Source organism: Meles meles, chromosome 5, assembly GCF_922984935.1.
Source record: "Meles meles chromosome 5, mMelMel3.1 paternal haplotype, whole genome shotgun sequence".
NCBI classification, from domain to species: domain Eukaryota; kingdom Metazoa; phylum Chordata; class Mammalia; order Carnivora; family Mustelidae; genus Meles; species Meles meles.
Genome location: NC_060070.1, coordinates 24,555,558 through 24,619,650, shown reverse-complemented (window position 1 = coordinate 24,619,650; position 64,093 = coordinate 24,555,558). Strand labels below are relative to the sequence as shown.

Genomic DNA, 64,093 nt, shown 5'->3' with positions numbered 1-64,093 from the left:
AATCCTATCCAGAGGAGCAAACCTGGAATCCATCCAACCTAGGAAGTGCAGCCTGCTTGGCAGAGACCTGAGCAAACCAGTTTCACACACAGGAAAATTCAATAGCCTGCTATTATCACAGCTAGGGAGGCAGTGGGAGGGGCTGTCCGTCCCATCTATCACAGCGGTTTGAGGGGAGGAGGAGACATCCGAATGGGCAGAAGAGGTAAATAAACAAACAGGGAAAGGAAGCATTATAGAAGGTGCTCCTGCCCAAAAAATTGGGGCTGAAGGGTACTCTGTGAGAAGAAAGGAGTTTTCTTCTAATTCTTTTAAACTGTTTTCTCCATCTCCACCAAAATGGTCAGGAAGATGTTTCTCAGTTCTAGAGTTCTGAAAAGACTTGGTACACAGTAGGCACTTAATAAATACTTACTGAGTGAAAAAAAAATCACGGAATAGATGGACAAATCTGTTGGTCTCCATGTTCACTCTCTGCAATATGCTCCATGGAAGAGAAGACATGATAAGGACAGGGGACGCTCGAAGGCTCAGCTGGGGCTGGTAGTCCCCACTGTGGATACCCAGGCAGAGTCATAATGGGTCACATCACACAGAGGGTGTTTCCTTCAGTCAATGAGCAATTGTTAAAATAACATGACCCTTTGGGCGCAGGCCCACATAGATGCTAGTCCTGGACTTCTAACCAAAGGGACAGCGTTAGCCCGTATAGAACAATGATAAGAACCATATAAATTGAAAAATAGCCTTATGTAGGGAGAACTATAATTGCAATTAAATGTCAAAGAAAAGAGAGACGAGTGGGGGCTGGCACAGCCTAGAAAAGCTCCATTGAGGTGGGATTTGACCTTGATGCAGAGAACAGGTGAATGTCCATTGACTCGGGAGGAACTTGGATTAACATTCTGAACTCTGATCCCATCTGAGTCATCACAGTGTTATTTTCCAGATGCACGGCCAAGGCCCCTTCCAATTTGTCTACCAGTCTGCGTGGCAGGCGAGATTTCCATCACCATTAGAGCAGGGGGGGGGCTCCCAAGGAGCAGTGCAATTTGAGTGCTGATGAGGCCAACAGGTTTGATTCTGAAGGTTATTATTGCTGCCAGCCTCTAACCTAGAGATATAAATTTGCTGCTTCAAATGTTCCATCAGGAGAATCGGCTGGGGAGCACTAATCCTAAGTGAAACCATCTTGATTACAAAGGAAGAAACGACAACACCGTATCATTTAACTGCTGAACTTTACAATGAAACACAAAGCGGCATTAAAGTTCTCTGCCTGTAATGCCACGGTTTAAGCAGTTAATCTTATTTTAGCTGAATGGCATGTTCATTACAGCAAATAAGTAGGTAATATGTGGGATTACTGAAAGGAAAGATAAATTAAGCCAGTTATGGGCTTCATGTTGATTTTTTTTTAACTGTCTGGTTTAACTTGGTATTTTTCAACAGTCAGATCTAATATATACTCATCTAGCAGAGATTAAGTAGATGGGACCCTTGCCCAGAAAAGGTATTATATACAACTTAAGATGCTAGTTTTAAGGGCAGCAATCCATGATACGCAGAACTGCCTCCAGCCTGGAATCTTCAGGGCTTAAACTAGAAGGTTCCTGAATGGTACAATGGCAGTTCTCTCTTCCCATTAAATACATTTTCACCATTTATGCTTCTCCCGGGCAGCTGAAGGACTTTTCTTTAAGGTCTCAAATATCCTTCTGGGATGTCTGCTACGAAGACATCTTCCAACATAACGTATAGTGCAGGAATGCATTTCATCTCATTTACATGTGTTTTCCTCAAGCAAGTATTACTCTTCCTCCAAATGCTGTTCACTGAACTAGGGGGACGAGAGGAAAGGGAGATATATAGTCTCGGAACTGGGGAAGATTACAATTGAGTCAGGAGAGGAGGGATAATAGTCACCAATATAAGGCCCCTAAGAAACCATGGGAGAGGGTGTACAATCGAGTGCCAGTTGCACAGTGCCGTCCATAAGGAGAAAAAACAAGTGCGGACTGAGTGATATGACGTACAGGATATTGGGCATTGGACTGGAGGCTCTTGATATACTTACTTTCGTTTAATTTGCACAATAATCTTGTGAGGGCAGTATCACTACCTCCCATTTTCACAGTCCTCCCAAAGTGAAGGTTCAGAGAAGAAAATTGCTTGCCGAAGTCAGGGGAAAAACGGGAGTTTAAGCCCACGTCTGATTGATCCTAAAGCCCTTGCTTTTTCTTTCATGGCAAGCTGCTTCCTTAAGAAATAGGAAGAGTCAAGAGCAGAAGAAAATCCTAAAAGATGGAATGAAAGGAATGGAATTGGATCCGAGTCAGGATGTGTCTTCAGTCCAACTTAAAAACCACAAAGTTCTTGACCAGTGCCTAGCTGACAATCCATTCTACTTCCAGGAACGGCTTAAAGAAACAAACTTTTCAGATAATGCAAAGACCTTAAAACATTTTGACTCCAAAAATAATCCCCTCTTGACTTTTATGCCATTGTTCTGTTTTTATTCTATTCATTCTCTCATATAGATAAATGAATATGTAGAGTATAGACATCCCAAAGAATATTTTTATTGTATGCAGTCATTATTATTTAAATTTATCCATATATTTTACACTTGACATCAATCTTCTCTTCCAATACCTCTGAGTTTCCATCTAGGTTCACTTTATTTCTGTCTGAAGAACTGTTTTTTGTATTTCCTTGAATATGTAGGCCTGCTTGTGAGAATTTTCTGTCCTTATGTCCAGACGTGCCATTATTTTCCCTTTTAATTTTGAAGAACATTTTTGGGGGGAGCATATGACTCTAAATTGTCACTTTCTTTTAGCACTTTGAAAATACTGTGTCTTTCTGGCTTTCATTATTTCTTCTGAGAAATAAGCAATAAGTTTAATTGTTGCTCTTTTAAGGGTAACTTACCTTTTCTCTAGCTGTTTTATAAGATTTTCTCTTTGATTTTCATCTGCTATGAATGTGGCCAGGTTTTTTGGTTTATTTTAAATTCTGTCCAGGCTTCTTAATTTGTTACGTTTTCACCAGTTTTGAAAATTCTCAGCTATTATCTTTTCAAAAATTGCTTACATCCCATTTTCTTTCTCCTTTGCTTCAGGGACTCTTAACCACATTTTTTAAAAAAGATTTTATTTATTTATTTGACAGACAGAGATCACAAGTAGGCAGAGAGGCAGGCAGAGAGAGAGAGGGAGGAAGCAGTCTCCCTGCTAAGCAGAGAGACTGATCCGGACCTCGATCCTAGGACCCTGGGATCATGACCGGAGCTGAAGGCAGAGGCTTAACCCACTGAGCCACCCAGGAGCCCCTCTTAACCACATTTATATTAAATCTTAATGCATCCCCTATACCTCTTATCCACTCCATACCCAATCTGTATTTCCAAACTTTTCTCTTACTATGTTTCCTTCTGGAGAAACCCTTCTAACTTACTTTGAATTCATTCTTTAACGATATCTCATTTGCCATAAAACCCTTCTACTAAGTTAATTTCAGCTACCATATTTTTTTTATTTGGGATTTGGTTCCTTTTTATGGCTTTCATAATTGTCAATCTTGTTTTTTGTTTTACCTCTTTAACTTTTGCTTTCTTGAAAACAAAACTATTTCATTAAAAAAAAAAAAAAGTAGGCTCTGAGAACAGAAGTTTAGTCTATTCAGGCCCTCAGTGTCCTAATGGTAATTCTGTCCTTCTCAATGATGTGGACAATGAATCTCATGCCTGACAGTGCATCCCGATCCACAGCGTTAGCATGGTTTGTGAGATGGTTTCAAACAGGTGTTCTAGATCCATGTCAGACCCCGAGGGACTCACACATCCCATACATTTATTTGGAGCAGGCGCCACTGACCACAATGTTGTCAGCCACCATGGGGCAGCAGATAAGTTCTGGAGAGCAAATGAGGCACTTCAGGTTCTTCAGGTCCAACCCAGTAATGACTGGCTCTGTGTAGTAGGGGCCGATCCATATCTCATACAAGACGTTGGCCACCATGCTCAGGAAGGTATAAGACTTGATCTGCTGACCTTCCTTCAGTTCATACAGGTTTAGCTAGAACTTGAGGTGCTGGGCAACAGTCTGGACATCGGTGGTGAGCCAAGCCAGGCCTATGTACAGCCAATCACCTGTGGGGAAGATCTTCTGGAAGTCCATGGTCACCACCTGTGATTAGATGCCAAAGCACCTTTCAGCAGCAATGACCACACAGTTCTTCCCATTCATTGTCATGATGTCCACTCCATTATAGGACATAATAGACATGATTGTAGTGTACTTGCACCTCCTATAGCCACAATTCCAGTCAACTGGCTAAGGCCCTCACTGCCTGTTTTACCTCTTTGGACGTATTAAACTACTGAGCAATTTGCTGTCCAGTAAAATCTTAGAGTTGACAACAAAGAAGCAATCAACGAGTTCTAGCCCCAATTATGATACAGAAAGCCTTAAGCACTGCTCCTACAAACTGTTTTGCTTTGTGCAGAGTACAGGAGGAAGGGAAGCGGCCAAAAAAAGTAAGAGGGAGAAAACTGAAATGTTAACAAAAGCTTAAAGCTTAAAGACCAAGTGTGAGCTAGTATGCCAACTTAGACTCTCCAGGGGCCATGGATACAAGGGAGTCTGCCCCAATTGCCAGCACTTTCCATAGTCCTCCCTGGGTGTTTGTAAGAAAGACTGGGGGCAGATCATAAGGACTGAAAGAGCCTCCCTTTGGTGAGATGAGCAGATGACAACCAGATATCCCTAGGAGAGAGGCATACAAAGAAATTCTCCCATACAAAGAAAAAGCCATCTGCCACTAGAGGAGTGTACAAAACCTTCCTGTCCCCTGGTGCCAAGAAAAGTTTGGCTGTGGTGGAGGAAGAGTTAAAGTAAAAGCCATCAGATGCTGAAAGAAGGCAGGAAACCCACCTGTCCCCAGGTCCTTCACTGATACAGAGCAGAGGTCTGGTGCCAGTGAGACAGGGACAGAAAACTCATTCCTATTTAAGACCTCACCCCATTATAATGCAGAGTCTAATTTCCATGAAGAGAGAGAGGCTCAAAAGCCCAGGACCTGCCTGAGACTGTCTGCCCCAACCATAAGCCTTGCACAAAGAAACCAGCAATACAATTCTACAGCTGAGGGAGGGACATGACCATGGAGAGAGATCCCATTTGTTGCACAGGTAAGCAGTCTGCTGAAAGCTGAAGGTGAAGTAGGAACACCAAAAAAAAAAAAAAAACCAAAAAAAAAACAAAGAAAACAAAAAAACAAAACACCTCTGGCATTCCAGGCCACACACCAAACACAAAGTAGCAGCAGTCTTCCACTAGAGGAATTTGAAGCCTATCATATACTGAAGGTAATGATATTAACCAATAAAACCCAAACCCAAATCAACTACTGGTAGGAAACATTCAGTTCACTCCATACTAATAGTCTGATAGAAAGGTTTGCCCATGTGTAGGTATGAACACTTTTTATCTCAGTATCTTTTTTTTTTTTTTAATTTTTAAAGATTTTATTTATTTGTCAAAGATAGAGGACACAAGAAGGGAGAGCTCCAGGCAGAGGGAGAAGCAGGCTCCCTACTGAGCAAGGAACCCAATGTGGGACTCAATCCCAGGACCCTGGGATTATGACCTGAGCCAAAGGCAGACACTTAACTGACTGAACCACATAGGTGTTCCTTTATCTAAATTTTTACTGTTCTTTTCCATGCAATGTCTGGCATTTAACCAAAAACTATAAGACAAATTAAAAATCAAGAAGAAAATGACAATAGTATTGTCAAGAGATAAAGTAGGCAACAGAACTAGATCCAGAGATGGCCCAGATATTGATACTATCCAACAGGAACTTCAAAATAACTGATTAAAATACTAAACAATCCGGGCACCTTGGTGGCTCAGTCGGTTGAGCAGCCAGCTCTTGGTTTCAGCTCAGGTCATGATGTTAGGGTCCTGGGATCAAGCCCTGCATTGGGCTCCATGTTCAGTGGGGAGTCTGCTTGAGGATTCTCTCTCTGCCCCTCCCCCAACTTGTGCTTGTGCTCTTTCTCTCAAATAAATACATCTTTAAAAACAAAATACTGGGGTGCTCGTGTAGCTCAGTCAGTTGAACAACTGCCTCTTGACTTCAGCTCAGGTCGTGATCTCAAAATAATGAAAATGAGCCCCATGTCAGGCTTCATGCTCTGCAGGGAGTCTGCTTGAGATTCTTTCCCTCACCCTCTCCCTCTGCCATTCCCCTGTTCACTCTCTCTCTCTCAAATAAATAAAATCTTTAAAAAAAAAAAAAGAAATGATTTAAACTGAAACGCAAAGCGAATGTCAGAGTAAATATAGCAGAAGAGTGCATCCAATAAAGCTGTGAGAAAATATCACATCACCTACCAATCTAATTGGAATCCCAGAAGGCAATGAGAGATAGAAGAGGTCCGAAGTATATTTGATAGTAGAATGGCTGCGAATTTTCCAAAATTAATGAAAGATAACAAAAAGATCTAAGAGGCTCAGATAATGCCTCTTAGGAGAATACAAAGGAAAATATACCTAGACATATCGTAGTAAAGCTGCTAAAAATCAAAAATTAAGAGGAAATCTTCAAGGTAGCCAGAAAACAATGAAAATATTACACATAGAAGAATAAATGTAAGAATTATAGCAGACCTCTCATTAGAAACTTTGCAGTCCTGAAGGCATAGGACTGATTTCTTTAAAGTACTGGGAAACTTAGACTTCACCACACTCCTATCAGATCACTTGAATTTTTGGTGTTGGTGAAGCTAAGTGGGGCAAATAAAACTGGTGTTACTATGGAAACAAGAGCAGTTGATAGGGCTTCTATCCAAGGAGCTGGGTGGCCTTGAGAGCTAGAAGTGATATAGATATGCCTCATGAAATCAGGCCATCAATAAGCAAGGATCCCACCCCCAAAAAGGGTTTTCCAGAGCCTGGCCAGGTCAGAGATTACATTCTCTAAATCACTTCCAGCATGTTGGGGTTGGTTATAAGAGAAATTTCTGTACCCATCCAAGCACCTATCCCTGGTGTTTCAAAGACACAGAATGAGTGGTGCAGATTTGGTGACAATAGCCAACATACAAAGGATAGTTCCTGTGACTCCATTACTGGGTATTAGGAGACAGGGAAAAAAAGGAACAGAGAATCTCCAGATGAAGAGAACATAAACCTAGGAGGAACAGCCAAAGAAGCTAAACAACCATTTCATGCTGCTCCTGAGATGTGAGTTGATGCAAAAAGTCCTCAGAGGATGGTAAACTAAGTGTGCCAAGCAGTGTAATTTCAAGCAGTTTTAGCCCTTTGTGGATATGAATATCCATCCTTCATGGATATGAATGGGATATCTATTCCCACCTAATACCGCCCACTGAATTTGCCATGCACATACAGTTCCAAGACAAAGGACTCCCAGGGCTCCTTTTCCATATAGCTTTCCATCCCTAGGTCCCTCCTGTATAAACATTTGAGAAACACAGGGTGAAGGTGCAAGGGGAGAGATTAAATCTGGAGATTCAATTTGCTCACTCACACTCTTTACATTCTGTGCTAGCTGTTTGCCCACACCACAGTTATCAATTCTCCAAACCCATAGGAGAAAAGCAATGAGAGAGAGCATGTGTATGTGTCAGGGGGGCAGGGAGGGTAAGGTGGGAAATGCTGGGTTTGGGCTGGTAAGAGTTCCTGAGTTGTACAAAAAACACTGCTTTATTTAGTGAAGAACAGTCAAGATACGAAGAGGATTTGGATTTTAAAAGGTCAAGGTCAAGCCCTTTATATGTCAGCTCCTATTACATTATGGGCAACAGCACTTCAAATGAATGTAGAAAATGAGGTACGAATAGGAGAGAGAAAAGGGAAGCTGTAACTTCCCCTCTGGAAACAGGGATCACTGTTGTGAGTGCCTGCCTCTGAAAATAACACATTCCGGCGACCAGAAAACCTCCAAACTTCTTCTGATTACTCTTCTGCTTCAGAAGTCAAAACAGGATAAGCTAATAATTTTCAATCCTATCTACATTCTAGTTGTCTACAATTATTCCAGATAATTGCTGAATTGTTTTTCACTTCCAACGCATTGGGTACATCTTTTGGATACCAATTCTGGCACTTAGGTAAGAAACTTTTGTTTCTTAGGTATTTGTTAAAATACCTAGCTAAAATGGGCTGATCATTCCTTTTAAAGGTTTGAAATATTTTTATTGCATTTGGGTACTGGGATTGATTTTTTTTTTTTTAGATGCACTTGTTTATCACAGGAAAAGAAGATTTTAAAAATTATTATTGAAAACCTCCCTACTTTAAGCACGAGTCAGGTCATATTATCTTTTAAAAGCTCTCTTTAGTTTCAAGGAGACAAAGAAAATTTCTGGTTATTAAGTTTGTTACATGTATGACTAATATTTATTACACCCAATGTAATAGTTTAAAACAAGCAAATTTTAGTGGAGTTGTAACTTTTATGTGCTAGATGTATAATTCAGTATAGGCCAAAGTCCTTTTTATAATCAATACAATCATTTTGGGGAATTTTTACAAGATAAGCCGAGTAGAAAAACATTTGATTAGGTATTTCAAGTCTCAATTTTAGAACTATCAAACAATGGCTCAGTCATAAATAAGAAGCTCTATGATGTTCTGCTTCCTTAGTTAAGAGAGAGGAAGTAAATGATACACTTTTTAGAGGGAATCCATGCAGTGGACAGATTAGATCAAGTGATCTTTAGGGATCCATTTGGCTCTAGGAGTCTTATGACCAGATGACCTCTAAGGTTTCTTCTAGCTCAGAAAACAATGTACTTGGAACATAATTTTTTTCTATCTGCAACTGTTACAAAGGTTACTAGTGTAATTTTGCTTTCTTAATTCATTGCTGCTGATGTCTATTATTTATACGATGTCAAGTTCTTGGTCAGGAAAGCAACCCCAACTGTATATAATGTTCTGGGAAAACATTTCACTTTATAAGGAGTACGCTACAGTAGAATTAGAGCCCATCCATGAATCATTAGAAAATGCCGTCCCATTAGAAATAACATTTACCAACTAAACTCTGGTGTTACTGATTTAGAGTTACTTTAGGATAGCTGATGCTAGTTCTACCTCTCAAATCCAACAAAAAAATAAATAATCCACAAGCACATTTTTATTTACAACAAAATTATTATATGGTACTTTTAAGATTTTATTTATTTATTTGACAGACAGAGATCCCAAGTAGGCAGAGAAGCAGGCAGAGAGGGGGAAGCAGGCTCCCTGCTGAGCAGAGAGCCCAACGCAGGGCTCGATCCTCTGAGCCTGGGATCATGACCTGAGTTGAAGGCAGAGGCTTTAACCCACTGAGCCACCCAGGTGCCCCTAGATGGTACTTTTAAAGTAGGCACTTAAACTCAATGCCTGAAAAACTAAAATGTGATGTTCAATTACATATGAAGTTTTAAAAATGAATTTAAAAATCAAATATGGCTTGGGACGCCTGGATGGGTCAGTCAGTTAAGCATCTGAATCTTGATTTTTTGGCTCAGATCACGATCACAGGGTTGTGAGATCATGCCTTGCATTGGGCTCCATGCTGAGTGTGGAGCCTGCTTAGGATTCTCTCCCTCCTCCCTTCTCTTCCACTCCCACCCCGCTTGCTCTCTTTCTCTCTCAAAACAAAACAAAACAAAACAAACAAACAAACCCACAAAAAACAAATATGGCACTGCAATTTCCTTAAATTACTTCCTTTATTTCAAAGTGTCAAAAAGCTAAAGATGATCTTAACGCACACACAAAAGCTATGTGTCTCAGAGTTTGAAACTATGCAAAGAATTTCTCAGTATCACCTAAAAATGAAGTATCTACACACTTTAGTGTAATGCTTAATACTTACGTTTGAAATCTATTGCTGATGCTACTTCTAAAGACCAACAACTCAACCAGAAAAATAGTAAAGGTTGTTTTTTCTTTTCTAAAGTGCTTATTAGCAACCATATCCAAAAGCAATGGTTTTTAGAAACACATAACATTGAAAGGTGATCAGAGTCGCTACTTACAGACTCAAATATGCCAGTTTGTAACTCTGCATATGTAAACTGGTTTTATCTGCATTAATGAAAGATTGCTTTCAATGGCCCTCAACTCTATGCTTCAAATCAAGACAGTGCTCTTAGTATCAGCAGCGTGAACAGTGCCAGTGGAATAAACCCCAGCACATTTTAAGTGGATCACAGCAGACTAGACAATCTGTAACAGCTTCTGGATATGTTATGTATCCAAAGATGAGCCTTCTTGTTCACTCTGCATATACAGTAAACATGAAAAAAAATTCAAACACTTTCTTACCTCATTATAGAGCAGTTATAGTATACAAAAGGATTAAAATTCTTCTACTATTTAACCTAACTCTTACTTCTATATAGAGCAGACTTCATTCTCTCAGCATTTAAAACAAAGCCTATTTTCACCAAGAAAGCAAGAAGGAATTAACAAATGAAATACCTAGCACTAAAAACCTGAGGGAAAAAGTTATGCCCAATTCTGAAATGAAGCTTTTTTTAAAGAAAGTTTGATTTAAACATTCCAAAATAGAATTTGCTTTCCAACAGGGAAACATCTGACTTCATTTCCATCATGTCACGTTTGTCTGTTTAAATAACTTAGAAAAAAAAAAAATCTTATCCTAACTGCTTTCTGTATCAGACTCTCATCTTAACTTATGCCCTCAACATGAACCATTCAACAGTCTTATGGTGAGCGTCCCCTCAGTTCCTTCCCGATCTATTTTCTGAGCCTTAAGTTTTTTTTAACCCCTCCTTTCTTTCCCCTCCAAAAATCTTCATATAGCCCAAGAGAAACTTGATTTAAAAACAAAAACAAAAACACAACTTAAATATATTGTGATAATGCTACGTTTGATTTAAAGTAGTAATAAATTATAAATTGCCAAATAGCTTAATGTAATTCACAATGCAAATCCCTGGTAGAAAAAGAATCCATCTTGCCCTGAATATAATACAGCAGTCCAGTGATTTCAAATTACTTATAAAATAAAGACAAAAATAAGATGCAAAATACTATTTATAAAAGTTAAGTAAGAAACCAGTTACCATAAATCTTTTTACAAAGATAAATGTAATGTGCCTTCCTGCTTCTAAAAATTGCTAGGGAGGTTTATAATTAGTGGTTTCAAAAGTGACTTTAAGGAAACTAGAGACTGAGTTATGCATTATTTATAATACATATGATATTAAATATATATGTAACAATAATACTGCAATGGTGAGTTTAATCTTTGGACTGGCTACTTTTGGCAAGTATATTTCTTTTTCCAAAGTCTTTGCTATAACTGATTAATTTTTAAATGTTAGTTTTCAAAAACTCTGCTACTTGAGTACTACATTAATAAGGAGATACCAGAAGTCTCAATGCCTACAAAATAAAATGAAGATTGTTCTTGCACCTTATGTTATAACAAATACACTTTAAAATAGATGACATTGCTAGGCCTGGATATTAAAAATACCCAAACCCTTAAAAAGGGGATGGAAAAGGAAAGAAAAATGGAAAATTCTTATTTAAAAATAAATCTGAAGTTCTTGCATTTCTTAGGAACTTGATTTGTCAAAATCAGTTTATCTTCTTTTGGACCAAGCTGTATCATCCACTATTCATCCATGGAACGTCATGTTAATTCTCCATTTTGTAGATTTCAGTTTGAATTTTCTTGAATGTTTGCAAAGCTGGTACTGGACTTGAGACGTTTGGCTAGATAAATCAGAAGTATTATTAAACATAAATTATCCAAACATAATTATTATTTTTTTGTAAACGATAGTATTCATTTATTAACTCTATGTTTGAATCAGAACAGATGATTTTCAATAGAAATTTTCAATAGAAAATGGAATCAATTTTCTAAGAATTAAAGCCTAAGCCTATTTTCTTCTACCAACCTCAAAAAACATAACTTTGCTTGAAGCCATATATGCCTTTGTTAGAAGCAGTACCAAATAAAACAGACATAATTTATGTCATCCTGAACATTATAATCTCAAATATGTAATGCAGCTAAGAGTACTCTACTTAAAAAAATGGAGGTGCTATAAGGTACAATAATATAATGATATATTTAAAAGTCTAAGTTAGAAACTCAAATCTAGATTTCTCTTAAAATAATTCAGTAATGTCAAAAAAAAAACCTGTCAAAGTAGAGAAAAATTTAGGGGCGCCTGGGTGGCTCAGTGGGTTAAAGCCTCTGCCTTTGGCTCAGGTCATGATCTCAGGATCCTGGGATCGAGCCCCACATCGGGCTCTCTGCTTAGTGGGGAGCCTGCTTCTCCCTTTCTCTCTGCCTGCCTCTCTGCCTACTTGTGATCTCTTGTCTGTCAAATAAATAAAATTAAAAAAAAAAAAAGTAGAGAAAAATTTAAATGGCTTACAAAGAAAAGTAGTTGTATTACACACACACACAGACACAAATATATATGGCTGTTAATAAAATATATGCAATAAATTTTGATTACGATGCCAATGGGACTGAGTCATTAGGGCTAGTAAAGAAAATGCTATTCACTCATGCTATTTCACTTGGTAATACTCCTGCTGATAGTTAAACATGGATGTTTCTCATGTTCCAGAAATGAAAAACAACTGTGCTGGAGTAAAAGTATCTTACATTGCATAAAAAGGAATCTCTCCACTTTAGGGGTTTTTCAACATGAGAGTAGAGGTTGTGAGTTAGAAGGTCTGCAATGGGACCCAGGCACCTACATTTTTGTTCTGCTTTAAAGCTCTGCAGACAATTCTGATAGGAACTCAAGGATGAAAACCAGCATTTTAGTTTCTATCACAACCTCTGCTGGTTTTCATTCTGAGCGCAAAATGACAACATAACGTTCCGGACCAGCGTGTTGCTCCAGGCTAAACTAAAGGGCAACTGCACCTTAAAAACAGCCCGAGCTAGGAGTCTACTCTTAAGCCTTCTGTGGATTTGGAAGGCAAACTAAATTAAGAGGGCTTTATTTTTATTATTATTATGCTGTTTAAAACCACTAGAAGTAATCTAGCTTCCTACTAAGTACCAAATTTATTAAATGAAGCAGGTGGCAATATCAATGAGTGCATAGATCTCCAACTTCCTTGTTTCCTTATTCTCTGATAAATCCCTACATACTTCAAAATTCTACCCCAGGGGATACTAAAAACAAAACAAAACAAAGAAAACCAGTTCTACCCAAGAGATCGTCATCTAATGATGAGTTCCAACATCCCAAATGCAGAGTTAGTCTTACTCTCCTAGTCTTATTCCAACCACACTGTATGCTTCCACTACATCTGTTGTAGTAACTGGATTACAGCAGTGTGTTCTTTGAGGGTATATATTGCGCCTTTTTCCTTTTTTTAATCCCTAATTCCTACCACAGGACTTAACAAATGGGGGCATAAAAAGTTGTGGCATAAAGAAAAGTAAGTAACAAAGTCCATCAGGTAACAGCGTAAGAACTGTTCGCTTACACTAGCATTTTCTTAAATTCATAAATCAATTCATAAACAATGCTTCCAGGAAACATTAACAGGTGTTATGCAAAAGTTCTATTGTCATGTTTTGGGAATGTAATCTTAGGGCCTTTAATTTATATTCAGGTACATTATAAAGATCATAAAAAGGAATTTCACAGGATTAGTATTTTAAGGAACACACTCTAGGAAATGCTGCATTAAATACAATGTTCTTTTATTCGATGAATTTTTTAGATTTTTTTTTAAAGATTTTATTTATTTATTTGACAGAGATCACAAGTAGGCAGAGAGGCAGGCAGAGAGAGAGAGAGAGAGAAGCAGGCTCCCTGCTGAGCAGAGAGCCCGATGCAGGGCTCAGTCCCAGAACCAATCCCAGGACCCTGGGATCATGACCTGAGCCGAAGGCAGAGGCTTTAACCCAAAGAGCCACCCAGGCGGCCCTTGATGAATATTTTTGGGCACCTACTATAGGCCTGGTATTTTCTAGATGGTGGTGATATAGTGATGAACAAGATAAACAAAATCCTTATTCTGATGGAGCTTACAGTTGAGTCAACTGTAAGAGATAAACTAAGTAGAAAATAAATGAACAAAGAAGCAAGGAGAGACAAACAAATAAGGTAGAAAATAAATGAAAAAGTTCATTTAAAAAGTGATTAAGTATCATTTAAAAAAGATTATAGATATAGGAGAATTAAAAGAAGGATGTATTCTTATGCGGGTCATAAAAGGTAACTTTAAGTAAGTAATCCCTGACCTAAGACCTGAATGTCAAGGAGTCAGTCAAGGGGAAGTAGGGAGGGCCAGTATAAAAGCTTTGGGAAGGGGGCAGTGTGAATGAGTCCGGTGTTTGAGAGGAGCAGAAAGAAGGCCAGGCTACCTACATAGAGCGTCATGAGCAAAGAGAAGAGTGGATACAGTGAGTTTAGAAAGGTAGATGGGAGACCAGGTCACACATAGCTTAGAAGTTAAGTTTCAATTTTATTCTAGATGCAACAGAAACACATGAAGGGTTTTAAGTGGGAAAAAAGCATAGTACGATTTGTGTTTAAAAAATTACTCTAGCCACTATACGAAGAATGGATTGTAGTGGGTCAAAAAAATGGAAGCAGGGATACCAGTTAGGGCACTCCTGCATGGGTGGTTAAGAGATGGGATGACTTAGGGTAGGGTATTATCATGGAAGTACAGAAAAGATCATTTAAAATACATTTTTGGAAGTAGGGCTATTGGTACTTGTTGATGGTAGTGAAAAGGTGTGGGAAAGAGAATACGGGAATAGGGAAATAAAAAAAGAAAAGAATTAAGAAATTAAAGATAACAAGGTTTGTGGCTTGTACAAACAGATGGATGGTAGTGCTTTAGAAAACAAACATACAAAAAACCTGATCAGAAGCAGTAAATATCTTCCACAGAGTTAAATTATTTGCAAAATAGATAAGATGCTAAACTTTAAAAGTACACCAAGTCCCGAAAAAATAAAGTTTTTCAATAGTGAGTTCCCTGCAACACTTTGTTATTATTCTAAATAAGTGCTTTTAGGACTGAGTTATTACCTATTTTACAGACTGCTAGCAATCATTGAAAAGCTTTACTAAATACTCTCATATTAAAGACTCTTCCCTCTATTAGCTAGCTTCTCAAGGAGACAAAACACTACAAATTCAGTTAAAACTGATCTGTAAGTAACCTTTTTTTAGTTAGATATATTAAAAGTGAGGTTAAATAAACTATGAAGAACTAAGAAAGGGGGTGCCTGGGTGGCTCAGTCAGTTAGGGATCCCAATTCTTGATTCCAGCTAAGGCCATGATCTCATGATCTCCATGCTCAGTGCAGTCTGCTTGACTTTCTCTCTCCCTCTACCCTTCCCTCCTGCTCATGCCCTCTCTCTAAAACAGGTAAAGCTGGAAGAAAGGGAGGAAGAAAGGAAGGAAAGAAAGAGTAAAAGACAAAGAGAAAGAAAGAAAGAAAAAAAAGAAAAATTTATAAGGGAAAGAATTTTTATTTCATAGGTTCCTAGACTAGAATAATTTTTAAGAGAAAAGAAGCCCAACTTTTTTCTACAAAAGGCATTCTCTACTTAAAAAATTAAAATTACTGGGCGCCTGGGTGGCTCAGTGGGTTAAAGCCTCTGCCTTTGGCCCAGGTCATAATCCCAGGATCGAGCCCCGCGTCGGGCTCTCTGCTCAGCGGGGAGCCTGCTTCCCTTCCTCTCTCTCTGCCTGCCTCTCTGCCTGCTTGTGATCTCTGTCAAATAAATAAATAATCTTTAAAAAATAAATTAATTAAAATTAAAATTACTAAGGGATAAGCCCATATCTTCATCCTGATAATAAATAAGAAACCATGACACTTAGAAGCCACTCTTCTTCAGCTAGATGGGATTTTCTAGTTAGTGCTTTTTCTGCTCTGCCCTATTTGATGGGGAGTATGTGTTGAGCACATGCTATATGTCAAGTAATGATCTTGCAACTAGGATTCTAATTTGTTCATAAATCATCTGTGTTTTCACCATAGTTTCTACGTGCCTTTTAGATGGCTTTCTGGGTGGCTCTGCCATGGCTTCAATGGGCCTAAGAGCTGTCTATCTCCCTAGTATGGTCATTTCAAGTCTGTAAAACCTTTGTTGCTATTCTTCTGTTGCTGCCAACTTTATTCCACGCTTTCTCAATTAAAACATCCAAAAGATCCTATACTGTTGACTTTGATTATCTGTAATTATAAACTTCTTACATATCTCTTCTATTAGTAAGTGTAACTAAAATTTGAAGCAAAGAGCTTTTTTAGCTTAATACAGTTTGAGTTTGCAGAGTATATACATCATTTCTAAAACAGGCCTAGGTGTTTAAAATACAGGTGTTAGCTAAATAAATAAACAGTTGTCAAAAGGAACTTACGTAGAATGAGTTTGCGTTTCTTTTGCTCCGAATGAAGAAAGCTACTGAGGTAAAAGACAACAGGTAGAAAGAGAATAAACACAGAAACAGCGATGACAGGCACTGTGTCACTGCAAGGGACTGAACAATTGAAAGTTCGACTCCAAAGTTTCCGGGTAATATTCATCTAGAACAGTAACAAATAAAATTATTTTATTTTACATTTAATTTGTCTTCAATTCATATAATTGTTTTATTAATAACATAACAGGCATCCAGAATTTAAATATATATCCCTAAAAAATCTATTGGTAGTTGAAAACAATGTCTTCTGCCAGGGAAGTTCACAGTCATTATGTAAGTTCACAGTCATTCTGTAAGTTTATATCCATATAGAAATTTCATATTCTAAATTCACAGCACCATCCAAAGAATGCCAACCTCACAGATCGTAAACAGAGAATCTGTAACAATACGAATATGGTTAGACAATGCTTCATTCATTAAAAAAGATTGAAAAGGGTAATTATGTGAGGTGATGGGTGTGTTAATTAACTCGACTGTGCAAACCCTTTCACAATGTGTGTATATCAAATTATCACACTGCACACTTTAAATATATTACAATTTTATTTGTCAATTATACCTCAATAAAACTAGGGGGGAAGGCTTACAAAAAACAAAAAACTTTTTTCTTATGTTACATATATAATCTCACTGAGCCTGCCGCATTATTTTTAGACTGGAAATAAAAATATCAACTAAATATAGCTGCTCTTCAAGAGATGATTATCTCTGAAATGTTTAGCATATTACCCAAGATATTATGAAAGATTCGTATGGCAAGCAATTTAAGTATATAATATCTAATGAATCATGGAAACTGTATTAGATAATATCTTATTTAGCCGCATATAGTAAAAACCAACATTTAGGGGCAGCAATACCTCATTTTCATTGAGCCCATGGCTTCTGTCAAACATGCTAAGTGATATATGGAAACTCTCAAAGTTAATGTTGAAAATAAATTTAATAATGTTCTTGCCTGAATTTTGTCTGAGATTCGATTTGCAATTGGTGCTTTGTATGTTTACTGCTAAGTTTTGCTTATTATAAGAAGGATGTTCTAAAACAGGGGATCGATCATGTTGATGTCCTGTGTAAACCAACTTATGTCAGAGAATCAATATTCATTTTTCTTTATTTAAAAATTATGAAATAGACTATTATTCTTAAAACATACATTTAGTATTTATAGAGAGCCTATTGGAACCAGGTACTAACCCAGACATTACAGCAGTAAAAAAACCAAAAATCCCCATGGTGCACCCATTTTGTTTGATATTAAGTGCTTTTTACCATCTCGAATATTATTGATGGACTATAGTTCACTCTGAGCTGTTATTCACATTCATGATTCTCAACCATTAAGTTTCTCAATTTGGACCTTAAGCTCTCTTTGAGCCAGTAATTTCTCTTTCCTTGGATGCCTCAAAACTCAGGCACTATAGTCCCATAAAAAGGCAGGAACGCCATCTAGTGGTGCCCCATGTGAAGGCAGCCTATACCATGGAGGAAAAGGCTCTTGACCAATCAATACACATTACTAATAGGCCCACTACATGCTAGGCTACATACTGAACAGCAAACAAAAAAGGACATGAGGTCCTTGTCCTCATGTGGCTAATATTTTAGTGAGGGGTGACAGGCTATAAATAAGAAAACAAATTAAAATTTTCAGATGATAATGAAAAATAAAAGCAGTGGGATATAAATGGTTGCAGAAACACAATGATAGCAAACCAAAGACTTCTTTAATTAGCAACAAGCACAGAAGAAACTGAAATGTAAACATATAACACCAATGCCTCTCCAAATGAAACATATCATCAAACTTGAAAGACCAAATATACCAAATTCTCAACTCATTTATGAAGTACTTGATTAGTGTCCATTTCAGTTTGACAGATCAGGATATTCTAAAACTTGACTACTTATAACCAGTTATTCCTAGTTGAAGACAGCATATGCAGATTCCAGTATACCTGTAAAGGGGAAAATGATACTAAAGGCACAATCAACAACACCGCAAAATACACATCATATCAGAAGTGAATTACTTACTGCATCTTCCACATCAATGCATAAATGTGTTCCAGATTCAGCCTTATTCTCAAGTTCATTCATTTTCTGCATTTCATTGTACAAACTACTCAGAGTTTTGTATGCTTCACGACAGTTTTTGCAAACTTCTGAATAATTCCTTAACTGCTGAAGACTGTGAATGCTCCCCTAAAACATCAAAGGCACATATAATATACTTTACATCTCTTTAACATAAGCTATTTGGCCTCCTAGAGTACAAGTACAGGAAAAATATAGCACATTGAAGTGTGGAGCTGTGATGCTAGACAGGTTAGTAAATCACTGTTGAGCCTCAGTTTTATCATCTATAATATATTGCTACCACTACCTGTATTATAGATCTCAAGGACTAGAGACCTGGTATGAAAGGCAAGCATATAGCAAAAACCAGGGGTGCCTGGGTGGCACAGTCAGTTAAGCATATGACTCTTGGCTTTGAATCAGGTCATGATCACAGGGTCCTGGGATCAAGCCCTGCAGTGGGCTCCATGCTTAGTGTGGGGTCTGCTTGAGATTTTCTCTCTCCCTCTTGCCCTCCCATTCATGTTGTCTTTCTTTCTTTCTTTCTAAAATAAATAAAATCTAAAAGAAGGAAAGAAGGAAGGAAGGAAGGGAGAAAGAAAACCACTGTACTAGCCACTGGTAACAGAGAACAGCAGCTCAGATGCCAAATTACTAATGCCTAAATACCAAAAATTTCCTAAATCATCTGGTCATTATCTAGCCTACTCTCACAGAATAAATAAAATATGTCCTTGCCTGAGCTGACTTAACACTGAAGTTTGCCTTACTGAAACAGAGGGGACTTTATCAATGGGGAAGGAAAAGGCACCAAAACTACATCCCCACTCCGCTCTCTTATCCCAAGGCTTGTAATCCAGGCCTCTCTAGTCAACAAAAGGGACTATTGCCAAAGAATTATATAACCTAATGTGAAGGTAGTGGATATAACATATAAGATATTATATTACTGAATCTCAACCGTTTCTACTTCCCGAACCGACATTTGTCTTTTCAAGAACAAGTTTGCTAACCAGTCAGTTCACATTCCTGCTTTATTTCCCCTTATTCTTTACCTTAGAGTCTAAAGGAAAACTCTGGAATGAAAAAGAAGAAAAATTAAAGGAATTAAACTGATGTAGCCCCCCAATGTTACCCTCACCATCTATCTGACAGAGAAACAGTCTCCTTAGTTTTGCCACAAGAAAAAGCACATGACCTGTTTTTCACAGAACCATGGTGCATTTAGCTAAATGTGTTAGGTCAAATATAGAGCACAGAACCTTGAAAGGGGAATGTAATTTAGCCACTGATATGAAAATGTAAAACGCACATACCTTTTGACAGAATAATTTCACTTCTAGGAATCTACCAGACACATAAAGTCAGAGAAATACTCCAAGTTATATGGAAAAAAAAAGTCATGTTTGTAATAGTAAAATACTGAACCAGACAAAAATCTCCATCAACACAGGGACTGACTGAATAAACCATGGCAGAGCCGAAGGATAAAAAGTTTTGCAGTGTTTGAAAGGAATGAGGAAGTAGCGTTCTGGGAAGAGGATGACAGATCCCACCCAGTGCCTTGTGTCCTGATTTCCTTACTGAAGAGATTTAAGAAAAGAAAGGTAAATCCAGGCACTTGAGTAACACCTAAAATAGGAAGAGGTGACCTGCAAGTCTCCTCACAGGAAGGTTGTATTATAAGACAAGCTACAATACCTGCCCCAGAGGGACTCACCAGAACCAGTCCCTTGTGAACCTTGATCCTCTGTGCCCACCCACTGTCCTCTAGAGATCCAACAGGTGAGCACAGTAGCCCTAACTTGCCAACAAATCCATCCACAAAAAACAGTCTTTCCACAGCCACCAAGATAGTACAGGTTTCCAGAGAAGCCATCTATAAACACTTAACTACGGCAGCCCACCTCACCAGTTTCATTGCTACCCTTGAAAGAGGACTTCGTTACTTCCCTTTTAACTCAGATTTTTTTAGTAGGGTTCTCTTTCCCATTGGTCTCTCAGCTCAAGTGGAAGACCCTGAGGGCAGAGCATCCCCTAAGGGGAGCCAACACGACCCCCCTGAAGCCAGCCTAAGAACAGCCTGTAAGACCCCACCCGGAATGATTCCATGACAATGATCCGTTTGACCTTCAAAGACTACCTGCAGGTATCCACCCACCTTTGTCCCACATTTTCCTTATATAAACCTGGAAGGAGTTTGGCAGGCACTTTGGTGACAGTCTTTTAGAGGCTAGCCCACCCCCCATCCCCCACCCCCACCCCACTTCCCAGTGTAGGCCTCACAGACATTCCTTTCTGGTTTCAACACCATCACCATTCATTTCTCTGCCTTTGGATTTAGTCCAATGCGCGGCCAAATCGGGTGTACTTGGAACCCCCCAGAGCCAGGTGCTCTCCCACCCCTGCGTCCCAGTGCACCACTGTCTCTGTAGCTGGTTCCCTTACACACACACACACACACACACACACTACCTTTAATATCCCCAGGACTCAGTCTTTGGGGCTTCTTTATATCATCATAGCTTCACTCACTCACATCCAGTCTCATGGCTTTAAATGTCATCTGTACCTGATCTGACGATTCTCAAATCTCTATCTCTAGCTCACACGTCTCCCCTGTGCTCCCATTTCATTTATAACACTATTCGATACTTCAACTTAGATACTTCATAGCTATTTCATATTAACTTGTTCAAGACAGAATCCTTAATCCCCAATCCCTTACAACCAGGCTTTCCTGAGGCTCCATCATCCTCCCAACTACTGAGAGCCAAAAGCCTAGGAGAACCCTGGTTCTTCTTCCTTTTCCATCAGCCTCCACCGTTCTCAGGAATGACCCAATCTACCAGCAAGTCTTCTTAGATACACTTCCAAAATAAATCCTGAACTGATCTACATTTCTCCAACACTGCAGCCAGTACCCCAGTCCATACCATCTCTCTCCTGTGACAGGCTCTTAATTAGGTTCCTTCTTTCCATTCTTGCCTAGGTTCAACTGAGTTTCTCCACAGGGCAGCCAGAATGTGGTATTAACATGCAATTCATATCATGTCACATTCCTGATTTAAATGGCTTCCCATTGTGCTTAAAATTCAATCCATATTTCTTCCTTTGTTCTGCACAGCCCTACATGATTTGGCCTCTGCCTATCTCCCCATATCACATTCACATATGCCCACTGTGCGCCAGCCAAATGGGCCTTCTTCCTATTCCTGCCACATACCAAGCTTATTCTCTTCCCCAAGGCCTTTATCCTTGCTCCTAAGGAAAACACTGTTCCCGTGGCTGACTCTATCTTAAACTTTAGATCATCTCAAAATTCACCTGCTCGGAGAGGTACTCCTGCCCACCTAATGTAGTACACTACATACACTCCTTTTCCAGGACTCATTACTCTTAATTACCTCATTTCTTTGTTATTAATCTTACCCCTACTAGGACACAGTTCATAAAAACAGAAATCTTACCTGTCTTGGTTACTGCTCTATCCTCAGTGCCCAAAACACTGCCTCCTGGCACATAATCAGTGCCCAACAAATATTTGTTGAAACGAGTGCATAGAGCCTGCTTGAGGGAACTTTTGAAAGCCAAGCTACAGAAACCAAATTCTACATGGAGAGAGAGAGAGAGATTTCTTCCAGCCCTCCCAACACTGTACAATCATCCTACTACATTACCACATAAACACATGAGAAATTAAGATGAGCCTAACAATGGATAGAAAAAGAAAACAAAACAAATTTTAAAAAAACAAGCAAATAAAATTATTCAAAGGGAAAATAGATTAATAGGCAGCAGAGCCAATGCCTCAATGAAAAAGAATTCACTCAACAAATAGGAGGGAACTTTTATTTTTTTAAAGATTTTATTTATTTATTTGACACAGAGAAAAAGAGAGAGAGCACAAGCAAGGGGAACAGCAGGCAGAGGGAGAAGGAGAGGCAGGTTCCCTGCTGAGCAGGGAGTCCCACGTGGGACTTGATCCAGGACCCTGGGATCATGACCTGAGACGAAGGCAGCCAGGCACCTCAGGAGAAAAACTTTTAAAAATTAATTACAACCCAAGGTATGAAATAAATGTCCCTGAGCCTATATTGATATAAATAAATAACTGTGGAAGAAGCGGCGAATCCTCCTTACAGAAAGATTGCTAAATCATTTAAGTAAATGCTCACCCCTCCAGGACTTAAAGCTTAACTTCCCCACCCCCATTCCTGTTACTTCATAACTTGGTTCCAAAGAATAGAATATGGAAAGAGGAAGAAAAAGGTAACTTTCCATTGAAGAGACCTGCAAGCACTACTCTGCCCAGGTGATGAGGATAACACCGTCAGGGATAAACCAGGTCATTAGTGTGTATCTCTGACAGGATGTGGCAAGAAGGACACTTCACTTCTGCAGTGCTCTTCCCCAAAACCCACAGTCCCGTTAGACAAACTCAAATTGAGGGACATTCTATAAAATATTTGACCAGTATTCCTGAAAATTATCAGTCACGAGAAAGAGGAAAGACTGAAAAATTGTCACAGACCCCAGGAGGCTAAGTGTGGTAATAATGGGAAATAGATATTTGGTCTTTGTCCTGGCTCCTGGCACATAGCTCCTAAAAACCTTTGGAGTATGCAGATAAAAAGAGTGTCTCTGTATGCTAATCAGATGGCTGGTGGCTGGGGGTCCCCTTCAGCTTCGGGATGCAGGCTGTTCACCAGAAAGCATGATTGGGGGTTGGAACTTTCAGCCCTACCTCTGACCTCTAAGGAGGGAAGAGGAGCTGGAGACAGAGTTAATCACCAGTTAACCAATCATGCTTACGTAATGAAACCTTCAGGGGTGCCTGGGCAGCTTAGTTGGTTAAGCATCCAGCTCCTGGTCTTGGCTCAGGTCTTGATCTCAGGGCACTGGGATCAAGCCCCACATCAGGCTCTGCCCTCAGTGTGGAGTCCGCTTGAGATTCTTTCTCCCTCTCCCTCTGCCCCTCCTGCTTGTGCTCTCTAAAATAAATAAATCTTTTAAAAACATTTTTAATAATTATTAAATCACAAAGATATCTCAATAAATTCCAAAATATAGATAGGCTACATTTACTGGTCACAATTTCAATAAAACTTGAGATGTACTAATGCAAATAAAAGAAATCATGTCACTCCTATTAAAAAACAATCTTCCAAAGAATTCTTAAGTCAACGAACAAATCAAAATTAAAATTAGAAATTTAGAAATAAATGCAATGTAATCCCTTTATATCAGAATCTATTTTCAGAAAGGCCAAAGTTATAAACTTTACAACCTGAAAATTATTTTATTGTTGAGCAAGAAAAGCTGGAACAAAATTAACCAGTCAACTCAAAGAACTAGAAAAAAAGACAAAATTAGGGGTGCCTGGGTGGCTCAGTGGGTTAAAGCCTCTGCCTTCGGCTCAGGTCATGATCCCAGAGTCCTGGTATGGAGCCCTGCATTGGGCTCTCTGCTCAGCAGGGAGCCTGCTTCCCCCTCTCTCTCTGCCTGCCTCTCTGCCTACTTGTGATCTCTGCCTGTCAAATAAATAAATAAAATCTTTAAGAAAAAAAAAAAGACAAAATTAACCGAAAGATTGTAGGAGGAATTAACAAATGCAAAAGAATAAACAAACACATTAAGGGGGGAAAAAAACACTCGGGAAATAATAAATAAAACCAAACACAAGTTTTTGGAAAGATCAATAAAAACGAACGTACCCTTAAACCTAAAGAAAACTCAAGGGAAGAAATAACTCACAAAAAAATAGCATTTGGAATAAGAAAGGGAATGTAGCTACATATATTATAGAAATTTTAAGGAGTGACCAGTTACTTGTTATCCTGGAATGGATCCTTAAAACAGAAAAAGGACATTAGTGGGAAAGTGGTAAAATCAGAATAAAGTCTGGCATTTAGTTAACAGCTCTGTACCAATGCTGATTTCTTAGTTTTGACAAACAGACCATGGCACCACAGGCTAACATCTGGGGAAACTGGGTCAGCAATATACAGGAATTCTCTGCGTTACCTATGCAACTTTTCTGTAAATCTAAAATTATTCCAAAATAAAACATTTTAAAAGAAAGCAACCAGTGAAAATCTGTGGTGGGGAAAGAAAAGATGTCATTCACAATGGCACCAAAAGCAATAGAATACCTTGGAATAAGCGTTGGAAATGTATAAAACCTATACGAAACTAAATAAATCAGTAAGACTGTGTTAGAGGACATTTAAAAAATAGAGAAAGATGGTGGTTGCTGGGGGCTAGAGGAGGAGGACATGGGGAATCACTGCTTAATGGATACAGAGCCTGAGTTTGAAACACTTATGGGGACGGATGCTGGTGACAGTTGCACTACGACGTGAATATACTTAATGCCACTGAACTGTGAGCCTTATATTCTATTTTACAGCAATAAAAAGAGAATATATCATATTCCTAAACAGGAAAGCTCAGTATCATAAGCATGTCAATTATTTCCAAATGATGGATCTAAAATGTAATGTAACTGTAATAAAATCTTAAAATTGATTGAATTTATTTTTAACGTGGTTCTACGATTCATTTCATCAGGGAAAAAGGCTTGGAGCTATGCCTCACATCGTACACCAAAATACATTTCAGATAGAGAAAAGATGTTTAAATGCAGAAAATGAAAACATTAAATTACTAAAAGAAATCAAAAGAGAGGGCACCCGGGTGGCTCAGTAGGTTAAAGCCCAGGTCATGATCTCAGGGTCCTGCTGAGGGCTCCCTGCTCAGCAGGAAGCCTGCTTCTCCCTCTCCTCCCTGATCCTGTTCTCTGTCACTATCTCTGTCTCTCTCAAATAAATAAATAAATAAAATCTCTAAAAAAAAAAAAAAATCACAGGAGAAATTTTAGGCTCAGTGGATTAAGCCTCTGCCTTCGGCTCGGGTCATGATCTCAGGGTCCTGGGATCGAGCCCTACATCGGGCTCTCTGCTCAGAGGGAAGCCTGCTTCCTCCTCTCTCTCTGCCTGCCTCTCTGCCTGCTTGTGATCTCTCTCTGTGTCAAATAAATAAATAAAATCTTAAAAAAAAAAAAAAAAAAAAAAAATAATCACAAAGTGGTGAAAACCTTCTAATGTGACACCAAGTCTGCAAGCTATTAACATTTTTTGATAAAACTGATGATACAAAAATTAAAATTTTCCTCATAACAAAAAGAAAAGCAGAATGAAAAAATAAACAATAAACTAGGAGAAAATATTTGCAACTAACATCCCAAGAAAAATGTTGATTTCCCTAAAACATTCATCAGAACACTTACAACCAAAGAGGAACTGGTCAAATAGACTTGTATATAAAAATTACCATTTGGAGTTTTACATCGTATATTCGTCCACTAAAGTTCTAAAGTCCTGTAGTAAAGCATTTCCCAACCTTATCAGAACACTGAACCTTTTCTTGTGGCCATGTATTAACATCTTGCAGAACACATGTTGGGACCTGCTTTTCTAATAGTTCTTATTCTCAGGGAAATTCGTGATCCTGTGTCATCACATTGATTAAAGATGAAATCATATATATCATATACTCAACATTTTTACATCTATTTGCAGGGATTACTTACTTGTTAAGCAAATTCCAAATCTAGGATTTTATGAGAGTTCCAATCTCACCCCTCGAAACCACCAGGAAAGTTCCAAGACCAACATTCAAGGGTCAGAGGTGGAGAAAACAAAAACCAGAAAGAGGTTTCTTTTTCTTTTTTTTTTTTTAAGATTCTATTTTTTTAAGTAATCTCTACATCAAACATGGGGCTTGAATTCACATTCCCGAGATCGAGTCACATGCTTTACCGACCCAGTCAGGCACCCCAAGGTTAGGTTTCTTAAAGGCTACCTTTTATATTATAATTCAGTTACCTTACTAAGCAGTGCCTTTTGAAGCAGGTAAAATACAGTCAAACAAATACTAAGGCAAAGAACTGGCTGCCTATAGACAGAATCATACGCTGCATTACATAATACCTTCTTGCATTAACAAAGCCAAGGTAAATTACTGTCAGAACAACATTGTGTTTTTAATTAAACAATCATATGCCTAAGTTAATGTGTTCATACTCAGTATCTCAGCAGATCCTCGCTATGAAATACTTGAAGGTAGGCAGGACAGATTTTACTGTTCCCACCTTACAAATAAGAGAAAACTGAAGTTTTGATGATTTTCCTAAAAGCTAGTAATATTAAGAACTCAGCAAAAATCCAGGTCCACTTACTCTTCTACATTGTGTGTATAGGTAAATATCAACAGTTAATGCTAAAAAAAAAAATTGTTGAATTATTCATTAAGCATTTGTACAAGGCAATGTTTTAATTTCAAGTATCACACAAAAAAATACCTGGAGGTTATGCTCAAAGCAGGTCAAGGTTTGATTAAATAGACTGAGGAAGTATTGTGTGCTATTTGATAATTCTTCACTTTTGTTCGTTAAACAATCTGTCAAAAAAACAGAAACGTATGTTAATGTATCTCCAGCAAAAATTATAAAATGTCATTTATCTCTCAAGCAATCATCTTCTGTTTCAAACTATAGTAATTCTTTATTCAAACAAGCATTGTGTGTTGCACAAAAGAGAATTTTTCAGGGTGCCTGGGTGGCTCAGTTGTTTAAGCAACTGCCTTCAGCTCAGGTTATGACCCTGGAGTCCCAGGATTGAGTCCTACATCGGGCTCGCAGCTCCATGGGGAGTGTGCTTCTCCCTCTGACCTTCTCCTCTCTCATGCTCTCTCTCACTGTCTCTCTCTCAAATAAATAAATCTTTTTTTTTAAAAAGGAAGAATTTTTCAAATACATGAAGCTTACCCCTTTTAGTTTCTAAAACTTTTTTTTATATCATAACCATTTTCACAAAAACCTTAAAATAATCACATCCTCTCCTCTCTTTAGAAAACAATATACCAAATAAAATTTAAGTTGATTTTTCATATGCTATAGTCTTTTTTTTTTTTAAGATTTTATTTTTATTTATTTGACAGAAAGGGAGATCACAAGTAGGCAGAGAGAGCGGGGAAGCAGGCTCCCCGCTGAGCAGAGAGCCCGATGCTGGGCTTGATCCCAGGACCCTGAGATCATGACCTAAGCCGAAGGCAGTGGCCCAACCCACTGAGCCACCCAGGGGCCCCTCATATGCTGAAGTCTTAATCATGAACATCAGCTATCAAATGCTGACTTAATAAGGGTACTCTTAGTGCTGTTTGGGCATCAGACTGTTTATCCTACACTAATTTAACCTAAATTCATATGCTTTTTGATCCTTTTTTGTGTCAAATTTAGTAGTTCTGTGTCTCTTCCATCTTCTATTGCATCTAACCTTTTTCAATTTTCTCTTTTAAATCTATTGAGTTGTGAGACCAGAGAAACAAGCTGGTAAGAATCTGGCCTAAAATACTGATAAAGGGGCTTTAAGTCAAGTCTGGAAATAAAACAATTATTTTGCATGTTTTTTTAGAATCTGAAATAAATGCTATTCCTCTGGAACTTGATACTCTTGCTTAACATTAGCTCAAGTTCAGTCCTCTTGCTTTCTATTTATCTAGGATGTAGGTACAAGTGCCTGGTTTCATATCCTGAAACTTGGGGTCAGCCATTTCAGTCTCACTCTTCTGGAGTCCTTGACCTCCTTACATTCCACATACTCACAAACATCTCTAATCCTGGACAACCTCCGGGTACTTTCTCTACTCCCAATTCTGTTTGCAGCACACTATTAGAGAAAATTCTAAGGTTATAATTAAGGGACTCAATTCTAATGCTAATCTCAGGGCCACAAAACAATCCTTGTAGACACCCTACCAATTATTCCACAAGAAAGTTCCGAATATTTTCTATGCCTTAGTACCTACTCCACTCTACTTTTTTTTTTTTTAAAGATTTTATTTATTTATTTCATGAGAGAGATCACAAGTAGGCAGAGAGACAGGTGGGGGTGGGGGGGAGCAGGCTCCCTACTGAGCAGAGAGCCCGACGCGGGGCTCGATCCCAGGACACCAAGATCATGTCCTGAGCAGAAGGCAAAGAGACTTACCCCACTGAGCCACCCAGGGGCCCCAAAATTTTACATTTATAAAGGAAATTTCCATTTGTAAAGATGTCTTCTTCACGGCGAAAGGAAGTGGACTCTAACAACTCTAACCAATGGAAAGGCTCTAACTTAAACCTGCATAACCGACCTGACTAAACAACCCTGTTTATCCTACTTTTTCCGGGTCACCTTCCCATAACTTGCCTCCTCCACCCAGAAGTCCCAAACCCCTTTTCTTTTGATTGGCCTAAGATAATGGATAAGCCCAAATTCTAGCCATCCCTTTGGATTACTCCTGTCTGTCACTCCCATCACTGGGACATGTTAATAAACTTGTTTCTCTCAATCTGTTTTTGGCCAGTCTAATTTAGAGTTCCAGCCAGAGAACATAAAACGGGTAGAGAGAAGAGGTTTTCTTTTCCCTCCCCTACAGGAGACACTAGGCTATGACACACTGAGACATATGCACATGCTCTCATAATATTAAGAGGCAGTCATGATCATTATCCCCATTCTCTAAATAAGGAACAGAGGCTTAGAGCATTAAGGAAGTTGCCTATGGTCACGAAGCTGTTAAGTGAAAAACCTGGAATTCCTATTCAGTCTGATTCCTGAGACTGCATTTCCAAACACTGTGAAATTAATAAAATATTCACATTTATATATTTTTTAAGATTTTATTTTTAAGCAAGCCCTACAACCAAAGTGGGGCTCAAACTCACCACCCTGAGATCAAGAGTTGTAGGCTCTCCCTGCTGAGGCAGCCAGGCGCCCCTCACATCTATATTCTAAACCATTAAAGTTCAATCCTGGGAATCAATAACTATATGCCACTTCTCCTCCCTCCACTACTTATAGATATCTTACCCGACACAGGGATTCAAACAGTCACTACCAACTGATCAGTATTGGCAACTGACATGAGCCTTAAACCTGGTGAGCAGGAGGGCAGCAACCAGCACATTAAAACTCCTTTGTGCAAATTAGAAAAAGACATCCTCTCTGGGTAGAGTAATCACAAAAAGGCACTCTGCCTCCAGAAGCTGAGCTGGAATTCCTCCCTATTCACCTCCTTATGCCCCAGCGCAGGGCTTGGTGTGCACCAGGTATGCATGGGGACCCCTGATGAACCTATTCCTAGAGTCTTGCCCTCCCTGAACTCTTAGACTCTGCATTCTGTACATCTTTATCTTCTCAGGAATGTGAGTCTCATTCAAAGCAATAAAGTATACTATTGGAAAATGTCACTCCATCTGTCAGCTTTCGAAGAGTTCACACACTAAATTCTTTTTTGAAAAAGATAACATAAACCCTCTTAATCCTGGTTTAATGTCACCACAAAGTAGCCTTGAATCCTTTCACGCAAGGGGCAGTACATAATATATAAAAACAAACACAACTACAAATATGCAGAATATTAGTATATTGGCCGAAAAGATTAAACAGGTTTTCTGGTTTTGTAGCTGACATTTTGCAGGGAGTAGTGGGAATACAATTTCATCCACAGCAACTGCACAGCCATGTTAATGAGCCACGGCATGGCAACCGACACACAGTATGTGGACAGAGGAGTGGGTCCCTGTACTCTTACAACCAGCCAGTATAAAGAACATGAATGTGAGAGAGCAGTGGCAATTTCTTCTCTACACAGTATGTAACTGAAATAATTTCTTTATAAAAAAGTAATTTATAGGATAATTAAGGAAAATGAAAACAAATGAAAAAAAAATCATTTATAAAGGAAGCTTCCTCTGAACAAAAGAACTTAATCTCTTCTCCTTTACTGACAACCATTCCTTTTTATTTAAATTAATTTGAAAATTAAACCAAAAGCTAATACAGACTGGTCATCTTGTTAAGTACCACATTAATGCAGTACCATCAAAATTTTTTCAATGATCATTAGAGAGTGGTATTATAAAGCACAAAGGAGGTCATTTATACAATAGGATTTTAAATGTCTTCATTATTAAAGAGCCCTAACTTTCTGATTTAAAATAAAGTAACTCTAGTAAAATTCCTCTTTTACGCTTTTGTAGGAATTGGGAGCATAATGTTATAAGCAGTGAGAAGCTATAAATTTTAGAAATTAGTAAGTTAAGGAATATTAGTAATAATAAAGCTTCCTATAAGCACTAAGTGAAGTGGTTATTATGAATTTTCCACATCTCAGATAATCAATGCAGCCTCATCAAGGACAGATTAGCATAGCTTCTTTCTCAGTGAGGGCTTGAGCATCAGCTCAAGAGGCATTCTTAAAGGTGTGGAGGATTCAAGTTAAGATACATAGACCTAAATTATCATGATGGAAATTATTAGCATCTTTAGATAAAGTATTTGGCATCCACTAGGAGTTTGCATAAAGATCTCTGCTGTTTTGTAAAACTAGTTTTATAGAAAACAACAGAGACAATCACCAATTTTTGAAAAATAGGGCAAGCTTCAGAAAATATAGTATAAACTCTGAGAACTTTGTACCTGAAGAACATAATTAGGTTTAATGAGTATGAAAACAGAAGACTTCATAAATTATAAGATACAAATAAGTGAGTCTAATGCTTAGTAAATTACCATGTAGATAAAATGAGAAAGAGGGGTTCTGCTTAACTAAAATTTTGGTTAACCATGTAGTTTTATTATTCACCTTTTTTTTTAAAAAGATTTCACGTATTTATTTGAGAGACTGAGAGTGAGAGAGAGAGAGAGAGAGAGAACGAGCAGGGGGAGGGACAGAGGGAGAAGCAGACTCTTTGCTGATGGGGAGCCCGCTGGGGACTCAATCCCGAGACTTTGGGATCATGACCTGAGCTGGCTTAACCGACTGAGCCACTTAATATTGACTTTTAAAGCAGACAGACACAGTAAGTGCTAAAAATATGCCTCTTTGCCTTAAAGATTATTTTGAGCTAAAGTCACTTGAAAAACAGCAAATGCAGAAAGCTTTCTGTGAATTGCCCTTATCTACCTAAAAACAGATCTTCCAAAAGAAACTCAATTATCATAAATCCCTTTCTTGGAAATTCCATCAACTAGGTAAGATTGACTCTTATCACAGGAAAGGAGACCAACTGAATAGAACTGAGAGTCCAGGAATAAATCCCAGCGGAATTCACAGAAAGAGAAGGATGGTGATTGCCATGGGGCTCAAGAAAATGGGGAGATGTTGGTCAAAGGATACAAACCTCCAGTTTAAAGATCAGTCAGTCCCAGGAATCTAATGTACAGCATGGTGATTATAGTTAGTAATACTGTCTTATATACTTCTATATTTGAAAGTTGCTAAGAGAGTCAATCTTAAACTTTCTTACCACAAAAAAGAAATGCTAATTATGTGACACATTACACCTCACACCATGATGGTAATCATTTTGCAATATAGATTAAATCAATACACAGTACACCTTTTTATTTATTTTTTTAAAGATTTTTATTTATTTATGTGACAGAGAGGGAGATCACAAGTAGGCAGAGAGGCAGGCAGAGAGAGAGGGGGAAGCAGGCTCCCTGCTGAGCAGAGAGGCCGATGCGGGGCTCAATCCCAGGACCCTGGGATCATGACCTGAGCCGAAGGCAGAGGCTTTAACCCACTGAGCCACCCAGGCATCCCTCACTGTATACCTTTTTAAACTCATATGTCTATTATATTTCAATATAGTTCAAAAAAGAAAAAACAGAGAACCAAAACACTTTACCATAAAACAATCCATGGTCTCATCAAAACTTGTGAGCCTACTAATTATTCAACTGTCAGATGCACAGGATAACTAAGAAGTATGTCAATAAGAAGGCTATCCCTATGTCAACAATACACTTTTTTTTTTTATTTGTTTATTTACAGCATAACAGTGTTCATTGTTTTGGCATCACACCCAGTGCTCCATGCAGTATGTGCCCTCCCTATTACCCACCACCTGGTTCCTCAACCTCCCACCCCCCACCCCCCACCCCCCGCCCCTTCAAAACCCTCTGGTTGTTTTTCAGAGTCCATAGTCTCTCATGGTTCGTCTCCCTCAACAATACACTTTTGATAACAGCTTTAAAATTCTGTACAGGAGAAATATTAATATATTTCCTTTACTACTTAGCAGTCTCCACAAGAACTAGTTTCCGTGTTATTTATAACATGAATTGGAAAAGCTGAGCTGTTAACATTTTTTTTAAGTCTCCATCAATTTCCAGAATCTTCTTTCCTACCAAGACTAATATCATTCAAAGACACAGGAATTCTAAAGATAAAAGGGACAGGAGTGATACATGGATCGCACTCTCCTTTCTATTGGGTTTCTAGCCTTCCTTTCATCAACTAATAACTGCAGAGACAAGATGTCAACCCACAGCTAGATCAAGTAGAAAGGAAAGGTGGTTTATGGCAGTGTATTAATTTTAATAATATACTTTTAAACAGCATTTTAGCCTTTATATTTTTACATTTTTAATAATCTTTTTTAAGCTTTTATTTATTTATTTTTAAAAGAGAGAGAAAGAGAGGGGGAGGGGCAGAGGGGGACAGAGAGGGACAAGTAGACTCCACACTGAGACTGGTTTCAATCTTACAACCCTGAGATCATGACCCATGCCAAAACCAAGAGTTGGGAGCTCAACCAAATGAACCACCCAGGTGTCCTTTTAATAATCTTTTAAATTTTTTTGTATTTTTATATTTTAAGTAATATTCTTTTAAAAAAATAGTCTCAGGGTGCCTGGGTGGCTCAATGGGTTAAAGCCTCTGCCTTTGGCTTGGGTCATGATCCCAAGGTCCGCTGGCTCTCTGCTCAGTGGGGAGCCTGCTTCCCTTCCTCTCTCTTTGCCTGCCTCTCTGCCTACTTGTGATCTGTTTGTCAAATAAATAAATAAAATCTTAAAAAAAAAATAGTCTCTTAAATTCACTTAAAAAGATTTTTACCAATATAAGTATAGTTCTGCATTTGCTAGCAGAGAGGATGAAAAAAATAGTCATTTTATATCAAAAGATACATTCTTACAAAATAGATCCCATATTTTTTTAACTCTCCATTAAAAACAATTTTTTAGGGGCACCTGGGTGGCTCGGTAGGTTAAAACCTCTGCCTTTGGCTCAGGTCATGATCTTAGGGTTCTGGGATCAAGCCCTGCATCAGGCTCTCTGCACAGTGGGGAGCCTGCTTCCCCTCCCCAACCCTGCCTAACTCTCTGCCTACTTGTGATTTCTGTCAAATAAAAACAATTTTTTATGAAAGCAAAACAAAAACAAAAACAAACAACAACAAAAACTCAATTTTTTAAACATATCAGTAGTTTTTGTTCATACTTTGTCATTTTTTCCCTTCCTATTTTATCCCTTAGGTGCTAGAATGAATGGATTCCATATTATTCACCATTAAAGATTCTTATTGTTGGCCTCACCCATAGGGGTGTATTTGCAAATTTAATTAACTAGATCATCACAAAAGGTAATGGGTCAGTGGCTTGAGTTTAATAATTTCACACAAATTCTGAGAAAAATGTTTTTCTTTGTATTTATATAAAAAGGCAAATAATCCAGAAAATTTTAAATTTAATCGTGATTTTCGTGTATATATTGTAGAGGAAAAATAATTTTCCCTCTATTTTTCTAAGTTCTCAACTAGGGATCCTGTAACAAGACAGGTAACAAGAGAAAGACAAACAGAAGTTTGTTAATTTGCACCTCTCATATATACATGACAGACGCACAGAAAAAATGAGTAACTCAAAGAGATGGCTTAGAATTCAGAATTCATTAAATGTCACCTTCAGCTAAAAACAAAGAGTATGAGGAGGCTGATTATGAAGAACTAACCAGGAAGAAGCATGGTAAACAAATGTAAGGTCAGTTATGTAGATATATGTTCCTGCCTTTTCCATTTTTAAGATTCATTTGTGATTTAGAGTCATCTGTTCTTGGTAACAGAGAAGGAAATACTCTTACAAGTGGGGATTTTCTTTATAAATACAAATTTCCCTTATAAAATGGTTACTTCTACTCTGTCTTCACAGCTTCTTCTGTGTCTGATGTTTATCAAAGTAATCAGCTCAAAATTACCCTCATAACAAAGAGGCATATTTTGGGGTGGCATATTCTGGTGTCCTATAGTCATATTTTGGAGTAGTAGTTACTAGTTTCCTACAGTACAGAATTACAACATCCAAACAAACTTCTGACCAGGCATAATTCCTTTAAAATTGTAACATAATATGACTGTTGTCTTCCATTTATTAAAAGAGTAAACATCCCTTTTATTCTTCTACATATTTCTAAAGGTCAATGATTTTAAAAACAATGAATAGGTAGGAAATAGATTTTCTTCTAAGTGCACAAGTAAATGAACCTTTATCATCATTCATTAAGAAAATTAAAGTCGGGGCACCTGGGTGGCTCAGTTGGTTAAGCATCCAACTCTTGGTTTTTACTCAGATTGTAATCTCAGGGTCCTAAGTTCAAGCCCTGCATCTGGTTCTGTGCTCAGCATGGAGAGAAATAAGATTCTCTCTCCCTCTCCTTTTGCCCCGCCTCATCTCAAAAAAATAAATCTTTAAAAAAAGAAAAAAGTAAGGATCCCATGAAATTATAGTGTTTAATAGATCTGGTTACTAGAGATGCAATTTAATGAGAACCTGATGCCAGATCACTGCTGAGCATTTACAGTTTCCTAGAAAATGCACAACTCTATTAAAAAATTTTTTCACATTTAATTTTATGTACTATTAATTGCTCTTTAGAAAAAGAGAGTATTTTACATTTATATATTTTTTAATATTTTATTTATTTGACAGAGAGAAATCCCAACTAGGCAGAGAGGCAGGCAGAGAGAGAGGAGGAAGCAGGCTCCCTGCAGAGCAGAGAGCCCCATGTGGGGCTCGATCCCAGGACCCGAGTCGAAGGCAGAGGTTTTAACCCACTGAGCCACCCAGGTGCCCCTACATTTATATTTTTAGTAAAAGATTAGGCTTTCCATAATATCAAGCATGTAAATAGCATAAATGCACCTGGCTTCTTTCACCTGACCACATGTCTTGACCAAGTTAATTTTAATTAGAAGTAAGCATTTCATTTGTTCTTCAAAAGAAGTTCAATCAAGGAATATTTTCAAGATACGATGGCTCACAGAAAAACAAGTTAACCTAAGAATTCATTCTAAAGAGTTTTAGAACTATCATATTAAGTAAATACGCAGCAAAATGTTTTCTTTCTTTTTGAACTAACTTGAAAAGATAGCTACTTTGAATTAGTGAAGTCTTTGTCACAAAACATCTTTCATTTTTTATTTTTTTAAAGATTTTATTTTATTTATTTGACAGAGAGAGATCACAAGTAGGCAGAAAGGCAGGCAGAGAGAGAGGAGGAAGCAGGCTCCCTGCGGAGCAGAGAGCCCGACTCGACTCGGGGCTCGATCCCAGGACCCTGAGATCATGACCTGAGCCAAAGGCAGCGGCTTAATCCACTGAGCCACCCAGGCGCTCCACAAAACATCTTTTAAAGAAAAGATGTTTTATCTCTCAAATATAAAAATTAAATCACACAAGTCAAAAGAAGTGAACCCCAATATATATCCATTTATTCTAACTAATTTTAAATTGTTTATAATTAACATATTTTTCTATATCAATGGGAATAAGGGTTTAAGAATACTTAAAAATAGCTCTCCCATACAGGTTAAACAAACTGTTCCATCATATTTTACTAGAAACTTCCTTTTTAAAGATTTTATTTATTTGACAGAAAGAGATCACAAGTAGGCGGGTTGTGGGGAGAAGCAGGCTCCCTGCTGAGCAGAGAGCCTGACGTGGGGCTCGATCCCAGGACCCTGAGACCACGGCCCAAGCCGAAGGCAGAGGCTTAACCCACTGAGCCACCCAGGCACCCCTACTAGAAACTTTTACACCAAAAGGTAGAGCTTTTGCTCTTTCAAAAAAAAAAAGTAACTGTCAGCCAAGCCTCTGCTCAAATTACCAGAAAATCTCAATTAATAGAGACAAAACTAAAAGAGTCAATATTCAATATATCTCAATGTACTACAAAGAAAAGAAACTTAGCAGGGGTCTTTTTGCCATTAAGTTTTTCTCATATGAACTAAACAAAAAGACAAGTCCTTAGAAAAGTTAAACTCATTAATGACTTACAGGTACACAGATTTTTTTAATCCTGTCGATTTCTCCTCCCCATACCTTACCTTGTTTTCTTTGCATCTTGCCTAAACTATTTTGTAATAACTTCCTCACTGGTCTCTCTCTTCCTCTTCCAGTGGGATTCCATAAAAAGAAAAAATACAGGGTCTTTGTAGTAAAAAAGAAAAAAAAAAAAGAGCTACAGATGGTGACGATAGCTACTGTGGTAAGCACTGAGTAAAGTAGAGAACTGTCGAACTGCTAAGCTGCACCCCCAAAACTAATATAACACTGTAGGTCAACTCTACTTCAATAATTTTTTAATGAAATACATTTTAAAAAAAGCTTGGAAAGTGCTAGATTAAATGTTGAGAAAGATTTCTTTAACCTGTAGTCCTTCTTACTGCCTTTAATATTCCATGTGTATTGTAAATGTCCAAAATACTATTGTGATAAACTACTGTATCAGTCAAGGTCCTACTTTCCTTTTCCAACTTTACCTCCCACTGGGCTTCCAGACCCTAGAACACCTACTACTCTTTTACACCTCTGTGCCTCTCTCCATGATGCCTAGCTCTCAGCAGTGTCCTTCCTCTCATCTCTACTTCCTCCCAGGATTCTCTGACTTTATTAAAGCATTTATTTGTCTGCCTTAGGTTATCCTATAAACATAAATTTCTCCCCCACTAAATTATAAGGCATGGAAAATAAGACCTGCTTAGTACACAGCTAGTAGTCAAAACACAAATTGAGACAGTGGTTTTAATTTTTCCAAAGAGTGCCTGAAAATCGATCTCATTCTGTTATACAAATACATATAAATTTGTAAAACTGGTAGAACAGATGTTACCACCTTCCATCACCACTATTTGACAGATTATAAACATCATAATTATTATTAAACAGTTAACATTTCTTCAACATTATGTGCCAGCTACTCAGAGAAGTTCTTTACACAATATTTTTCATTTAATCCTAAAAACAATCTTATAAGGTAGGTTCCATTATTATCTCCAATTCATCCCCATGAGGAAACTGAAGGTCCAAGAGGAGAATTTACAGGCCCAAGTTTTGACTGCTAGTGAGTCAGGGTTACGAAGTGGCAGAGTTTAGAATCAAGGCCAGATCTATCTGACTACAAAGTTCATTCTGTTAACTACTACACTTTTCTGCCTTTCAATATTTGCCCAAGTAATTCCCACTAATAAACCATGATGCTAATTGTAGTTTATTTAAACAGTAATAAAAAGTATTATCTAACTTCAAAGATCTCAAAATTCACTAAAATAAAATCTGACATCTATACTATTGAACCATAACTGCAACATGAAAATGAAAGAATTACTTACTTGCACAATTTGCCTTCTGCCAGGTGGAATTAAAAAACTCAGACAGAATCACAACTATCTGCATTCTGTCTGCCATTAAGAGACTTTTGGCACAACTATGACTCTCTGAGGTATTCTGTAACAAAAAGACAGAAAAATACAATCTGAGTAATTTTAGACTTTCCAAACAACGGCTTTAGGCAAAAAACAAACAAAACAATAATGACAAAAAAACTTATCAAAATAACTAAAATATTAAAAGCATTTTTAACACTGTTTGACATAATCAAATAATTATGTCATTAATAATCGTAATAAAACAAAAACAATTAAATATTTATTGATACCAGGTTCACCATCAAGGGAAGAAAATCTTTGCTTTTTTTTTTTAATTTTTTTTTTTTTTTAAGATTTTATTTGACAGGCAGAGATTGCAAGTAGGCAGAGAGGCAGCCAGGCAGAGAGAGAGGAGCAAGCAGGCTCCCCGCCCAGCAGAGAGCCCGATGTGGGGCTCGACCCCAGGACCCTGGGATCATGACCTGAGCCCAAGGCAGAGGCTTTAACCCACTGAGCCACCCAGGTGCCCCGAAAATCTTTGCTTCTTAAATAAATACTTGCTTCTGTTGAACAATGTCAACCACTTAGGCCAAATTGCATGCATCATATTTCTTACTTTTTATACATAGGAAAAATTCTGGAAAGCTTTCATCAAAATGTAGCACTGGTTATCTCTGAATACTGGAAATATGGTCATTTTCATTTTCATTTTCTTTTTTGCCTCTTTTACAGTAAATTCTTCTACAATGAACATATACTACTTACATGATTTATCTGGTGAGTAAATGATTACAAAATATTAAATGTCACCTTCTAGGAAATTTTTGGTTCAAAACCTTATAAATCACAAGAAAATGAGACACACCAATTTGCACCCAAATAGTTCATATCCACATAGAATATGCTTTCCACAGATCATTTTGATGAAAACTCACACTATGCAAAAAAGTAAATCCAAGTTCCTAAATTATTTGATTCTTATCGATTTCTTTTCCCTTTTGCCCCAAGCAAGGAATTAGGTTGCACTGACACTTCATTCTTTTGAAGTTATTTAACTCCTACTACTTACTTACCAGGCACTCTATCTAAGAATCCTGGGTTTTGAGGATACAGAAAGTATAAGGAATGGCATAAACACTGGGACTTCAAGAACCGTCCCTGAGGTTAACTACCAAATCTTGTCAATTCTACCTCCTATGTATCTCTGAAATCTGTCCATTCCCCGTCCCCATCAAAATAGTCCCCATGTAGCCACCATTTCTCACATCCCTGCAAGAGTCTCTTAATTCACCTCCCACACCCACTCTTCCCCTCCCATCCCCATCCTCTGTTCCCTCCACTTTCTCTCAAGTAACCAGAATCTGGTCATGTCATTCTACAGAATTAAACATCTCAATAACATCTCACTGTTCAACATGAAAATCTAAAACCCGAGAAGACCCACATGACCTGGTACCTGCCTACTTCTTCAGGCTCAGATCACTAGTCTCCTCCTGGCTCATAATATTTTGAGCTCTTCCTAGTGCTCAAACACACCAGACTCAGTCTTCACACCTGCTACCTTTTACATGTATTCTTTCTCACCCTTGCCCCATACCCTCTCAGATTTTAAATAAAATTTTTAACAGATTTTATTTATTTATTTGACAGAGAGATCACAAGTAGGCAGAGAGGCAGGCAGAGAGAGAGAGGAGGAAGCAGGCTCCCTGCGGAGCAGAGAGCCCGATGCGGGACTCAATCCCAGGACCCTGAGATCATGACCTGAGCCGAAGGCAGAGGCTTAACCCACTGAGCCACCCAGGCGCTCCCCTCTCAGATTTTAAATGTCAGCTTTAACCACTGACCACTCTACCTACTACTAGCCCTAGTCAAGATCAGCTCCTTTATTATACGCTTTCTGGAAGCATATATCTGGAAGCATCTGGAGTTTTTTACTCTGCAACACTTATCACACCTGGATTAAATAATTACTTGTATTATTATATGCTTAATATCTGTTTTCCCTACCAGACTACAAATTCCGCTTATTCACAGCTATATCCTTAGTAACTACTAGCCTGCACACACTAGGTACCCAAAAATCTTGAATTAAACGCATAAGAAGCATTATTTTCTGATCACTAGTGAAAGATTATTATATTATTCTATGTTCTGAGTTTCTCCATATATTTCTAAGACTTTATCAGTCTATAGCCAATAAAAGTATGTTGAATGGTTCTAGGCACACACCCCTAATCACTAGCACCTTCATAAATATATATACATATCTTTATGTATCTATACCTACCTATATAAATTTTAAACAAACGAAGTAGAATGAGAGAGAGCTAAGCAATTCAGAGTTTGGGTGTCAAAGCATCCCTGGCAACTTCTCTGAGGATGCTGAACAGCTCAGTGAAATCACTATCAGTTCATACTAAAAGAAGAAAGCATGACTCTAAGGAAGAGGAAATCAGTCACTTATACCACTCAAGTTTCACAAATCACTGTATTCTTTACCTTTAGATAATAAAGCTATACGTGGTCCTTGTCTCAGTAATTCCAAGAGGAAGTGACAAGAAAAGAGAATTCTCGCCAGACAATTCTGTTAAATTAAATGAATGAGCTTGCTGTAACAGAGAAATAGCTTGCAAATTTCTACCTTTGATCCTTTTTCTCCTTGTTATACTTCCCTCCTCTCTCAATCAATCCATGGACATGGATTCACCCAGAAGAGATGATAAAGGATATCTTATTCAAAATTCAGCTTATAGGTTTTCTTTGATTAACCCTACCTGGCTCTGTTCCCACCTTTAATTCAGCATCTCCCTTAACCTTTTTGCTGGAAATTGCTATTGTTCAAAATATAACATTCACATTGATGATTTTTTCCTTTTTTCTTCTTCTCAAAATAGGTTTATTTCCCCAACTACGCTGATAGTTTGAAGCTTGGGCCTTATCCTTCTTTTCCTACTGTATCGTTTTACCAGCCCAATATTTAAGAATAACATGTGCTGGGGGGCCTCCGTGGCTCAGTGGGTTAAAGCCTCTGCCTTCGGCTCAGGTCATGGTCTCAGGGTCTTGGGATCGAGCCCCTGCATCAGGCTCTCTGCTTGATGGGGAGCCTGCTTCCCCCTCTCTGTCTGCCTGCCTCTCTGCCTACTTGTGATCTCTGTCAAATAAATAAATAAAATCTTTAAAAAAAATAACATGTGCTTGCTGATTAAACTGATTTAAAGGAAAGATTGAGTCTATGTCGATCAAATACATTACTCCCTAGAAATAACCTTCTCCTTGCCACACACAAAGAACAACTGATTCCTTCAAGTTCACTTCTAAGAAACTCAGAACACTTTTTTTCCATAAGTTCATTATTACACATTATGATTCAATTCCCAAACCAATCCAAGAAAGCCTATTAAATCCATGAAGAACCTCAGAACCTTGGAAATAATGCTTTTGAGCTAGCAAAGCACATCCACCTCTACTGAGGAAAGGAAGGGAAAGATGTCAAGGTCTAAGATGAATTGGAGAGGAAATCCAGATTGAGTAAAGGGTTTTTCTTTTTCTTTTCTTTTTTTTTTTTTTTTTTAAACTCTTGACTCTTCCTTTCACACAAGGGTGAGGTGAGCCTGATGCTCAGATCACTGGGAGAATTTAACAGGTACAAATGAGAGGGAGGAAGTTTCTGCACCCCTCCCCCAGGCCCTCACATGCCTCTCTTGGGCAATGAGGAATTCATGTGGAAATTCAAACACAGATTGGGTGATGACCATAATACTGTACCACTAGAGTCTGGGGTAGTTTTTTTTATTTTTATTATTTTTTTTAATTTTGGTTTTTTAACCTCTTCTTAATTCCACAGTATCTACACAAATGAGGAAAGCATTTATTTGCTCCCTCAAAAGATCCACACTGCATCATTATTTAATCACCTTGGCCACAAAACAACTCACGAAATTGCTCAAAACAGAACATGATGTCATATCATACCTTGCAATATAGTGACAGGGACAAGTCTTGTGCACTTTATTTTTAACTCATCGGAAGACAGATAGATAGGGATATACATCTGCCTTGTTATATCTAATAGAAGTATGCCTGGAAAATATTGCAGGTAACACTAAATTTATTTAAGCTATGTTAAAAATCAAATACAAATGGAAACCAGACTTGAACATTCCCTGATCAGACAAAACCAGTTTAATCATACAAACAAAAACTTAATTTAGCTTATCTTGCAAGACAAGTGACGTTAACCTGACCTGGGTTACTTCTTCTCTTCGGAAAATCATAAACCAGACTTACACTGTTCCCCAAAATTGGTATGAGGTAATTGCTAAGCCATTCTCTTTTAAGAAAATTCCTATGAAAAATAAAGTTCCTATATTGTAACCAACTCTGTGAAGAATTAACGCACTCTTCCATACTATGTACATTGCTTTATAACAATGCATCTCTAAGCCTCATTCCAGGTTTTGTTTTGAGGTCTCCCAGTTTGCAAACTGTCTTTTTTGGTGTGTGCACAATGAACTTTTACTAACTGCTACTTCAGTGATTCATTGGTTTTACTTGTTTTTTCCAAACTTGAAAACTAGCTCTTTACAGAGAGATTGACTACATAATTTATTTAATGCAAGAAAATTTCCTATTTATGTAAAAAAAAAACAAAACAAAACTAGATCTGTTAAGTAATATCAGGCTGACTTAAAGCAGGATACAACTCTATGCAAGGTCATATTTTGTCACACCAACTATGATTTATGCAATAATTCCAATCACATTTTCGTGAGACTTCTTGTCCTCTCAACACAAAGAGGAACTTTCCCTCTCCACAATTCTTCATGTTCTTCCTTTAAAGGCATATCCAGCCCACACCTCATGACTCCTACCAGGCCTGACACTCTTACCCTTTAGGACTCTAGACCCTGTAAGTTTCTTATTACCAGGAACATGTATTCTCTTCCTTTCTCCCTCTCTCTTTCATTAAACCCCTCACAGGACCTACCACATGACCAGAAAAGTGTTAAGAGTACCAAAAATGGAGGACAGATATACCACTTCCTAAAATTTTAGCTCCCATTAACTGAGAACTACTACTATGTGCTTGTTTTCTAAGAGCTCTTTTTATCTTAATCAATAAGAAAACAGGCATAGAGAATATAAGTCACTTGCCCAGAATATGCTGGCTAATAGGAACTGGATTCCTGGCTGACTGGCTGCAGACTGTCTTAATCACTAAAATAAGCTCTCATGTTATCTCGTTTAATCTTTGTAACAGTCACATCAGGCAGCTGTTTTTCTCCATTTTGCAGAGGAGTAAACTAAGACTATAAGATAATTAATCCAAGACCAAGCTGCTACAAAGTGGCGGATCTGATATTATCTGGCTACAAAGCTCAAGCCTCCTAATCACCCTAGAGTTGCCCCACTCTACTTGGGGTTTCAGGAAAGGGTCCTTCCTGGGAACACCAGGTAGAGATGGGAAGAAGCTGTGTGAGAGTGGGGTGAAGAGAGTAAAGGAGGGGAGGGAAAGGAAAGGTAGGGTTAAGGGTGCAAGACCCCCACGAAAACAGCCATACCTATCTGCAAACATGTATCAAGAAGATGCCCAAAAGCAGCCATGGAGGCAAAACTCCAAACTCCAAGACCTATAATACCACCCACTCTTCTGATGCCCCAAACTACAATCCCTTTTCCTTACAAACAGAGAAAATGAGCCACCCCCGCCCCTAGTAAACCATCATTACATCCTCCTTTCCCAACCCTCCACGCCGGAGGTCCCGGGTGTGCTTCTCTACCCACCCCCACGGCTCGACTGATGTTGTCCATCCTGTTGGCGACCTGTTGGAAGAGGGGGTAGCAGGTCTGACAGAGGCGCACCGGCCGGGCGCTGCGCACTAGGCACCCGGTCAGCTCTGCGCTGCTGTTGGCGAAGTCCAGTAACAGCTCCCGACACTCGGGATCCAGATCCGGCAGGTCCGGCGGTAGTGACAGCGGCCCCAGCCTTCCGCCTTGCAGCAGCGTCAGGGACAAGTCCTCCACCTCTAGCAACTGCTGCTCCGACAGGAGGTCGTGAAGGACCCTGTGGGGGCTGCTGACCACGGCGAGAGCGCCCAGAGCCAGCCCTGACCACAGCAGCGGCACCAGCAGTAGCCGCGGCAGAAGCAACGACCTCCGCCGCGCGACTGTCGCGCCCGGACCCATTGCGGGGTTCACAAACCCCAAGGCACTCCCTGCCGCCTCTCCACCCCCCGGCGGTGCTGCTGACCGCCGCCGCTTCCGGCTTCCTCCGGCGCAGGCCGCGAGCGGGGTCACGAGGCGCGCGCGTCACGGCCCCGCCTCCGGCGCGCGGCGCCCCGCCCCATTGGCTGCCGTGAGCCTCTGACGGCCCTCGGGCCGGCGCGCGTGCAGAAGCGCGCACACACAGGCGGGCTCGCGCTCCCGGCCGGCTCCAAGCACCTCAGTGAGAGGATGCGAGACCGAGGGCGGCGTCAGGCTGTGGACCACAGAGCGGAGGCTCGCCCACTCTGTGACTACACGCGTCCACCACGTCTAGCAATTGAATCTCGGGGATCTGGGCCCTCGGTCGCCCACCGCTTTGGGAGTTCCCCGCGTTCTTGAAGTCTGAGGAGTTACTCCACACCGCAGAAAGCCGGACGGCCTGCGCCGTGGGAATTACGAGTGAGTTCCTTGAGAAAGCCTGCTGGCAGGTGCCTGTGTAGGTTTTGCTTGGTGGTTTCTTGGCATAATTTCCTCCCTCGTCCTATTTGGAAAGAGGAATAACATCTGTTTATTTGGGGTAGGGGAGCCTAGTGGCTTCCGAGCTTTTTTTTTTTTTTTTCTTCTTCTTCTTTTAACTTGAAACTGTTAACGTCCACGTTGTCTAATAGTCGTTGTGCGATCATGGAAGAATTCTACATCTGTCTTTTCTAATACGGTAGCCACTTGTGGCTGTTGAGCGGTTGTAACTTAGCTGCTGCGACCGAGGAACTTATGTTTAACTGTACTTAATAAAATTGTAAGCAGCCCCATCTGGCTCGCGGTGCGGTGTTGGACCGCGCAGGTTCTCTCAGTGTGGCCTGGTCCTCAGATGGCTCATGTCCAGGGGTGCTTGGGACTGAAGTGGTTCTCCGGGTGCAGCACAAACCTGCATCCAGTGCAAAACCCTGGAAAGACCTGGGCAGACCGCCTAACTGCAAACTCCCAATTGCTGACATGCCCAAGCACCAGCAGCTGCTGACAACGCTGACTGGTGGAGGGGACACGCGAACCAGTGCTGGATATCATTGCTGGCTGTAAGATGTAAGCTAATGACCTGCAAAACGGTTTTCTGACAAGTATCTGTCGAACAAGTTTGGTAGAAAAAATATTTCCTGGCTGTTCTGTGTGCTCCTGCCTTCATTTTTCCCTGTAAATTGCACGGTTACTGTACTAACTCCCATTTAGCTTATGGTACTAATTTATGTTTTTGAGGGTTCTTCAAGTTACTTCTTACCTAATCTGTTTAGTTATTGTTTTGTATTTCTAAATTTGCTTGCGATGGCTAAATTTTGTTTCATTTTCTTTACCAAGAAACTGAACTAGTGGGAAACTTGATTTAGGGGTGCCAGGGTGGCTCAGTGGTTGGGCATCTGCCTTCGGCTCAGGTCATGATCCCAGAGTCCTGGGACCGAGTCCTGCATCAGGCTCCTTGCTCAGCGGGGAGTCTGCTTCTCCCTCTCCCTCTGCCTGCCGCTCTGCCTACTTGTGCTCTCTGTCAAGTAAATACATTAAGGAGATAAAAAAGAAAGAAACTTGATTTATATAACAATAAATGTATATCCAGAGAACAGAAAATAAGTTGTTTTAATTTTTCTCAAATGTTATCCTGTAACTTTTAGGTCTTTCCTATGCATTAGAATTACCATTCTTTTTTTTTATTTTTTTAAAAGATTTTATTTATTTATTTGACAGAGAGAGATGACAAGTAGGCAGAGAGGCAGGCAGAGAGAGAGGTGGAAGCAGGCTCCCTGCTGAGCAGAGAGCCTGATGTGGGGCTGGATCCCAGGACCCTGGGATCATGACCTGAGCGGAAGGCAGAGGCTTTAACCCACTGAGCCACCCAGGCGCCCCTAGAATTACCATTCTTAAGAGTTATTTCAGGCATCATCATCATCAGCAAATTTTTCAAATTCTGAAAAGTAATGTGGCACAGTCAGCAACGTTACAAATGCCCATACTCTCGGACCCAGCAAGTCCACTTCTACGAATTTACTTTAAACATATACTAACCTTGTATAGACATGATTATTAATTGCAGTATTGTTTGTAAGAGTAAAAGAATGGGTCAAAAGAGAATGTTAAAGAAATCATGGGCCCTTTTCCCCCTCCCTTCCCTTCCTGGAATGAAGGGTGTCAGAGCACAGGTAAGAAGACGACAACACTGGAAGGTGAGGAGAAAGCATCAGCCTGATGCAGAGTACTGGATGGTGGGTAGAGTGAAAAAGAGTTTCTATGCAGGGAAGGAGGCAGCACTGAGTGGGAGTTTGCTTACATTCAGAAGGATTGATCAAATAAGAAAATATATTAAGGGTAATGGGAGTCCAGTTTCTCACTGTCAGAGAAGGGAATTCCAAATATGAAAACAGAAAAGTCAGGGTGTCTGGGTGGCTCAGTTAAGCATCTGACTCTTGATTTCAGCTCAGGTTATGATCTCAAGGTTATGCGATTGAGCCCCACCTTGGGCTCCTCCCCGGGTGTGGAACCTGCTTAAGATTCTCTCTCTCTCTCTCCCTTACTCCCTCTTCCTCCCTCCCTCTCTGCCTCTCCCTACCCTAAAAAAAAAGAAGAAGAAGAAAGAAAGAAAGAAAGAAAAACAGAGAAAAGTAGAATGAACTCTGTAGTGTTGGATTAAAATGAGCAATATCAGTGACTGGAAATACGTATAAATATAGATGTTAAATGTGTATGTGTGTATATTTATATATATGTGCATGCATGCACTCTGTGTGTGTGTGTTTTCCTTGGCTTTGTCCACTGAGAAGTCCTAGTAGCAGAGGCACCCTGTAAATAATAATGAGTATATATAGGGCCCAGATGGTGGCTTCTAAATATTTTTCTCCACTAAAGGGAACCAAGAATCCTTGGAGAAATAACTGATTCTACCACTAGGGCTGGGAAAGCTTAAGTTTAGCCTGGATCATCTTGTGGCAGAAAGTAAGAAAGTGCTCAAAGAATTAATGGGGCGTATCAAGAACATACAGAAGCCAGCTTGAATAGGCTCCCACTGGCCAAATATGGGAAAGTTTGAACATTAAAGTAATTATGTTAACATGTCATAATCCATTGAATAAAATGGGAAATCATGAGCCTATATTGATATATTTAAATAAATTAATAAATTGAATGTTTCATGAGAAATAAGATATTTACATATTTTCAAAGTCACCCCCCCCTCAAAATACTTACTAATTACAAATGGAAATTTACAGTGGAGAAATCTATCAGACTCCATGTTAATCAAATGGTCAACATGAATATCATCGCAATGGGATAAATAGAAATTGTATGCCAATTAGAAGGTCACAGCATCACTTTCTTTACATTCCTGCCAAAGATGCATAATATGATGCTAATACGAGAAAACATCAGACAAAGCAAATTAAGGTTCATTCTGAAAAATAGCTAGTTTGGGGCTCCTAGGTGACTCAATCAGTTGAATGTCTGCCTTCCACTCTGGTCATGGTCCCAGGGTCCTGGGATCAATCCCGCATCTGGCTCCCTGCTCAGAAGGAGCCTGCTTCTCTCTCTCCCTGACACTCCCCCTTCTTGTACTATCAAATAGATAAATAAAATTTTGTTAAAACTTTTAAAAATAGCTAGCCTGTAATCTTCAAAAGTGTTATAGCTATAAAAATCAGAAAGATTGAGGAACTGCACCTGACGTGAAGGACATTATTGGGATAACTAGTGAAATCTGAACAGGGTCTGAGAATTAGATGGTAGTAATGCATAATGTTAATTTCCTGATTTTGATAATTATATTGTGGTCAATGTAAGCGAATATTTTTATTTGTAGAAAATATATACAAAAACATTCAAGGGTGATAAGATATCAAGTGAGTGGCAGAGAGATCTCACATGGTTCTGGAAAAAAATTATTTGTACTATGCTTACAACTTTTTTATAAGCTTGAAATATATTGTAAAAGCAGTTAGGATACAGCAATGCAGTAGAATTCTGTGCATTTGAAATCTTATAGATTGATGTGGGAGAATTGCCAAAATAAATGCAAAAAAATTGTCAAAGGAAAAGAATTTTTAATGCTTGTGCCTGTGTATGCACAGACTGTCTCCAGAAGGTTACACAAAAACAGGTCACTTTGATAAAAGATGAATTGAGGTGAGGAGTATGGGAACAGGGCTAGGAGAGAGACCATTGATTGTAAACTTTAGTACGTAAAAATTTTGTTCCATAGGAGTATACTTCTTACTGAAATAAATTAATAAGAAGTAAAAGAGTTCAGGGGCGCCTGGGTGGCTCAGTGGGTTAAAGCCTCTGCCTTCGGCTCAGGTCATGATCCCAGGGTCCTGGGATCGAGCCCCGCATCGGGCTCTCTGCTTGGCTGGGAGCCTGCTTCCTCCCCTCTTTCTCTCTCTGCCTGCCTCTCTGCCTACTTGTAATCTCTATCTGTCAAATAAATAAATCTTAAAAAAAAAAAAGAAGTAAAAGAGTTCAATTTGTCAGCCATCAGTGGACTCGGGGCATTTCTGAATCCCACAAAACTTGTTTGCAGAATTTTGTATGTATGTATATTTTTCTTAGAAGAAAGTCATAGCTTTAATCATAGGAGTCTATAATCCAAAAAGTTAACAGCCATTGATTTAAAATAAACCTCAGTAAACCTAGATGTGCATCAACAGATGAATGGATAAAGAAGATGTGGTCTATATAGGAACACTATGCAGCCATCAAAAAACCAAAATCTTGCCATTCGCAACAACATGGATGGAACTAGAGCGCATTAAGTGAAATAAGACAATCAGAGAATGACGGTTATCATATGATCTCTCTGATTTGAGGAATTTGAGAGTCAGTGTGGGAGGTCATGGGGGGAAGGGAGGGAAAAATGAAACAAGATGGGACCGGGGAGGGAGACAAACTGTAAGACTCTTAATATCAGGAAACAAACTGAGGGCTGCTGTGGGGGGTGGGAGGAGAAGGGATAGGATGGCTGGGTTATGGACACTGGAGAGGGTATATGCTATGGTGAGTGCTGTGAATTGTGTAAGACTGATGATGCACAGACCTGTACCCCTGAAACAAATAATACATATTATATTAATAAAAAATTTTTAAAAACTCAATAAATTTTCTTTCTTCAAGTTTGAATTACATTAAGTTTGCCTTTTATCTCAGCTATCTTAGAATATGTGACACAAATAACAAAGAGAAACAAAAAGCAGTAATTCATTGTGGTAGGTACTACAGTAAACAAAGATAATTAGAATGAAATTGTGCTCTCAAAGAATAAGACATAAATTCAAGTGTGGGGAGCCTGCTTCCTCCTCTCTCTCTGCCTGCCTCTCTGCCTACTTGTGATCTCTCTGTCAAATAAATAAATAAAATCTTAAAAAAAAAAAAACAAAAAAACAAAAAAACAAAAAAAATTCAAGTGTGTACAATAAAATTAAACATTAAAGGAGATAATGCATAAGTGTTTAGAAACATTAAAGATGGAATCAGTTCCATCTAGGAGTTTGGAGAAGAGTCAGAAATGTCTCCAAAAGGAAACTGATTTTTGAGTGGTATCATATAGAATGAGTAGGAATTCACCCAGTAGCAGCTTCAGAATGTCTCTGTAGGGAGGAGTGAGTGGCAGCAGTCTAGATAGAAACAAGGACTGGAGAATTTGTCTTAAAGCTTCATCAGTAAGGCAAAGACACGGTATTGTGGAGGGTTTTAAATGTATTTTAGAGAGATGGAGAGAGAGCATGGGGAGGGGCAGAATGAGAGGGAGAGAGAGATCTCAAGCAGACTCCCCACTAGGCTGAGTGCAGAGCTGGGCAGCTGGATCTTAGGACCCTGAGATCATAGCCCAAGCTGAAATAGTTAGACACTCAACCAACTGAGTGACCCAGGAGCCCCACACTATTTTGTCTTCTTGGGGTTACTGGTGGAAATTATGGGGTTGGTGATGAAGCCAATCTGACCACTTACTTTCTGTGCTAAAAAAAAAACCCTAAGTTTTATCCTGTAAGAAATGGGGATTCATTTGAAGATTTAAGTAGGACAATAATAGAATCATATGGGCATTTTAGGAATGGAACTCTCACAACAGTGTGGAAAATTTTTTTGCAGTACTGAGACTAGTGCATAATTAAAGGAAAAGATGGTAAAGGCCTAAAGGAGGCTGAGGTGGGAGTGGGAGAGAAAAGGGATTAGATCGAAGAGATATTTATGATGCAGAAGAAACAAGAATTGATGATTATGTAGTTCTGGAATGTGAACTAGTGATGGCTCCAAGGTTACAAATTTGGGCAACTGGGTGAATGATAGTGCCATGGTTAGAAATAGAGAATACAGGAAGAGTGGATACATTTGGACTGTGATAGAAACAGCTAATTTAACTGGAATTTTTAGCTTAGGATGCTTTTGATAGAGACACCCAGGGAGTATTTTAAATTACACATCTGGTCAATGGGAGAGTGGCCCAGGCTAGATAGAGACTTAGAGTTGGAAGTTACTAAGGTTGATATGGTAGTTGAATCCTTGAAGGTAAAGGAGTCACCCAGAGACTGAGACACTAGGATTAATTAATGCTTGTTTAAGAAGATTACATTCATGGAAGATATACACAGTAGCCCCCAAAATTTAAGAATCAGATAAAGTACCTAAATTCAGGTCCCTTGCAAGTTTTGCCTACATTTTTGAAATAGCATAGGACAGAGCTCAAAGGAAAATGTAAGAAACCCAGAGAAGAGGAAGAGAATTTGACCTGTAGTGCCACCCCAAATTCCTCCAGTTAACTAAAAACATGAATCAATTTTCATGGAAAATTGTTAAGAAAATTTACTCATGTCAGGGCGTCTGGGTAGCTCAGTCATTAAGCAGTTGCCTTTGGCTCAGGTCATGATTCCATGATCCCAGGTGCTGGGATTAAGCCCCACATCGCATTGGGCTCCCTGCTCAGTGGGGAGCCTGCTTCTCTCTCTCCCACTCTCCCTGCTTGTATTCCCTCTCTGTCTCTTTCTCTGTCAAATCAAATAAAATCTTTAAAAAAATTTTTTTTAAAGAAAAGAAAATTTACCTATGTCAAATCACTGTTGAACACCTAAAACTAAGGTAACATCATATGTCAACAATACTTCAATAAAAAAAAGAAGAAAAAGCAAAAATATATGCCAATTTTTAAAAAAAAGTTTTTGTTTTTTTTTTTTTAGTTTTGTCTGCATTATTAACAGTTTCTTTTTTTTTTTTTACTTGCCTTCATTTTATTTATTTTTTCAGCGTAACAGTATTCATTCTTTTTGCACAACACCCAGTGCTCCATATATCCAAAATTTGGAAGTAAAACAAAAGAAAGTCAGTATGCTAGAACATTGTTCAACAGGTTCAAGCAAGGATTACTTAATTTTCAAGTCTAGGAGAATAAATGTATGTGGCTCTTTACTATTTAATTAGAGCTCAAACACTATGAAGTTATGTGTTAATGTGTAGATTTCTCTCTGCTAGGAAAGATAACCCTGCAGGTTATGGATTGATTACCCTGAGGATCATTAACAAGTTTTGTATGTAACATGGCAATCTGATCCTAATATTCTTTTTTCAATGTCTATATCCAGTTTGAGAGACATTAATGAATTCATAAATATTTGACACATTTTTATTTTGTATTTGTATAAGAGTCATGTTTTTAAGTTTTTGAAAATGATACTTTAATAGTTACTTCCTTTAGAACATGTGGAATTGGGGTAAGGAAGGATGTAAGCCAAGAAGATAATCAAAGATGATGAGACAAGGCCCAGAGACCCAGGCCAATAACCAGTCTCCCTGCTAATACCTTTTCTCCCCTATCATCTATATTCTCACCATTAAGGACAAAGTGATCCTTTCAAAACCTAAGTTGGATCATGTCACTCTTTATGCTCTGACTCTACCCATGGCTACACATCTTACTCAAAGTTAAAAGCAAAGTCTTTACTATGTCCTAGAAGGATCTACATGATCTGCTACTCCCACCAGCCTTCCCTTTTCCCCTAACCTGCTATATTTTTCTCCCTGGCACTTAATACCATATTTAATCTTATACTGTTATTTATTTCCTGTCTCCTCTCACTGAAATTTAAGATCCTTAAGATCAAAGACTGACAGTTTTGTCCACTGCTCTATCTATAGTATATAGATATCTATATCTATAGTACTATAGTATATACTATATCTATAGTACATAGAACAATGTTTGGCACTTAATAGATGCTCCATAAATATTTATTGAAAGATGATTTCATTTAGAGAGGTGTGGAGTATAAAAAGTTTGAGACTTGAAAAGAAGGTGAAATAATTGTTTTGGATAGTGAAACAGTGAATGTAATAGATAGTGCAATAAGATTGCCAGGCATTATTGAGTACCTATTTGAGATTTGTGGCCATAATTTTAAGGTCTGTCCAGTCAGCCTAATGATGTGTTCTCTTCGGCAATGATCAGTTGTTGCAAGTAAAAGCATACAACATGATAAAAGTTGAGCTTAGAATTGTTGGGGCATTACCTAGGCCAGTATGATGAAAGGAGAGAGCACCATACCACTCTGTGTGTCTGCTCACCTGACCCAGTTTCCCATGCCCTTCCACATTCTCACGTTATTCCATTGGATCCTTTGGAACTCACAATCTATCGTCTATAATCTCCCATTTCCTCAACATCTCTAAACAGTCCCTTAACCCTCTTTGCCCTAACAAACCTGGCTATCTTCTGATGACCTCACTTCATCTATGCTTTGTGACCAGTAGGGATTTCATAGAACTTCCTCAAAAGCAACATTAAGCTGAGGGTAAGTGGAGATCAGACAGCTTTCCAATTCCCAAGCAGAGTGGTTTACTTTGATCAGTTTTATACATTGGTATTTGGCGTGAGATTTTTTGGAAATTCCACTAGGGGAAGAATAATTTGTACATTTTTGCAGTGGGCTGCTGTCTGCTATGTATCTGCAATCATCCCATTTCTGAAATTATCCTGATTCTGTCCCACCAACATCTTTTGGTTTCTGAGGAGAGATAACGTGGCTTTTTAGTTAGATCTGGACCAAGATGAGCCACATTTGAATCTGTTCTAGAGACTACAATGTATCACTCAGATTCTAGACATTGAGCTCTGTGCTATAATAAGATGGGACTTTTAGGCTGTCTCACTTGGAAGGAGGTGGGGGATAAATGTATTTTGTCCACAGAAAGGATAGTTAATCACATATTTAGGTGAGCTATAGTAGTCATTAATCATTCATTAACCATTTCCAGTTTTTCTCCTTCCAGCACTTAGTAGGATTACACTTTGCTAGGCCCTTAGGTTAGCCATTTGACTTAATTTGACCAGTGAAATGTGAGCAAAACTGGCAGTTGAAGCTTCAATTTTAATTGAAGCTTTAGAAATCAGTGTATGCTTCTCCAGGTTTCCCCTCCTCCCCAGTTCCTCTCACCTTTCTAGATGATGGAAGTTCCATCAGCCTGTGTGAGAAAGTATGGAACAAAACCTCCCAGCCGACCTGTGACAGACATGCAACTTGAGAAAGAAATAAACCTTTGTTGGTTTTTGTTTTTTAGATTTATTTATTTATTTTAGAGAGAGTGTGTAAGCAGAGGAGGAGGGAAAGAGAGAACCTCAAGCAGACTCCACGCTGAGCCCAGAGCCCACTGAGGGGCTCAATCCCACAACCCTGAGATCATGACTGAGCCAAAATCAAGAGTCATTTAGGAGTCCTTCACTGACTGAGCCACCCAGCTGCCCCAAACCTTTGTTTTTATAAGCTATTAAGATTTAGGGGTTGTTTGTTACCACAGCAAAACTTAGTCACATATTTCTTTGTGGATTCTCTCCCCACCATTTTCTCTGGTTCTCTCTTTGGATCTCCTTTTATATGTTAGACCTTATAGTGAAGATAGTGCTCCACTCCCTCCAATATCCATCCTCTCCTTTTTTTTTTTAATCTTCTCCTTCCTTTTAATAATAGAACTCTTGTGTTTTAGCAGAACATATGACCACATGGGCAAGACTACATTCCGTAGTCTTCCTTGCAGCTAGATGTGAACAGAAGTTTTACATAAACCTTATGAGTCATTACGTTTGTGGTTCTTACTGACCTCCCTCCTGCTAGTTAGAAAATGTTAACTGAAACAACAGCCCTGAATTCAGGGACAGATATGGATGCAAAACATTTAGCAAGACAGAGCCAACTGGTCATAATGCAGAGCCCTCTATCCTTGGCCCCAGAGAAATAAACTTCTGTGCTATTTAAATCACTGTATTTTGGAGTCTTTTGTTACATCAACTTAAGCTTTTTCCTCATACAGTCCTCCTAGACTGTTATTTCACTTTTCTTATCTCTGTGTCCTCTCCTATTTTTCCATCTCTTTGTCTTTCTACCTTACTTACTGGAGATTTCATTAACTTTGTTCTCCAGGGCTTCTATTAAGTTTTTCATTTCTATCATATTCTTAGTGTCTAAGAGTTCTTATTTCATAGATGCTATACCTTTTTTAAAAGTCTTCTTTTTCATAACCTGTTTCTTCCAAGTTTTTTTCTCATTTTTTTCTTGAATCTTCCTCAGTCTCCTTGAACTTTGGCTCTGTGCTCATAATTGAGAGGCACTGCAAAGCTAAATGGAAGTTCATAGATAGAAGTATTTGAGGATAGGCATCACTGTAGACCAGTGGTTCTCCACTGAGAGCAATCTACTCCCCTTCTCCAGGGACACTGACAATATCTGGAGACATTTTTTGCTGTCACAACTGGGGGAGCAGTGCTACTGATATCTACTGGATAGAGATCAGGAATGCTGCTAAAAATCTTATAATGTACAGAATGGGCACCCAAAACAAAGAATTGAAAGTAGAAAAAGACTGGCAGAGTCTCCATTCAGTTAGTAAATGTTTATTTAATTCCCCTATTCTCAGTATAAGGCCCCTGCCCTCAAATGTATTTATGCCTCTTGGTCCAGACGCCCTCTGCTTTACTCTCCAGAGATTAGAAAACTTTGGGAGTATTCTGCTGGGTGGGACAGAGTTGTAGGGAGCTTATTGTAAAGAGACTTTCAGACCTTTAGCTCCTTCTTACCTACATTTTCAAAAGTACCTCAAGTCCTGTATTTTTCAGGTTACCCACGAAGTCTATAATGTAATTCACTTGCTTTTTTTCACTGTAGGCTTAGGATTCAACTTTTCTGGTTCCACTAAGTCGGTTGTCACTAACCCATATGCTTTCCAGATCCCAGTATTCTTTCTTTCTTTATTTATTTATTTGACAGAGAGAGATCACAAGTAGATAGAGAGGTAGGCAGAGAGAGAGAGAGGGAAGCAGACTCGCCACTGAGCAGAGATCCCGATGCGGGACTTGATCCCAGGACCCCGAGATCATGACCTGAGCCGAAGGCAGCGGCTTAACCCACTGAGCCACCCAGGCGCCCCCAGATCCCAGTATTCTTATTTTGTTTTCTCATCTCCTGTTCTCTTTCTTTGTGTGTCTTTTTAAAAATCGTTTTAGGGGTACCTGGGTGGCTTAGTCAGTTAAGTGCCTGCCTTCAGCTCAGGTCATGATCTCAGGGTCCTAGGATTGAGGCCCTCATCAGTCTCCCTACTTGGCCTGTTCTACTTCTCCCTCTGCCTGCCCCTCTGCCAGCTTGTGCTTTCTCTCTCTCTCTGTGTATCAAAGAAATAAATCAATCTTTAAAAAATAACAAAATAGGGGCGCCTGGGTGGCTCAGTGGGTTGAGCCTCTGCCTTTGGCTCAGGTCATGATCTCAGGGTCCTGGGATTGAGCCCCACGTCGGGCTCTCTGCTCAGCAGGGAGCCTGCTTCCTCCTCTCTCTGCCTGCCTCTCTGTGTACTTGTGATCTCTTTCTCTCTGTGAAATAAATAAAATTTAAAAAAAATAAAAAATAAAAATAAATTTAAAAAATAAAAAAATGACAAAAAATAAAATATCCTTTTACTGTCATTTTGGTGGGATTTCAGGAAGAACCAGATCTAATCCTGCATTCAACTTGCAATCTCAAATAGCAGTTTCTTCTGTTTTACTTCACTCTTCATTAACTAGAATGTGTCTCTTATGCTCCCAACCCCCACCCATTCAATGATAACCTCATGAAGAATGTGAACTGTGTCCTGTTTATATTTGTATACTCAAGAACTTGGCCTTAGTAGGTACTCAATACATTTGTTACACTGAATTTATGTAATACAAGTGTACATCTGCTTAAAATGCTTTTTCCACTGATAGATCAGTAGAACTTATACATTTTATTTTCCAAATTCTCTATTATGCAAAAAAAAACCCCAAAATATATTAAAAAAAAAAACACAGTAAGTTAACTCCTAATGCCCATGAAGTTTGCATGCCTGAGTAGAGTGACCTGAGTACATAGAACTTATAAATCATATTGTTCATTCATTACACTTTGAAAAACATCTCATGTATTCACTCTGGTGGCCAATCTCATTTCCAAATCTTCCACCATAAAATAGAGTATTTTATGGTATCTGCATTAGAGGATATTTTAAAAACAAATTTAATCACATTTCTATGACAGATTATCTGATTATAAATATATACTTACATGAATTTTATTAGAACTTCAAGTTTGTATCAGTATATTTTTAAATAAATATTTCCTCAAAAAAGAATAGAAATTCACATGAATATGTGTGCTCCAGCATTTGTATATTAGCAGCCACCAAATTCTAACCACTGAACCCATTTCCTAACATAACAGGAAAATCTGGTGGTTAATTAGATACTTAATATATGGTGCTCTTTCTCCCATAGCCAGCGGTCAAGGGTCCAGGAATCAAGGGGTAAAAATGGGAGTGGTAGCACTCACTAGTACCCCTAGTAATCCACTAGCAAAATTTTTGCTTTCTGTTCCCATGGCCTTATGTTCCGCTGGCCAAGAGATCTTTGCTCCAAAGGGAAGAATTATTTCTACCAGACCATACAGCAATGATTCCATTGAACTAAAAGTTAAGACTGCTGCCCAGCCACTTTGGGTTCCTCATGTGTCTGAATCAATAGGCAATGAAAGGAGTTACTGTGCTGGCTGGAGCCACCAAGGGGAAATTGAACTACTCATCCACTGTAGAGGGAAAGAAGAATATGTCTGAAATATAGGGGATCCCTCAATATTACCATGCCCTGTGATTAAGGCCAGTGGAAAACTACAACAACCCAATCCAGACAGAACTACTAATGGCTCACACATCTTCAAGAATGAAGGTTTGGGTCACCCCACCAGACAAAGAATCATGGCCAGCTGAGGTGCTTGCTGAAGATAAAGGGGATGCAGAATAGAGAGTGGAAGAAGGTAGTTATAAATACTAGTGATGACCATGTTACTAGTTATAGAAATGAAGACTATAATTGTCATGAGTATTTCTCCTTATTTTGTTATGCATGTATGTATGTGTGCGTATATCACAAATATCTTTGTTTTCTTCCCTCTTATTTCCTTATCATATAATGTAAATATACTGAATGTATGTCATAATATTTAAGTATTATGAAATTTACATTATAGAGTTTGGATTATGGGATATCAAGAAGAGTGAACATCACTCAATGATATTACCTCCTGGGGAAAGGGTTAGTATATATTTTTTAAAAGATTTTATTTATTTATTTGACAGAGATCACAAGTAGGCAGAGAGGCAGGCAGAGAGAGAGGGGGAGGCAGACTCCCTGCTGAGTAGAGAGCCCGATGTAGGGCTCGATCCCAGGACCCCAGGACCATGACCCAAGCCAAAGGCAGAGGCTTTAACTCACTGAGCCACCCAGGCACCACATGGGTTCGTATATTTTTTGTTGTATGTAGGATAACTATCCTACATCATGTTAGGTAGAATTATGACCTTGTTGTTGTGATTATTTAGAGATTAAATTTGGTTTAAGGAGTTGTGTATATGGGGTCCAAGTCGACAAGGGGTGGACTTCTGATGGCTGGTTTTATATATGAACTTGACTGGGCCATGGAGTGCCCAACATTTGGTCTAACATTATTCTGGGTTTGTTTCTTTCTTTCTTTTTTTTTTAAATTTATTTGACAGAGAGAAATCACAACTAGGCAGAGAGGCAGGCAGAGAGAGAGGAGGAAGCAGGCTCCCTGTGGAGCAGAGAGCCTAATGCGGGGCTCCATCCCAGGACCCTGGGATCATGACCTGAGCTGAAGGCAGAGGCTTTGACCCACTGAGCCAATTCTGGGTTTGTTTCTAAGGGTGTTTCTGTATAAACTAATATTTGTATAAGTACACTGAATAAAGCAAGTTGCCTTCCCTAGTATGGGCAAGCTTCATTCAATCAATTGAAGACCTAAATGGAACAAAAAGACTGAGTAAGAGGAAGGTCCTCTGGCCTGACTGCTTTGAGCTGGGACATTGATTTTTTTTTTTTTCCTGCCTTCAGACTTGAACAGATTTATCTGTTCTTCTTGGGTCTTCAGTCTGCCAGCTTTGGACTAGCACTTAAATTGTTGCCTCTCCAGGTTCTCACCCTTCAGACTCTGAATATAACTACATATCAGCTCTCCTAGGTCTCCAGCTTGCTAACTGCAGATCTTGGGTCTTCTCAGCCTCCATAATCTTGTTAGGCAATTCCTTGTAATTACTCAATCTCTCCCTCTATCTAGCCAGCTAGCTAGCTACTGTTCCCTCTCTCTCTCTCTCCCTCTCATTCCATGTATATATCCTGTTCGTTCTATTCTCTGTAGAACCCAACCAACACACATATCTTATTTATAAATAGAAAAGTGATTGTACTATTTTAAAAATCTTAATTGTTCAGTGCTTATTAATAACGATATATGAATTTTATGTATCTCTTGATAGTTTCAGAGTATGTTTTGTTATTTATGGTTTGTTATATATTTAATTTGTTGGGATATATAGATTGCTAAAAGAAATACACAAGATGCCATAGAAGTAGTATGCTTTTTAAATATCAAATTTTAAGTATTGTTTATAAGTAAGTCACATTCACTGTGTATATAACAACAGAAGCAGAAGGAACAAAATGTTACAAATAAGGTAAAGTGTATGAATGTCCATGTCTCAGGAAGTACATGTTCTCCAGTTCACCTATGGCAACATTTGGAGCAAGAACTATTGTTATCATCCTTCTACTATACTTCTTGAAGACCTGGGTAATGTCAAATTGTTTGCTTTGTTTCTTTTGTAACCTATTTTATTTTTCTTCCAATTTTAATTCAGCCCAACTGTTCCATTCAAGTCAAGTCACTTTATCTCTCCTGTTCTGATTGAAATTTTAATTATCCAGTTTTAACCATCTGTGTCCACCCCAGTATTTTATGAAGAATAGAAAATTATCCTTTCTGTATGTGAATAATGAAACTATGGAGAGGGTAATTTTTTTTTAATTTTTTATTTCTTTTTTATTTTTTTTATAAACATATAATGTATTTTTAACCCCAGGGGTACAGGTCTGTGAATCGCCAGGTTTACACACTTAACAGCACTCACCATAGCACATACCCTCCCCAGTGTCCATAACCCTACTCCCCCTCTCCCAACCCCCCTCCCCCAAGCAACCCTCGGTTTGTTTTGTGAGATTAAGAGTCACTTATAGTTTGTCTCCCTCCCAATCCCATCTTGTTTCATTTATTCTTCTCCTATCCCCCTAACCTCCCACATTGCATCTCCACTTCCTCATAGCAGGGAGATCATATGATAGTTGTCTTTCTCTGATTGACTTATTTCACTATGCATGATACCCTTGGAGAGGGTAATTTTTCCCCCCAAAATTAAGAAAGAAAGAAAAGAGATTAACCTGCAGCTCTGAGTGCTGTGGGGGAGAGAGTTGCCTATCTATTCCCTTTTATTAGTCTCTTAATATTTTAAAGATGGTGACAGCTATTTAAACTATTACCTAAGGAGTACTTGGCTGGCTCATTTGGCTATAATCTTAGGGTTATGAATTCAAGCCCCATACTGGGTGTAGAGATTACAAAAAAAAAAAAAATCATGTGATAGTAAAATAGTTAAAAAATAATTACTTGATTTTATAGAAAAGAAAAATATATATGTATATATATACATTTATTTGTGCATATAAATCTTGGACTTATCGGATCTTATTTTGACTCTTCTGGGGTACCTTGATTGTATTCCTAGATCTTTAGAGACTGGATTCTTTGTGCCTTTGACAATAACTACTGTTTGATGTGATAGAGGCAATAATGTGACTGTAGGACTAACCAATAGGTTTCCATCAAGACAGTCTATCTCTTGGATCACTTTTGGCTTCAAGAATCAGAAACCAATTCAAGTTAACTTAAGCAAAAAGTGGAAACATAGGGATGAAACCCAGGCCATTTCTCAGGGTTGGACTATAATTGTGCATGAGACACTTTCTTTGTTCCACTCTTTGTATCTCAACCTAGTCTTCATGGTAGAAAATATGGCTGCACACACCATTTTTTTAATCTCCTGCACTGAAAATTTCAATTTAAAACAGACGAGATCTCTTACTCCCAATTCCAAATTTTCCAAGGCTGAGTCTCTGCGAGCCCAAACTGTATTTAACATGAAGTTTAGGGGAACATAATTTATAACCATGGCTGCTTGAAGGCTATCCTGTGACCATGTAGATAAAGGGGAAAGGGAAGAATTTGCAGAGAGGGGAGGCTGGATGTCAAACTTAATAGGTGTTCTTTGCAAGACCCTTCACTTCTCTCCTAATGAAAAATTGATATTAAACAGTAGCTTATTGGTGGGGCACCTGGGTAGCTAAGTCGGTTAAGTGTCTTCCTTTGGCTCAGGTCATGATCCTGAGGTCCTGGGATTGAGCCCAGGATCAGGCTCCCGGCTCAGCAGGAGAGCCTACTTCTCCCTCTCCCTCTGCCATCCCCCTGCTTGTGTTCTCTCTTTCAAATAAATAAATAAATTCTTTAAAAACAAAAACAAATAAAAAAACAGAAAACAGTAGCTTACTGGAGTCCATGCTGGAGAAAAGGAAGTGGATGGTGTTAAAGGTGGATTGGGTTAAGGGAGAAATTTTGAGGCAACTGGGTTTTTCGTGACTCCCTTCAATTCATACTGTGAGTATTGTTTCTTAAAACACAGCTCATTGGGTTATGGACATTGGGGAGGGTATGTGATATGGTGAGTGCTGTGAAGTGTGTAAGCCTGATGATTCACAGACCTGTACCCCTGGGGCAAATAACACATTATATGTTAATAAAAATAATTAATAAAATAAATACAGCTCATTCTCATACAAAGCCAGTCTCACACAAAGAGATTTAATTGACTATGGCAAATCTATTGCTAAATTTTGAGCCATCTTCAAATTTAAATATATACTAATTATCCAGATCAGCTTTGCAGAGATTCAGTTATCACAGTGCCTAAAATGACCAGAATGGACAAATAGTCACTCGGTTGTTTCTATCCTATAAACAAGTGGGTTCCAGCCTGAGATCCCTAGACAGCTTAGAGTATATACGAAAGAATTAAAGATCCATAAGCTATTTCCAATATTTCATAAAGTCTAAAAGAAATCAAACTTAACCGACACTTCAAAAACTTGACACCTAAAAAGCATCAAAATTTTCTGTTTTAGAATGTAATTGTATCAAGGCAGACAGTAAATCTATTATCGCATGCTAATTTTAAGCTCTGGATGGATACACACACACACAAAATGGTTCATTAAATAGATTCTGGATAAATGACATCCTGGGAGAAATGTGACTAATAAATTTATGTGTGGCCACTATTATTCTGTTTATACTCTAAAGACTATAGAAAGATAAACAAAATTCAAGATTACCAAAGTCAACTATCCTAGAAATCTATAAACTTGAGATAACTAGGCATCTCTAAAATAATGTCTAAAATAATGACCTCTGGAAATTCCTTCTGCTTTCCTCTTAAAATATATTAAAATATCATCCAGCCCATTATTAGAAGATGTATTAATTAGGATAATATAATGCCTTAATGACAGAGATCTGTGGGTGAAAAGTTGTTTCCAGAAATGTTCTGTCTTTAGAGCATGAATTTTGGATCCTGTGAATGTCAAGACCTTGGATGTTTAGGATTTTCTGCAAGTCCTCACCTCCATAATGATCACAGGCACTTGGTTATTTCTCTGCTTCATTCCATGATTAGGCCCTCTGGACCCAGATGGAAAGAACAAGATGGATAGGAAAGGTTTCTAAGATACTTATTCTCTACTTGTAGCCCAAATTGTTAGAAATCTTTCATGCCCTAAGCAGCTGTACACATAATTGCCTGAAATCCACTTTGCAGCAAAGCCACTCGTCTTCCTATCACGATATGTCAGTGGGTCATTTTGAACAGCTTAAACACTTTTCTCAACTTGTCAAGGCTCAAACCTCTGCTCCAAGTTGCCGTTCCATAATTCCATTCTGCCTTTCAGAAAAATATTCACAGTAGATCCTTGAACATCTCGGGTTTAAACTGTACAGGTCCAATTATACATGGATTTTTTCCATAAAGACAATACAATTGTGTAAATGTATTTCTTCTTACGACTGTCTTAACATTTTCTTTTTCTTTAGCTTTATTGCAATAATACAGTATATAATATATATAATATACAAAATATGTATTAACCAACTGTTTATATTATTGGTAAGGCTTCCAGTTAATAGTAGGCTATTAGTAGTTAAACTCTGGGGGAGTCAAAAGTTATACACAGATTTTCCACTGCACAAGGGTCGGCCCTTGCTGTGTATAACTCCTACATTGTTCGAGTTCAAATCCAAGTTCAAATAAGAAAGCCCACAATTGCAATTTCATCTTTAAATGTACCCTCTAGAGACAAACCATAAGAGACTCTTAATCATAGGAAACAAACTGAGCGTTGCTGGAGGGGAGGGGGTGGGATTGGGGTAACTGGGTGATGGATGTTAAGGAGGGCACAGGATGTAATGAGCACTAGGTGTTATATAAGACTGACGAGTCACTCACTGAACTCTACCTCTGAAACTAATAATACATTGTATATTAATTAATTGAATTTAAATTTGAAAAACAGAAAAATAAATGTACCCTCTACTTCAGTCTTAGAAATGATATATTTAAGTTTGAAAAAAAAAGTTAAATTTAGAAGCAATAATGAAGTCACAAATTCTAATAGGAAGTATTAGTTTTTTAAATAATTGTTTTAAATATAAAGCTACACCAAAACCAACCCATAAATACTGAGAACAAACTGATGATTATGGGGGGATGGGCAAAATAGATGAAGTGGAGTGGGAGATACAGGCTTCCAGTTATGGAATGAATAAGTCACGGGGTTAAAGGGTAACAGCGTGGGGAATAAAGTCAATGATATTGTAACAGCATTTTATGGTGACAGATGGTAGCTACACTTGCGGTGAGCATAGCATAAGGTATAGACTTACTGAATCATGATGTACATCTGAAACTCAAGTAATGTATATGAACTATATTTCTATAATAAATTATAAAGCTACATATTCAGAATTGATTCATATTTTGTGATGGACTGATCACTTCTCAAATTTGCTTCTTTGTAAGGCTGTGAAAAGGGAAGAGTAAGTAGGACATGCATTAATGACTAAGATTTTCTAACCCTTAAATACTTGGACAGCATGTTCTTTGTAAAGGAAATGTGAAAACCCCCATTTTCTTTCTTAAAGCTTCTGTGAGTTTTTCTTCTTTAGATAAAATGAGCTTTTTTGAACACATGACAAGGGAGGAATTCAATGTAACAGGCAATCATGGCTTTTTAAAAATATTTTATTTATTT

General features: G+C 38.6%; 1 protein-coding gene and 1 pseudogene across 1 annotated transcript; both read right to left on the bottom strand.

The window, feature by feature from the left end:
* Positions 1-3,674: 3,674 nt before the first annotated feature.
* On the bottom strand, positions 3,675-4,306 carry LOC123942656 (annotated as a pseudogene).
* A 7,336-nt stretch (positions 4,307-11,642) lies between these two features.
* On the bottom strand, positions 11,643-44,368 carry OSTM1 (osteoclastogenesis associated transmembrane protein 1). The gene is made up of 6 exons (XM_046006143.1): positions 43,900-44,368; positions 38,080-38,194; positions 26,944-27,041; positions 18,537-18,704; positions 16,434-16,599; positions 11,643-11,780 (listed from the first exon to the last, which is right to left on the bottom strand). The coding sequence occupies exons 1-6, from the start codon at positions 44,299-44,301 to the stop codon at positions 11,725-11,727; spliced, it is 1,005 nt and encodes a 334-aa protein (XP_045862099.1). The 5' UTR covers positions 44,302-44,368; the 3' UTR covers positions 11,643-11,724.
* Positions 44,369-64,093: the final 19,725 nt, after the last annotated feature.

What these genes read in the sequence shown, in the direction of transcription:
- OSTM1 (XM_046006143.1), bottom strand. Translation starts at nt 44,301, where the DNA reads ATGGGTCCGGGCGCGACAGTCGCGCGGCGGAGGTCGTTGCTTCTGCCG. An exon ending in ACATCAGTCGAGCCGTGGGG is followed by an intron (nt 38,195 to 43,899) that starts GTGGGTAGAGAA and finishes TTTTTGTTACAG; the next exon opens with AATACCTCAGAGAGTCATAG. An exon ending in GAAACGCAAACTCATTCTAC is followed by an intron (nt 11,781 to 16,433) that starts GTAAGTTCCTTT and finishes TGATTTATCTAG; the next exon opens with CCAAACGTCTCAAGTCCAGT.